The sequence below is a fragment of the Dama dama genome, chromosome 7 (assembly GCF_033118175.1).
Source record: "Dama dama isolate Ldn47 chromosome 7, ASM3311817v1, whole genome shotgun sequence".
Classification (NCBI taxonomy): Eukaryota; Metazoa; Chordata; class Mammalia; order Artiodactyla; family Cervidae; genus Dama; species Dama dama.
Genome location: NC_083687.1, coordinates 31,169,492 through 31,222,780, shown reverse-complemented (window position 1 = coordinate 31,222,780; position 53,289 = coordinate 31,169,492). Strand labels below are relative to the sequence as shown.

At 37.6% G+C, this 53,289-nt stretch overlaps 6 protein-coding genes across 6 annotated transcripts in view; all 6 read right to left on the bottom strand.

The window, feature by feature from the left end:
* The window catches only part of LOC133059115 (olfactory receptor 5V1), a 954-nt gene extending 570 nt beyond the window's left edge, over window positions 1-384 (bottom strand). The window contains exon 1 of the mRNA XM_061146152.1: window positions 1-384. This exon is cut by the window's left edge and continues 570 nt beyond it. Coding sequence (XP_061002135.1) covers window positions 1-384 — 384 coding nt within the window.
* An 8,158-nt stretch (window positions 385-8,542) lies between these two features.
* On the bottom strand, window positions 8,543-9,499 carry LOC133059276 (olfactory receptor 5V1-like). The gene has a single exon (XM_061146270.1). It carries the CDS (start codon window positions 9,497-9,499, stop codon window positions 8,543-8,545), a length of 957 nt encoding a protein of 318 aa, XP_061002253.1.
* Window positions 9,500-26,773: 17,274 nt separating this feature from the next.
* Window positions 26,774-27,712, bottom strand: LOC133059114 (olfactory receptor 12D3-like; the record flags this gene model as incomplete). The annotated part of the gene is made up of 1 exon (XM_061146151.1): window positions 26,774-27,712. A coding segment is annotated over exon 1 (939 nt), but the record flags the coding sequence as incomplete, so codon positions are not given.
* An 8,728-nt stretch (window positions 27,713-36,440) lies between these two features.
* LOC133059275 (olfactory receptor 12D3-like) lies at window positions 36,441-37,397 on the bottom strand. The gene has a single exon (XM_061146269.1). It carries the CDS (start codon window positions 37,395-37,397, stop codon window positions 36,441-36,443), a length of 957 nt encoding a protein of 318 aa, XP_061002252.1.
* A 6,298-nt stretch (window positions 37,398-43,695) lies between these two features.
* LOC133059113 (olfactory receptor 12D3) lies at window positions 43,696-44,646 on the bottom strand. Its single transcript, XM_061146150.1, has one exon. It carries the CDS (start codon window positions 44,644-44,646, stop codon window positions 43,696-43,698), a length of 951 nt encoding a protein of 316 aa, XP_061002133.1.
* Window positions 44,647-51,528: 6,882 nt separating this feature from the next.
* On the bottom strand, window positions 51,529-52,476 carry LOC133059274 (olfactory receptor 5V1-like). The gene has a single exon (XM_061146268.1). The coding sequence runs from the start codon at window positions 52,474-52,476 to the stop codon at window positions 51,529-51,531; it is 948 nt and encodes a 315-aa protein (XP_061002251.1).
* Window positions 52,477-53,289: the final 813 nt, after the last annotated feature.

Genomic DNA, 53,289 nt, shown 5'->3' with positions numbered 1-53,289 from the left:
CTTACAGATTGCAATGTAGCGATCATATGCCATAGCTGCCAGGAGGAGACACTCTGATCCAACAAAAAAAATGAAGGCAAAAAGTTGAGCCACACATCCACCATAGGAAATGCTCTTTTTCTCTGATAGCAGATGGACCATCATCTGGGGAACATTGGTAGTGGTATAGCAGATGTCAAGAAAAGCCAAATTCCCTAAAAAATGGTACATGGGTGTATGTAGACGTGGATCAAGCACAGACACCAAGATAATGAATACATTTCCTCCTAAAGTACAGACGTAAGTCAGAAAGAAGATGGTGAATAGCAAAAATTGCAGTTCATTTAGGTTGGAGAATCCCAAAATTATAAATTCAGACAGAGCTGTTTGATTCTTTCCTTCCATGACGTTACCTGGTTCCCTTTGGTGAATTGGGCAAAGAGAAGCACAGATTAAAATAATCATATGTACAGTAGCAAAGATCTGCAAAACAAGAAAATTGTTATGAATAAAAATCATCACCACCTGTACCAGATTCCAACCCTGAGAAGCAGCATCCCTCCGCAAACCATACTCATACGTATCACTGAACAGGGCTTTCCTGGTGGCTCAGAAGGTAAAGAATCTGCCTGCAATGCAGGAGACCCCAGTTCAATCCCTGGGTCGGGAAGATTCTCCTGGAGAAGGGAATGGTAACCCACTCCAGTATTCTTGCCTAGAGAATTCCCTGGACAGAGGATCATGGCAGGTTACAGTCCATGGGGTCCCAAAGAGTTGGACACCACTGAGCAACTAACACTTTCACTTTTTCACTTGCTTATCATCAAACACAGCTATAAGTACATCTAGTGTTCTACTTGTAAATAAAATCTCTAAAATACTTTGGCCACCTGATGCAAAGAACCGACTCATTAGAAAAGACCCTGATGCTGGGAAAGATTGTGGGTAGGAGGAGAAGGCGAAGACAGAGGATGTGATGTTTGGATGGCATCACTGACTCTATAGACATGAGTATGAGCAAGTTCTGGGAGTTGGTGATGGACAGGGAAGCCTGGTGTGCTACAGTCCATGGGGTCGCAAAGAGTTGGATATGACTGAGCAACTGAACTGACTGAAAGTTATATAGTACAGACAATGTTCAATTAGATAGAAACTCACAAAAGGGAACCATACATCCTATGCATCCCCTGTTAATAAAGCCTAGGTCAGGTCCACCAGAATTTTCTTGGTAATGTGTGAGTATGTGTTGCAGAATAATTTATAGAAGAAACTCTGGGATTCACTAGTTTCTTTAAAGCCATTCCCGCTCCTCTTTTCCATTCTTGAATACTGATATAAAATTTAATTTGTTGTGTTTTATAGAGGTTGAAGAGGACATAAGGATAAAAGGCACTAAAAGGCCTTTCCACCTCTTTGTTAGGTCAATCACCCTTTGTTAGGGTGTCCTGACACAAATTGCGGTTCATATCTGCAAGACCAGAAGAAACAGGTAAAAGACATGGATCCTGGTTTATTGTGACCTCTTCTAAGAACAGAGAAATTTTTAGATTAAAGAGAACATGGTAGCTTTCTAGATGTTATACTTTGTGGTAAGATATAGCACATACTTTTTGACCTTTCCTATTCACTATAGCTCTTCAGAATGGGTGTTATCATCTTCATTTTGCAGATGAAGTTTTAAAGTTCAGAGAAGTTAAACGTGTTCAAGATCACACAGCCAGTGAGTACTAAAGAGGGATCACACTTAGTTCTGTCTAAGTCTGTATCTCCAGCCTGTTTTGGAGACGTAGAATGGCAAGCAAGTCTCATCTTCCCTGCCAATTCTTTTGCTGAAGACTGCTTACCTAACTTGGGTGTATCCTATGTAAGTTGAGAAAAATGTGTCTTGAACTCAGCAATTTCGGCTGTGAATCAAGAAAATGGTAGTGATCGCATGTATTCCTTCCATTTGACAACCTGACTTAAAACTATGCTTTATTTTGCCTTCAGAGATAGATTTTCTGAAGCCTGTTTTTGGAAAACTTTCAAGTATCCTCTCCTTCCCTCCGTCTTTCATCCCCTCTTTCTCTCCCTCTCCTTCCCCACCCCACCCCACTGCCCAGACTCTCCCCTCTTCCTATAGCTTTTTGAAACAGGTTCACATAGGGCAACATTGCACTTTGTATAATAAGGTGTTAGTACACATTCCTCGGACACATCTTCTTGCTTTTAACTCTGCGATTTCCAAGTTTTCCTGACATTTTTCTGCTCAGTTGTGTAGACTAAGAAGCACCAATTCTTGGTGACCAGTCCAACAACCATTAATCACTTCAGTTCAGTAACATTTATCAATGTTTCCATCAAAGATATTTCCTGACTTTCTTAATAAGTTATTGGTGCCAAAGAGAAGTGAATGGAGAAAAGTGTCATAAGCTTAACATGATCTACTGTCTCTACTACACTGATAATTGTGGATAGTTTGAATTTAAATTCCCAGTTCCTTCTTTACCAGTGACTTCTCTATTTCCTAAATTGCTCGACAAATCAAAATTCAAGGAGAATTTTTTTTCACATCGTAGAGTGCTTTAGAGTTATAAAAGATGTAGAGAGCATGCCCAATGTTCACCTTTAGATAAATTTTTCCAACGTTTTCATCATCTATTTTTTTCTGATTAAAGTTAACATATTTGTGTTAGAATATTTAGAAAATATATAAAATAAAATAAAAACATTAAAAATTAGTATCTCCATCCAAGAAAACCTCTACTAATGGCTTGGTATATGTTCATCTAATTAATTTTCCATGCACAAAATATTCAAAATGGAGATCAGAAAGTCCATATTTTAATCTGTGGTTTTTCCTTAAGCACCATTTTACAATAATTTCTCATGGCAATAAATATTCTCCTGAAACATGATGTTTGAATTATATACAAATATTCATATGAATACAGCATATTTTTTATATACCCACCCTTATTAACGGATGATTATGTTTATGTTTGTTATGATAAATTTCAGTAATAAGCATACTAAACTAGATTCCCTGAACTTGGAGTTAACTGTCCTATATTTTAACAAACTTTTAAAGATTAATCCTAATAAATTAGAGACCCCCTGATGCTGGTCATCATTCTGGAAAATTAAAGAGCCGTTTGGCTACTGTAGGATTCAGTGTTTCTTGGACAAATTATTGTAAGTGCTGGGTAGAGAAAAGCACTTAAAACCTTTGAGCACTTTCTACCCAGAATCTAATTTACTCTTCAGATAAATTCTCTGAGATAAATAATGCTGTCATTCCCAATTCCAGATGAAAACACTGAGTCTCAGCAAATTAAATATCTGATAGAGTTATGTGGCCATCAGGTAAAACTTACAAGTTTTATCTGTCCCAGACTAATACACATTTGATTGAGTAGCTAAAAATTAAACTTTATTGCTGACAGTAGAATTTTTTAAAAAATACTTTTACTACCACTTATATTCACATAACTGGATTATTTCAATTTGTTTCCAACTCTGATCACTTATATTCCTGACTGTTAATGGCAGTGGGCTATGCCTGCCATGTCCTGATAGCTAAATCTATTAATAATTGTTACTAAATATCTGATATTTAATTAAATATTTTTTGAAAAATTGATCCTTATTATAATTTTTTTTATTTCCTGGCTCTGCTGTAAATTAATTTAAGTGTTCAAGCTTGTATTATTAAAGGATACTGCTCTAGAGCTTGGTTTAGGTCAATTAATAAAAATGTTTGATAAAATTAAAATAATAATACAGAGAATCTGCTAGTTTAAAATGTTCAAACTCTAATTCAAGGAGAAAAATTGCTTTTGTAGTTTGATGCAAAAAAGAAGCTAATGAGATAAATTAAACATAACTGTCTAGAAATGAACGTGAGGGACTTCCCTGATGGTCCAGTGGCTAAGACTCTGCACTCCCAACACAGGGGGCCTGGAATACTTGGTCAAGGGGCTAGATCCTGTATACTGCAACTAAGATCTGGTGCAACCAAATAAATAAATATTTTAAAAATAAAATAAGAAGCAAAAATAAAAATGAAGGAGAGAATTATATATTAATCAAAACAATAAACTTCATTGATTGCCCTGGTCTGTACACAAATACATATTTGAATTCTAAATTTGAAAGGATGCTTATTTGTATTTTTGTTTTAATTTCTGTCTTTTCCCTCTGTGACCTACTGTGGATATTTTCAGTAGAAGGAATGAATATGTTGGATAAAGGGTTAAATTCCCATAATATAGTATTTCACTTTACCAGAATCAAATGAATTCTCTAATGCAAACTGCATTGTCAAGAGAAGGACCCCAAAATCCCATTCTCTAATCCATGTTTTCCATCACTGTTTATCTCTTCCTTCACCTTTTTCAATCTTTCCTTCCATTTTTCAGGTGGTAAGAGACCAACTACTTCTGCTAACCCATACTGCTTATTTTATTCAACAAATGTATTTTGAAAACTTGAAATAAAATGACAAATAAAACAGAAATTGACGTGTAAGTCAGACTTTGACCATATGTTTCTGTCCTTTATTTAATGAAGAATCAGTAAGCCAGCAGAAGGCCATTCTGAGTGATGCTGAAATACCTAAAATAACAGCAGCTCTGCAGTTCACACACACTCAGCCTGCCATTCATAGCCTGGGATGAGAGTTTGATTTCTCCCTCCTTTGGAATCTCACAGCTCATTACACTCCACTTTCCCACTTAGGTAGTCTCTCATCTAAAGAACAAGGCATAGAAAATGTGTCTCCAAGAGATGTAGAGCTATAGCTAAGCAATTAAAAAACTACTTACTCACCTGTGATCAAAAATACACCAAAAGTACAGAGATAACAATTCAAATTGTAGATCTTAATATAGAACAACTTTTACAAACACAAGGAAGTGACAGATATTAACTGACACTGGAAAGACTGTGCTGAATACAGGGTCTTCTACCTGAATGCCAAGAGCATCCTCAATTCCTGAAAGTCAGTGCAAGGAACTGGAGTGGGCAAGGACAATGCTCTCTGGATGCAGAAGGTCCCTGTGTTTTGTGGACTCCTCTAAGGACCTTAGAGACACACCTCTGAGGTCCAGAGACTCGCTCCTTCCAATTCCTGCCTCAGTCCCTAAGCATCTGGTTGTCTTCTAGCAGCTCTGTTACCATTGCAATTCTGCTTCTGGAAGTCTCATGTGAAATCAAATCTGCTCCAGGTAGACTCTTACCTTTCAGCCCACAACTGACCAATGAGTGCAGCCTTTCCCCATTATTAGAAGAAAAGCCATTTTCTAGTTTTTTGTTCCTCTACCACATTATTGTATATTGGTCCTTGAACTCTACAATTCCAGGGGTACAGTTGAGCTCTTTAACTTGTTCTCTTTTTTTCTCTCAGCTGAAATTAAGGGGAAGCACCTTTCTGGGACTGGAGGAGGCTTACTTAACACCCCAGTTCTCACCAAAGAAATCCTCTTCAGCCACAGAATCAATTCTCTAACTATATACTTCTTTAGTGACCCAGCACCTTGCTTTTGCATAGATTTGCTAGTAACCTTCGATGTCTCAGCCAAAATGAAAACATAATATTTTAACATCCTGCAAGATGTGTAATGTGCTGATATGTAGGTTCCAAGAGGTTTTATTTTTTTTTTAATGAAACTGATTTTGTAATAAAAGTGTTTGGAAACCACTTCTGTTACCACTTCTAAAATTCTCCCTTCCTATCCATGTTAAGCACTTAAGCCATATTCAAGCAGTTAAGTTCCTCAAGCCACCATGACTTTAAAATATAACTCCATCATCCATCATCGATTCTATCATTATACACTGGAAAGCTTTTCACTCTGGAAAGCTAAAGATAATGCTAAGATTTTTATAGCTCTTTCCTGTCCTGGAAGTACCTCAGAATCAGAGGGGACTTCTCTAGAACAAATTAAAGTTAGAGCAAAGTGAAACCAACTTTCCACAGAGTAGAGTTAAATTACACAAGGTCGGTCTTAAAAATTCTACCATCTAGCCCAGTTGTACCTGCATCATCCACAGAAGCATACAAGTGTTCCTCACATTGCTTGGAGTTATCAAGTTTTCTAGTTTTTGTCAATCTGATGGGAGTGAGGTGGTGGCTCATTATTACTCTAATTTGAATAACTCAGACTACTAGCAATTTTGAACATCTCCTCTATGAGGAGATTTTTTGTGTGTCAATCATTTAGGTTTCCTCTTTACTAATCTGCTATGTTTATTCTTTGCACATATTCTTAATTAAGTTTCCTGGGTTTTTTTCTCATTCATTTGTAGGAGTTCCTTATTTAAGACATCATTGGTCATTTATAAATCTAACTTTTTCAAATACTTTATAGAAAGAGGTCATCTATGCATTAATTTTATATCCTGCCATAGAAAAGAAATGATTAATTTTGTCATGATAAAATCCATATTTTCTCAGGTTATGGGCTGTGCAATTTAAAATTTATTTAAAATTTCCCCCTGCTAGTTCATAAATATATTCTTTGGAACTTTTTTATATTAACTTTACAATATTTAAATATCAAATTTTGCTTCTTGATCCACTTAAAGTTCATCTTTTTACAAAGTGGAAGTTAGAAAACTAATTTTATTTTTCTTCATTTAAAGATCTGATTTTTCCAAACTATAACTAAGTTTTCATTATTTATTGTAGCACCATACTTAGTATATACTGTTTCCATACAAATTCTTGGATCTGTATCTAAGACCTCTATCCCATGATATTTTTCTTTTTGGACCAGGAACTTGACTTTCCATTAGTAGACCTTAGTTTATGTCTTAATGCCAGGTTGAACAAGTCTCCCTTTTAAAATTTTCTTCAAAAATTAACCTAGAAATTATGAAAATAATACCTTCACACAATCTTTAGATATTTGTTAAGTTTATTGAATGAATGAAGTGTTTGTGGGCCTAGCCATGTGATGGAATACCATATAGCAATGAAAAGTGCATGAGCTACAGTGTATGCAACAATATGAATGACTATCACAAGCATTTACTAAGCATTTACTGTCAACAGAAAGAAAAAAGGAAAGCCCATGAACAAGTCTAAAACACAGATTATTTGATACCAAGTGAAACAAGAGAAATTTATTTCTTCTTAACACACAGCTCATAACCATCTAAAGCACCTTCCCTCTCTCTTTGCTTCATTAACTTCTAACAAATATGTGTTTTGAATTTAATTCAGACAAAATGTATAGGATTTAGTAAAATAGGGTGAAGAATGGGGAGACTTAATAGGAGGCTTTAGTATTAGTCAAGAAAATTGAGAGGGAAAAAAAAAATCAATCCCTAAGCAAGAGTGACTTGAGTGGGGGTGGAAAGGAATATATTAATATTTTTAATTTTAATTTCCTTTTGACATGTAAAATATTGGCTTTGTCACTTATTCACCTTATCTCATATGGTGTCCACAGTGACAGTCCCCTGGAAACGGGGATCAACCCCACCCACCATGATCATTAACCACAGAGCAGCAGCACTAGCCATAAAGGGCTGGGCTGAATGGCTTAAGGCTGCAGGAAGCCTGAGGGTCTCCACCCAAGAGGCCTGGTATTCTCTAGCCCATGGCCTTTGAGCCCAGAGACTGTTGCCCTTCCTACCAGAGGCTGCAATGTTCCCAAGGAGACTGCATAGTCTCAGGTCTCTTCTCTGGATTGGATCTGACAAATTCATATGTGATATGGTAGTACACCCTATATCATTTTCTAAAGGTTTTGTTGTTCTTTTATACATTGAGGTATGCAGTATTCGAGAACTGATTTTTGTATAAACTGTAAGGCTGGAATCATAAACCCTTTTGTCTTTTTATTGAAAAGATTATTCTTACTCAACTTACTTTCAAGCTTCTTCTGGCCTCATCTATCAGATAATCAAATATATATGTTTATTCATGGGACTTTTTAAAATTTGCTTCAATAATCAATGTGTAACTGAATCATTAACATACTATCTTTATAACTTTGCAATTGGTTGTGACATCTCTTAAAGCAAGTTGCCTATCTTATTTTTCTTCTTTCAGAGAAGCACTACTCGATAACTGCAAAGGTAGAATTGTTCTACATATACATGGTCCAATATGATAGCCACTAGGCCTATGAGTGACTAAGCATAGCACAGGCACATGAGTTATTGATAAATTTGCCAGATAAAATAGAGGATACCAGCTAAATTTCAATTAGGTAGCTCAAGATTCCAATTTTAGCCCTCTGATCTTACAAAAATGTTAAAATGCTGTTCAGAAACTCAAACACTTCCTAAGATCATCAGAAGTCCTCACAAGAGAGTCCCTAATGCCAATTTCACAGTTTTTTATTTTCAACTCTGTTCAGTGTTGGCCTTGTGATTCCTGTCTTTTTAGTTCACTGATCTCTGGAAAAAAAAAATTGAAATATTTCATACAGACTTTTTAAACAAGAGTGTTTGTTAATCACTGGCTGTGAAAATTTGCATTGACTTTTAATTTTTCTTGAGAGTAATTTGCAAAAGTCAGCTCTAAAAGTAAGAGGGACAGTTTTGTAATATGGCATTTTCTTAGAAAAGTTTACGCAGCAAAAGAGAGGGAGCTTGAAGCCTGCCACTTTTTCCCCACAACTTTTGCAGCCTCTTTGATATCCTTATTCCTCAAAGAGTAGATAATAGGGTTTAACATGGGGGTGACAAGACTGTACAATACTGAGATCAGTCTGTCTTTCTCCAGTGAATACGCTGATATGGGTCGTACATATGTGAAGATGGAGCTGCCATAATAGAGAAGGACAATGATCAGGTGGGAAGCACAGGTAGAAAAGGCCTTTTGCCTCCCCTGAGAAGACCTGATCCTTAAAATGGTAGAAATAATATAAAGGTAGGAAAGTATGATACACAAAAAAGGAGTCCAACCAATGAAGACCCCAATGGATAGTAGGGCCAACTCATTGACAGAAGTGTCTCCGCAAGACAAGATCAGCAAAGGGGGGATGTCACAGAAGAAATAATTAATCTCGTTGTGGCCACAGAAGGGCAGGCGGAATGTCAGTCCTGTGTGCACCATTGAGTTGAGGAAACCACCAGTCCAGCAGGAGGCTGCTAACCGGCTATGCAGGACCTTGTTCATAATAACCGAATACCTTAAGGGCTTACAGATTGCAATGTAGCGATCATATGCCATAGCTGCCAGAAGCAGGGACTCTGACCCAACAAAAAATATAAATGCAAAAAGTTGCAGCATGCAACCCAAATAAGAAATGCTTTTTCTCTCTGATAGTAGATGTACCATCATCTGGGGAACATTAGTGGTGGTGTAGCAGATGTCAAGAAAAGCTAAGTTTTCCAGAAAAAAATACATGGGAGTGTGCAGGCGTGGATCAGTCATGGTCACCAAAATTATGAAGGTATTTCCTCCCAAAGTACAAATATATGCTACCAGGAAAATAGTGAAAAGTAAAAATTTCAACTCATTTAAGTTGGAGAATCCCAAGATGATAAACTCAAATAGAACCGTTTGGTTTTCTCCTTTCATAATACAGCTCTGGTTTTCTTTCTGAAATTGAGAACGAGGAAGCGTAGATTTCTGTAGTCAGGTATTGCTCCAGAAACAGGCTACGAAACTAGAAAATAAAAGCTTCACAGAGGAAAAGATATTATTTATCAAGAAAATATTAGATGGATCTGTAAAAATGCACAATCCCACAGCAAATAAACTGTGTGCATCAGCACCCAGCATAAACATTATCAGCCTTTCATCTATTGGTCAAATCTTTTAAAATGAATGCTATAGACAGTTTTGAATTTTCACGTAAAACACATGCACTAAAGGAAGAAAAGGCCCATCTACCCTGGGCTGCAGCAATTTGGAAACTCATTAAAGACAATTGTCAGTGGGTCAATCAACTATGCTGCCCTGATTGTAAAGCAACTATACTCCAATAAAAATTAATTAAACAAAAAACTGCACTGCCTTGCACACTTTCAGAGACTGACATTTGTAGATTGAATGTAGAATCAGTTGGTCATGCTCAGAGAATTAGGAGAGCAGAAAAAGACATAGTGGTACCACAGGTTGATAATATATTTGAGGGGGAGGGCAGTTCCATAAAATACAGAGGAAATTCACAATTAATCATACCATATATATCTTACAGTTCAAGATGCTGGGACTTGGGTATTCAGCTAATAAAAATAAGTTCTGACTGTTGAAAGCCCTTCTTTAAAAAAAAAGAGAACTCTTTATAAAAGAAGAATGAATTAATATTTTATTTATCATTTACTGTACAAAGTTTATCCTGTACTTTATGCCACTAGAAATCACTACAGCCAAGGTACACTAGAGCTAGCTATTACTGGTTCAAAAAAGTTTGTTGTTAATGTCCAGAAATTTTGTAGGCAAGATATTAAACACAACCTTTATTTAAAATGAAATTACATAAATTTCCAATTGAGTAAATTCTATTAAAAAAAGAGGTAACTTACACAAGACATCACTCCCTAATCATTTTACATGTTCCTATTATCTTTGCTTGCTTGAGATTATTGCTTTTATTGTATGCATATGACAGAGATTCCATAAAATGGCTTGCTGCTGCTGCTACTAAGTCGCTGCGGTCGTGTCCGACTCTGTGCGACCCCATAGACGGCAACCCACCAGGCTCCCCGTCCCTGGGATTCTCCAGGCAAGAACACTGGAGTGGGTTGCCATTTCCTTCTCCAATGCATGAAAGTGAAAAGTGAAACTGAAGTTGCTCAGTCATGTCCCACTCTTAGCGATCCCATGGTCTGCAGCCTACTACGCTCCTCCGTCCGTGGGATTTTCCAGGCAAGAGTACTGGAGTGGGGTGCCATTGCCGTCTCCAAAATGGCTTGCTACTGATCATTTATCCCCAAATTCATGTTCAGTGAATCATGTTGATAGCTTGCAACTAGTCACAGTGGAAGTATTTATGCCAAGGAGCTGGTAATTCTACAAATTATGAGACTGATTCATGGTTTTGTTGATTGTCTAGGCTTAAGAAAGTGGTGGAAATACGTTAATGATGTCTGCCTGCTGAGTACCTTCAGTTGTGTTCGCCTCTTTGCGACTCCGTGGATTATAGCCTGGCCAGGCTCCTCTGTCCAAGGGATTCTCTAGGCAAGAATACAGAGTGGGTTGCCATTCTCTTCTCCATGGGAACTTCCTGACCCAGGGAGCAGATCTGGGTCTCCTGCATTAAAGGCAGATTCTTTACTATCTGAGCCACTGGGGAAGCCCTGTTGGTGATGCAGTTTAAACTTAAAAGTGTGTCGTGTTTGTAGCCATTATATTGTAAATAACACAAAAAAGTGGAAGAATGTTTCTTCCAGTATGCAAAAAGTTTTGTACTTTTAGGAAAACTAATGTCACTGACAAATGAGAGAAATTCAGACATATGACTTCCTTGATTCACTTTTGTCTTACTTATTAACATAGACAAACATATCAAACACTAATGGAATTAATCTATGATGTGAGAGACTTCTTTGTTGAATTGACATTCACAGAATACTATTGTTGATTTTTGCTAAATGCTTGAATCTACAGCCACACTATAGCTGAAATTCAACTACTATTTGATCAAGTTAGACTGTATTCAAGGACTTATTTACAGCTCTCAAGTCCATTCACTCTCACACACTCCTGGATAACCATTTCAAACCTCCAGCTATGCTTTTTCTCTTTATTTATTCTCAAATGCTGATCTTGCTTTCTTGTCTATGAGAAATTTGAAGCAATTGAAAAGAACTTCCAGACTCAGCATCACATGTGTTCGCTTCCATGTACAAGTCTGCTTTCCCATCTGTGTCTATATTACTAGAGAGTGATTGTCTGTGCTTTTTTAAAAATTCAGTTTTGATTGGAGGATAATTGCTTTACAATGCTGTGTTGCTTTCTGCTGTAAAACAATGTGAATCAGCCATAAGTATACATATATCTCCTCCTTTTGAGCTTCCCCCTACAACGCCCCATCTGTGTTTTTTTAAATTTTTTTTTAATATTATAGTGGTTTTTGCCATACATTGACATGAATCAGCCATGGGTGTACATGTGTTCCCCATCCTGAACCCCCCTCCCACCTCCAAAAAGCACAAGCCAACCCTCTCACTTGTTCTTTTGATGACACCCCCTCACTTAATCAAGTGTGCACTCCAGCAATGCTACTCTCTCCTTCATAATTCTTTTTTCTTTCTCTGATGAAGCATTCTCTTCAGCAAAGGAACAGGCTATTATTTCTCCTAACATAAAAAATTTGTTGTCTTCCTTTTTCACTATTTTTCTTTACCATCCCATTTTTCTGTTATTTATATCAAAACTTCTCAAAAACAATAACTAAATTGATGGTCTCCATTCCTATTCTTTGCCATCTCTTGAACTTACTTTGTTAGATCTTTATCTCAATATTCCCCCAATTCATAGCTGTCGGATTGATTATGAAATGTTTATACACAGAATCTTACTTCTTATAGTCACTTCTCTAGCTTCCGAGTCCTCACTATATCTCAGTTAATAGTTATAATCTTATTCTCAATAGTTTAATGTTTCTAATCTTGCCCAGTGCAGTGCAGTGCTTAGTCTCTTGGTCGTGTTCAACTCTTTGTGACCCCATGGACTGTAGCTCTCCAGGCTCCTCTGTCCATGAGGATTCTCCAGGCAAGAATACTGGAGTCAGCTGCCATGCTCTCCTCCAGGGGATCTTTCCCACCTAGGGATCGAACCCAGGTCTCCTGCATTGCAGGCAGATTCTTTACTGGCTGAGCCACCAGGGAAGCCCAATTATGTGTAAATCACCTTCCGTCATCATGCTTCTACTCATAACCCTCCAATCATCCTAGCTCAGATTGTAAATTCATTTTTTTTTTTTTTTTTTTTTTTGCTGCTTTGCCCAGTTTGTGGGAATCTTATTTCCCTCTCCAAGGAGAGAACTAGGGCCCACCACAGTGAAAGCACTGAGTCATAACCACTGGACCACTAGGGAATTCCTTATAAAATCAAATTCTTAAAAAAAATGCTACAAGCTCTGTGAATATTTTTCTTTTCACTCTTCCAGCCTAATTTCCCCCCTTTCTCCCCTTTGTTCACTCAGTCAAGTCACACTGGCCTCTTTGCTATTCCTCTTTGCTCTTCTCCATGACTAGCTGTCTGACAAAAGTCTAACTTTACTTAAATCTTACCTCAAATAACATTTATTTAATGAAAACACTCTGATCATCCTATTGGTGCCCTTCTACACTCTAAACCCCTCTCATGCTCCTTTCATTTCCCCATGACACATAGCACATTCTGCAATCCCATATGTAATTTACCTATTTATTCTGCTTATTGTGGATTGCCTATTCCCCTATTTGGATATGGGCTCTCCTAGTGATTCAGTCAGTAAAGAATTTTCCTGCAATGCAGGAGACTCAGGTTTGATACCTGGGTCTGGAAGCTCCTCTGGAGAAGGGAATGGCAACTCACTCCAGTATTCTTGCCTGGAGAATTTCCATGGACAGAGGAGCCTGATGAGCTACAGTCCATAGGGTTGCAAAGAGTTGGATACAACTCAGCGACTAGTAGGATATGTTTTATAAAATCAGTGTATTGACTGTTAATGATGCATTCTGAGCATCTAGCACAGTCCCTGGCACACAATACATATTTGTTCATTGTTAAATCAGTCTTCCAAATCTCTTTTCATAAAGAATTAACTTAGTTAATTTCTCTTTGCAGAAGACTCATAAGGAAGTCTCTCTGTTTTTCCAAGACAACTTATGTTAGCCCCACTTACCCAGTTTGGTTTAATTTGATTTGCTGCCATAATGGTTCAACCAAGAGTTGTCAAGGAGGAAAATGTTACCCTTATAAAGAAGGATTAGCCTCTCCCTCATATTCTTACATGAACAGGAATGAAATTGTCTCCTTCAGTGTTACCATCTCTGCCCACTTTGTTTGGAACCACAGTAAGTGTGGCAGGAAGCTGTTGCTCTCTTTGAACTCACATGCCTAACACCAGGAACCCTCTTCTTTCCTCCTGTTTACATAATTTCTCTAGAAAAGCATACACAGTGTAGTGAAAATCTAATTACCTTCCCCCAAATAGCAATAAGGAAGACTTTGGGGACTTTGAATATCTTACTAGTAATTAGGGTATATTATAAAATTGTTTAGGAGTTTCCCCAGGTGGCACTAGTGGTAAATAACCCACCTGCCAATACAGGGACCATAAGAGACAGGGTTCAATCTCTGGGTTGGGAAGATCCTGGAGGAGGGCATGGCAACCCACTCCAGTATTCTTGTCTAGAGAATCCCATGGACAGAGGACCTTGGCAGGCTATGGTCCATAAGGTTGGAAAGAGTTGGACATGACTAAAGTGATTTAGCACACACACATAAAATTGTTTAGAGTGGCAGAATTTAAAAGAACAATACTGCTATTATCATTTTGCACAAAATAATATTGCCATTATAAAATTTTCCATAATGTTATGTCATTATTGCTTGATATAGTTGAAAATTATTATGACTGCTGTTGCTTTTATTGTTGTATTTAAAATGATGTTCAAGTGACTTTCATTATATAATTATGTAAATTTAAATAGCATGTAATCACAGAAACTTAAATTTTTAACTACTATATTTTTATATTATTTGTCTCATTTGAGTCACATAACAACTTTTAAGATGGGTGTATGTTGTAGGCAAAATTCCAAGATAAATCCTAGCAAACCTAACCTGTGTATAATCTCCCTTTGAGTACAGGCAGAACATATGAACATAAGGTGATATTACTTCCACAATTATATTATATGGCAAAATATGTATATTTTGCAGATGTAATGATATCCTCAAGTTAATTAGCATTAAAAGAGGGAGATTTTCCAGGTGGGTCTGACATAATCATGTGGGCCCTTTAAATCTGAGTTGAAAAGGTCAAAGTTAAATTAGAAAAGGAATTTAAGTGTGAGAAGTTCTCCACTGTTGCTTAAACATGATTAGAAGTGTAGGCAACCTCTAAAAATCAGCAGTAGCTCCAACTGACATTCAACAAGGAAATGAAAATCTCTTTTCTACAATTGTAAGGAATTTGGTCAACAACCTGAATGAGCTTGGATTCCACAAAGGAATGCAGTCCAGCCAACAGCTGGATTTCAGCTATTTGATAAACTTAGAAGAAAACCCAGATATATCCCACCTGGAATTCTAACCTACAGAACCAACAACTGAGCTAATAAATGATTGCCATTTTAACAGAAATGACAACAGAAAATAGTACAGTGAAATTATTTCTATATGATAATTTTACAAATAATAAATAATACAGAAGGGTCAAGTAAAATTGCATCTTCTCACAGTACACTATTTTTCACTATTCCACATCTATTTCCTTATACCTAAAGTATCAAAATACATTTGTTTAACAATATAAATCTTTATTCCCACATAAAAGCAATGGTTATGTCCTCTCCAACTCCCTGTTATTTTCCATCTGAGAAATTTTGGGCAAGTTCATTGTGAAAAAAATAATAGAGAAATAGAGGTAATTGTTCAACAGAGTAAAATCTTAAAAGATAGCATAATATTTAAGAGTTTTGCTTTTTATCTTCTTCTGTAAGATATCATCATAGCCACTGTAATCAATTGACAATATTAGGCATTTCACATTTTTGTTCTAGGCATTATGCATATGTTTTTCTGCCCCACAAATATCAGCCAATTTTCTTAGTGAAGAGATTCACAGAAATTCAGCCATGAAGATTATTCTAGATATCATCTAAATCTACAAGTAAAACATCCAATGTTAATATGGTTAGATTAATTCAGTGTTCCCTCCTTATCTTCTAAAAATTTTCCTAAAAGAAATGATAGAAGAATAAATCCAAGCTTTATTTTTAAAAAAAAATTAAGAAAAGTCTGAAGCTCAGAACAATAATATAGAAATAAATGCTTAGAAAACAATGGAGATAAAACAAGGGAGTAGGAAGATGTTAAGAAAGGAAGCCCACTGGTGCAAAGCTAAGAAAAAGCTGCTGAATTTCCCTTTGTTAAGTAAGTTGCATAAGCTAGGATATTAATCAGTCAGCAGTAGGAATTTTTCTTAACCTGATTTGGTTTCTAGGAGTAGTCAGCATGGACTCAAAGAATCAAAGGAGTAAGCCACATTTGACAGAATTATTTCAGGAAGGAAGTGATGATGTAGAGAGAAACTCTGTGTATTTGAAGGAAATAGTCTGTTATTAAAGCTGTGAGCAGAACAGCTCTACAACTGCAAATCTCAGCTGGTTTACAAAGAAAGAAATCACCTCACTTCAAAAACCAGATCCATACTGTCTTGATGACTGTGGCTTTGTAGTATAGTCCGAAGTCAGGCAGGTTGATTCCTCCAGTTCCATTCTTCTTTCTCAAGATTGCTTTGGCTATTTGAGGTTTTTTGTGTCTCTACACAAATTGTGAAATTATTCGTTCTAGTTCTGTGAAAAATACTGTTGGTAGCTTGATAGGGATTGCATTGAATCTATAGATTGCTTTGGGTAAAGAATTTCATTAACTTTCATTTTCACAATATTGATTCTTCCAATCCATGAACACAGTATATTTCTCCATCTATTTGTGTCCTCTTTGATTTATTTCATCAGTGTTTTATAGTTTTCTATGTATAGGTCTTTTGTTTCTTTAGGTAGATATGCTCTTAAGTATTTTATTCTTTTTGTTGCAATGGTGAATGGCATTGTTTCCTTAATTTCTCTTTCTGTTTTCTCATTGTTAGTGTATAGGAATGCAAGGGATTTCTGTGTGTTAATTTTATATCGTGCAACTTTACTATATTCATTGATTAACTTTAGTAATTTTCTGGTAGAGTCTTTAGGGTTTTCTATGTAGAGGATCATGTCATCTGCAAACAGTGAGAGTTTCACTTCTTCTTTTCCTATCTGGATTCCTTTTCCTTCTTTTTCTGCCCTGATTGCTGTGGCCAAAACTTCCAAAACTATGTTGAATAGTAGTGGTGAGAGTGGGCACCCTTGTCTTGTTCCTGAAAAGCCACAGTCATCAAGACAGTATGGTACTGGCACAAAGACAGAAATATAGATCAATGGAACAAAACAGAAAGTCCAGAGATAAATCCACATACCTATGGATACCTTATCTTTGACAAAGGAGGAAAAAATATACAATGGAGAAAAGACAGTCTCTTTAACAAGTGGTGCTGGGGAAACTGGTCAACCACTTGTAAAAGAATGAAACTAGAACACTTTCTAACACCATACACAAAAATAAACTCAAAACAGATTAAAGATCTAAATGTAAGATCAGAAACTATAAAACTCCTAGAGGCGGGAGGAGCCAAGATGGCAGAGGAATAGGACAGGGAGACCACTTTCTCCCCTACAAATTCATCAAAAGAACATTTGAATGCTGAGCAAACTTCACAAAACAACTTCTGACCACTAGCAGAAGACATCAGGCACCCAGAAAAGCAGCCCATCGTCTTTGAAAGGAGGTAGGACAAAATATAAAAGATAAAAAGAGAGATAAAAGAGCTAGGGACAGAGACCTGTCCCGGGAAGGGAGTCGTAATAGAGGAAGTTTCCAAACACCAGGAAACCCTCTCATGGGCAGGTCTGGGGGAAGTTTTCGAATCTCGGAGGGCAACCTAACTGGGAGGAAACATAAATAAAACCCACAGATTACATGCCTAAAAGCAACTCCCAGCAGAAAAGTACCCCAGACGCCCGCATCCGCCACCAGCAAGTGGGGGTGGAACGGAGAGGAGCGGGCGGCATTGCTTAGGGTAAGGACTGAGCCTGAATGCCCTGAGGGCAATCGGAGGGAATTAACGTGAGATAGCAACTTAAACTGTGGGATAGCAATAGAGAGAGAGAGAGAGAGAAAATTAACCGGCCCGAACACACAGCCGGCCATTCGCAGAACAAAAGGACTGAGCAATTCCAGAGAAGAGCTAGCTGGCTGCGGACCGCCCATCCCCGCCAGAGGCAGGAGGCAGGGGGGAGGGGAAAGGAGCAAACTCGGCCTCGGAGATGGCACCCCATACCAAACTGCAAACAGGCCTCCAGTTTCTAACCAAAGACTTCCTGAGATTCTGGATGGTCGACATCCGCTGTGAGGGTCGCGGCTAGAGGCCAGCTCCCAAGAATAGACACAAGGTGCACGCACCCGACTGGCGTGCGTGGAAACTGAGGCTGGGACCACGGAGGGAAGAAGGCTCACCGCACCCGGGGAGAGTGTGCCCGTCAAGCTCCTGGCTGTCTGAGCTGCTCCGGCCGGGGAAGGCACAAAACACAGGCCCAACCGAGTCCGCGCTTTTGTGGAATACCCGAAAACTGGAACCGCACGCAACGCAGGGCCCGCTCCATATAGAGCAGCCGGGAGCCTGAGCAGTGAGGACGGGGAAAGCACACACCCGTGAGTGGGGCAAACCCACTGTGGCCGGAACACTGCGAGTGCTACCCATACAAAGCGATATCTGTCTGCAGCGCACCTCTCGCCGCAGCACGACTGAATCAGCGAACCTAAACAAGAGACCACCTCCGCCCTCCTGTGTCAGGGCGGAAATTAGACACTGAAGAGGCCGGCAAACAGAAGCCAAATAAATAAAGGGAACCGATTCAGAAGGGACTGGTGCAACAGATTAAAATCCCTGTAGATAACACCGACTACACTGGAAGGGGCCTATAGATATTGAGAAGTGTAAGCTGGAACGAGGAGCTATATGAAACTGAATCAAACCCACACTGACCGCAACAGCTCCAGAGAAATTCCTATATATATATATATATATTTTTTTTTAATGAAAAAAAAATTTTTTTCTTTTCTTTTCTTTTTTTATTTTTTCTCTTTTATTTTCTTTTAAAATTCCCTATTACTCTCCCATTACTCCTTAACTTTCATTTCCATTTTCATATATGTTTACTATTTTTTTAATTAGGAAAAAAAATTTTGTTTCTTGTTTTATATTTTTCTCTTATTTACTTTTAAAGTCCTCTATTACTCCTCAATTTTCATATTCATTTCACTATAACCTTGCAAAAAAAAAAAAAAAGGAGAAGCCATATTTTTAAACCAAACTTCATATATATTTCTAAAAATTTTTGTGTTTTGTTTTTGTTTTTAATATTATATTTTTAAGAGTTTAAACTCTACTCTAGATTTTGAATCTTTGTTTTTCAGTATTTAATATCAATTTTGGACATTTAAGAATCCAATATTCAGTACCCATTTTTACTCAGGAGTGTGTTGATTACTCTCTCCCACTTTTGACTCTCCATTTTCTACTTCAGAACACGTATATTTCCTCCCTTCCCCTTCTCTTCCCAATCCAATTCTGTGAATCTCTGTGGGTGTCTGGGCTACAGAGAACACTTTGGGAACAGAGAACTGTGTAGATCTCTCTCTCTCCTCTTGAGTCCCCCTTTTTCTCTTCCTGCTCATCCCTATCTCCCTCCTCCCTCTCCTCTTCTTCATGTAACTCTATGAACCTCCCTGGGTGTCCCTCATGGTGGAGAATCTTTTCATCATTAACCTAGAAGTTTTATTATCAGTGCTGTATAGTTGGAGAAGTCTTGAGACTACTGGAAGAGTAAAACTGAAATCCAGAGGCAGGAGACTTAAGACCAAACCCTGAGAACACCAGAAGACTCCTGACTACAGGGAACATTAAGTAATAAGAGACCATCCAAAAGCCTCCATACCTACACTGAAACCAACCACCACCCAAGAGCCAATAAGTTCCAGAGCAGGACATACCACACAAATTACCCAGCAATGCAGGAACATAGCCCTGAGCATCAACATACAGGCTGCCCAAAGTCATATTTAACACATAGACCCATCTCAAAACTCATTACTGAACACTCCATTGCACTCCAGAGAGAAGAAATGCAGTTCCATGCACCAGAACACTGACACAAGCTTCCCTAACCAGGAAACCTTGACAAGCCAATCGTCCAACCCCACCCACTGGGTGAAACCTCCACAATAAAAAGGAACCACAGACCACCAGAATACAGAAAGCCCACTCCAGACACAGCAATCTAAACAAGATGAAAAGGCAGAGAAATACCCAACAGGTAAAGGAATATGAAAAATGCCCACCAAGCCAAACAAAAGAGGAGGAGATAGGGAATCTACCTGAAAAAGAATTTAGAATAATGATAATAAAAATGATCCAAAATCTTGAAAACAAAATGGAGTTACAGATAAATAGCCTGGAAACAAAGATTGAGAAGATGCAAGAAATGTTTAATAAGGACCTAGAAGAAATAAAAAAGAGTCAATTAAAAATGAATAATGCAATAAATGAGATCAAAAACACTCTGGAGGGAACGAAGAGTAGAATAACGGAGGCAGAAGATAGGATAAGTGAGGTAGAGGATAAAATGGTGGAAATAAATGAAGCAGAGAGGAAAAAAGAAAAAAGAATCAAAAGAAATGAGGACAACCTCAGGGACATCTGGGACAATGTGAAATGTCCCAACATTTGAATCATAGGAGTCCCAGAAGAAGAAGACAAAAAGAAAGGCCAAGAGAAAATACTCGAGGAGATAATAGCTGAAAACTTCCCTAAAATGGGAAAGGAAATAACCACCCAAGTCCAAGAAACCCAGAGAGTCCCAAACAGGATAAACCCAAGGAGAAACACCCCAAGACACATATTAATCAAATTAACAAAGATCAAACACAAAGAACAAATATTAAAAGCAGCAAGGGAGAAACAACAAATAACACACAATGGGATTCCCATAAGGATAACAGCTGATCTATCAATAGAAACCCTTCAGGCCAGAAGGGAATGGCAGGACGTACTGAAAGTAATGAAAGAGAATAACCTACAACCCAGATTACTGAACCCAGCAAGGATCTCACTCAGATATGAAGGAGAATTCAAAAGCTTTACAGACAAGCAAAAGCTGAGAGAATTCAGCACCACCAAACCAGCTCTTCAACAAATGCTAAAGGATCTTCTCTAGACAGGAAACACAGAAAAGTTGTATAAACGTGAACCCAAAACAACAAAGTAAAGGATAATGGGACCATACCTATCAATAATTACCTTAAGTGTAAATGGGTTGAATGCCCCAACCAAAAGACAAAGACTGGCTGAATGGATAAAAAAAAACAAGGCCCCTATATATGCTGTCTACAAGAGACCCACCTTGAAACAAGGGACACATACAGACTGAAAGTGAAGGGCTGGAAAAAAATATTTCATGCAAACAGAGACCAAAAGAAAGCAGGAGCCACAATACTCATATCAGATAAAATAGACTTTCAAATAAAGGCTGTGAAAAGAGACAAAGAAGGACACTACATAATGATCAAAGGATCAATCCAAGAAGAAGATATAACATTTATAAATATATATGCACCTAACATAGGACCACCACAATATGTAAGGCAAACGCTAAGGGGTATGAAAGAGGAAATTAATAGTAACACAATAATAGTGGGAGACTTTAATGCCAAACTCACAACTATGGATAGATCAACTAGACAGAAAATTAACAAGGAAACACAAACTTTAAATGACACAATGGAACAGCTAGACCTAATTGATAACTATAGGACATTTCACCCCAAAACAGTCAACTTCACCTTTTTCTCAAGTGCACACGGAACCTTCTCCAGAACAGATCACATCCTGGGCCATAAATCTAGCCTTGGTTAATTCAAAAAAATTGAAATCATTCCAGTCATCTTTTCTGACCACAGGGCAGTAAGATTAGATCTCAATTACAGGAAAAAAATTATTAAAAATTCAAACATATGGAGTCTAAATAATACACTTCTGAATAACCAACAAATCATAGAAGAAATCAAAAAAGAAATCAAAATATGCATAGAAACAAATGAAAATGAAAACAAAACAACCCCAAACCTATGGGACACTGTAAAAGCAGTGCTAAGGGAAAGGTTCGTAGCATTACAGGCTTACTTCAAGAAACAAGGAAAAAGTCAAATAAATAACCTAACTCTACACCTAAAGCAACTAGAGAAGGAAGAAATAAAGAACCCCAGAGTTAGCAGAAGGAAAGAAATCTTTAAAATTAGGGCAAAAAAATAAATAAATAAAATAAAATTAGGGCAGAAATAAATGCAAAAGAAACTAAGGAGACCATAGCAAAAATCAACAAAGCTAAAAGCTGGTTTTTTGAAAAAATAAACAAAATTGACAAACCGTTAGCAAGACTCATTAAGAAACAAAGGGAGAAGAACCAAATTAACAAAATTAGAAATGAAAATGGAGAGATCACAACAGACAACACTGAAATACAAAGGATCATAGAGACTACTACCAGCAGCTCTATGCCAATAAAATGGACAACTTGGATGAAATGGACAAATTCTTAGAAAAGTATAACTTCCCAAAACTGAACTGGAAAGAAATAGAAGATCTTAACAGACCCATTACAAGCAAGGAAATTGAAACTGTAATCAGAAATCTTCCAGCAAACAAAAGCCCAGGACCAGATGGCTTCACAGCTGAATGCTACCAAAAATTTAGAGAAGAGCTAACACCTATCTTACTCAAACTCTTCCAGAAAATTGCAGAAGAAGGTAAAATTCCAAACTCATTCTATGAGGCCACCATCACCCTAATTCCAAAACCAGACAAAGATGCCACAAAAAAAGAAAACTACAGGCCAATATCACTGATGAACATAGATGAAAACTCCTTAACAAAATTCTAGCAAACAGAATCCAACAACATATTAAAAAAAAATCATACATCATGACCAAGTGGGCTTTATCCCAGGAATGCAAGGATTCTTTAATATCCGCAAATCAATCAATGTAACACACCACATTAACAAATTGAAAGATAAACACCATATGATTATCTCAATAGATTCAGAAAAAGCCTTTGACAAAATTCAACACCCATTTATGATTAAAACTCTCCAGAAAGCAGGAATAGAAGGAACATACCTCAACATAATAAAAGCTATATATGACAAACCCACAGCAAACATTACCCTCAATGGTGAAAAATTGAAAGCATTTTCCCTGAAATCAGGAACAAGACAAGGGTGCCCACTATCACCACTACTATTCAACATAGTGTTAGAAGTTTTGGCCACAGCAATCAGAGCAGAAAAAGAAGGAAAAGGAATCCAGATAGGAAAAGAAGTGAAACTCTCACTGTTTGCAGATGACATGATCCTCTACATAGAAAACCCTAAAGACTCTACCAGAAAATTACTAGAGTTAATCAACGAATATAGTAAAGTTGCACGATATAAAATTAACACACAGAAATCCCTTGCATTCCTATATACTAACAATGAGAAAACAGAAAGAAAAATTAAGGAAACAATACCATTCACCATTGCAACAAAAAGAATAAAATACTTAGGAGTATATCTACCGAAAGAAACAAAAGACCTATACATAGAAAACTATAAAACACTGAAGAAAGAATTCAAAGAGGACACAAACCTCTTTGTGGAGATGGAGAAATATACTGTGTTCATGGATTGGAAGAATCAATATTGTCAAAATGGCTATACTACCCAAAACTATCTATAGATTCAGTGCAATCTCTATCAAGCTACCAATGGTATTTTTCACAGATCTAGAACAAATAATTTCACAATTTGTATGGAAATACAAAAAACCTCAAATAGCCAAAGTAATCTTGAGAAAGAAGAATGGAACTGGAGGAATCAACCTGCCTGACTTCAGACTATACTACAAAGCCACAGTCATCAAGACAGTATGGTACTGGCCCAAAGACAGAAATATAGATCAGTGGAACAGAATAGAAAGCCCAGAGATAAATCCATGAACCTATGGACACCTTATCTTCAACAAAGGAGGCAAGGATATACAATGGAAAAAACACAACCTCTTTAACAAGTGTTGCTGGGAAAACTGGTCAACCACTTGTAAAAGAATGAAACTAGAACACTTTCTAACACCATACACAAAAATAAACTCAAAATGGATTAAAGATCTAAATGTAAGACCAGAAACTATAAAACTCCTAGAGGAGAACATAGGCAAAACTCTCTCTGACATAAATCACAGCAGGATCCTCTATGACCCACCTCCCAGAATACTGGAAATAAAAGCAAAAATAAACAAATGGGACCTAATGAAACTTACAAGCTTTTGCACAACAAAGGAAACTATAAGCAAGGTGAAAAGACAGCCCTCAGATTGGGAGAAAATCATGGCATATGAAGCAACAGACAAAGGATTAATCTCAAAAATATACAAGCAACTCCTGAAGCTCAATTCCAGAAAAATAAATGACCCAATCAAAAAATGGGCCAAAGAACTAAACAGATATTTCTCCAAAGAAGACATACAGATGGCTAACAAACACATGAAAAGATGCTCAACATCACTCATTATCAGAGAAATGCAAATCAAAACCTCAATGAGGTACCATTACACGCCAGTCAGGATGGCTGCTATCCAAAAGTCTACAAGCAATAAATGCTGGAGAGGGTGTGGAGAAAAGGGAACCCTCTTACACTGTTGGTGGGAATGCAAACTAGTACAGCCACTATGGAGAACAGTGTGGAGATCCTTAAAAACCTGGAAATAGAACTGCCATATGACCCAGCAATCCCACTCCTGGGCATACACTCCGAGGAAACCAGATCTGAAAGAGACACATGTACCCCAGTGTTCATCTCAGCACTGTTTATAATAGCCAGGTGATGGAAGCAACCTAGAGGCCCATCAGCAGACGAATGGATAAGAAAGCTATGGTACATATGCACAATGGAATATTACTCAGCCATTAAAAAGAATACATTTGAATCAGTTCAAATGAAATGATGAAACTGGAGCCCATTATACAGAGTGAAGTAAGCCAGAAAGATAAACACCAATACAGTATACTAACGCATATATATGGAATTTAGAAAGATGGTAATGATAACCCTATATGCAAGACAGCAAAAGAGACACAGATGTACAGAACAGACTTTTGGACTCTGTGGGAGAAGGCGAGGGTGGGATGATCTGAGAGAACAGCATTGAAACATGTATATTATCAAGTGTGAAACAGATTGCCAGTCCAGGTTGGATGCATGAGACAAGTGCTCGGGGCTGAAGCACTGGGATGACCCAGAGGGATGGGATGGGGAGGGAGGTGGGAGAGGGGGTCAGGATGGGGAACACATGTAAATCCATGGCTGATTCATGTCAATGTATGGCAAAAACCACTACAATATTGTAAAGTAATTAGTCTCCAATTAATAAAAATAAATGGGATAAAAAAAAAAACAGATCCAAAAAGTTTCAAATAATTTTACAGTTTTGGCAACAGTTTTACACAAACCTTCAAGAGGAGAACTGAAAGTCAGTCAACATATTTAAAATCCTTTTGAAGGAGTCAGAGAGCTAACCAGGCAGTGAGGATTTGCAGGACTAAGATCTGGAAGAGGAGGGCAGTACAGAAAGGAGGGTCCAGCATTTATTTTTTTAACCATTTTTCTCCTTGAGGTACAATAAATCTCCTTGATTTATTGTATTTCAGTTTATTGCAATCTGCAGATATTATGCTTTTTTTTTTTTTTTTTTTACAAATTGAAGATCTATGACAGCCCAGCATTGAGTGAGCCTGTCAACACAATTTTCCAAAGAGCATTTGCACACTTTGAATCTCCTGTCACATTTTGGTAATTCTCACAATATTTCAAACTTTTCTAGTGTTATTATATTCATATGGTTTTCTGCAATCAGTGATCTTTGATGCTATTACCACAGCTCACTGAAGATTCAGATGATGGTGAGGATTTTTTAGCAATAAAGTATTTTTAATGAAGGTACATACTTTATTTTTAGACATAATTCTATTGTACATTTAATAGATTACACACTATGGTATGAACATATGCACTGGGGAAAAAAGTATTCATGTGACTTGCTTTATTACCACATCTGCTTTAGGGCTTGAAACAAACCGGCAGCATCTCTGAGGTATGCCTGTACTGGCATATTCTGAAAAGAAGTCATAAGAAAATATTTGAGAAGATTTCATTTATCTTAACATTAATGATTATTTCAACATCACTAGTATCCTGTGGACCACTACGCTTAGACTGTTATACCTTTCTGGTAATTTTATAAAGGATCAAATATAATACAGTTTCTCTTTTAGACAAATGCTCTCTATTCATCCTAGATTTTACTTCTAATTAACATTTAGAATGTCTTTTTCACCTGCCATTTCCTGCCATACTTGTATGTTTATATTCTTATCTGATTCTTTTTAGTTATGTATAAATTCCATAATGGTGAAGCTATTTTTTTTATTATTGCTCTTATTACCAGAAAAATTGAATAAAACTGCAGGAGTTGGTGATGGACAGGGAGGCCTAGCATGCTACGATTCATGGTGTGGCAAAGAGTCAGACACAACTGACCGACTGAATTGAACTGAACTGAGAGAGAATAAATTGTCACAAATGAAGTTGTCTTTGAAAGTAAAGCCTGCATACTAATCTCGATTAGTTTTTTAATATATTGTTCTATGCATAAAGAGGATTAGTTAGTAAGAAGGAAAACTCAATTCAAAACAATTTTATTATGTAAAAAGCAAATAAAAACCTTTATCACACCCTTGCTCTATTCATAGCCTAATTCTACACTATAGACATTTCTTGGTGTTAACATAAATAAGTAAAAATTACTGATCATCCTTGATGGCTCTCATCTCCCTACCATTTCTGAAATGAAAAAAGAATTCAAGAAATGTATCAAATTTATTAAATGTGAGAAAATGAAAGTCATAAAAAGCAGTTTTTATTTATTCCTGTGTGGCCAATGATTTTCTTTAGTCAGCTTCAGTTTCCTCCCAAAGACGCTCTTCAAAGCCAACTTTACTTCCTTATTCCTAAGGGTGTATATCAGTGGATTCAGCAGTGAAGTGACAGTGGTGTGTATGACAGCCACATACCGTCCCTGTGATACAGATGTGGCAGAGGCAGGGGGGATATAGGTGAGCCCCACAGTTCCATAAAACAGAGATACAACCATGAAATGAGAGGCACATGTAGAAAGAGCCTTGTGGAGTCCACGGCAGGTCTGGTTCTTGAACAGAAGGAAGCTGATAATATACAAGTAGGAGAGGAAAGTGAGAAAGCATGCTGCCATAGCTAAGCTGCCAGTGACAATAAAAATGAGCCACTGATTGAGCCAAATGTCACCACAAGCTAACTCTAAGAGGGGCTTCACATCGCAGAAGAAGTAGTTGAGTTTCAGAGAGTGGCAAAAGTTCAGACGTGCAGTCATGACAGAATGCATCAGAGCATAAAAGAAGCTGGTGATCCAGGCCACAGTTGCCAGGAGAATACACACCTTGAGGTTCATGATAACAGTGTAGCGAAGTGGATAACAGATGGCCACAAATCGGTCAAAACCCATAATGGCCAGCAAGATGGACTCAGTGCAGCCCAAAAAGTGGAAGAAGTGTAGCTGAGTGATGCAGCCCAGGAAAGATATGGCCTTGTGAGCAGACAGGAGGTTTGCCATTAGTATGGGCAATGTCACTGAAGAATAGCAGATATCCAGACAAGAAAGATTTCCCAGGAAAAAATACATAGGGGTGTAGAGCCTTGGCTCTGAGATGACAACCACTAATATGGACCCATTTCCAAACAGGTCGATCATGTATATAATCAGGAGGGTCATAAAGAGAACAGGCTGCAGCTCCTGAGTGGAGGTCAGTTCCAGCAGGAGAAACTCATTCACTGTAGTAACGTTCTCCATTGCTCTGAGAAGGAGTAATAACAATGGCATTAGTAAAGCTGCTCTAGTAGACTGCATGGGTTAAATGAAGCAAGTTCATCATCTGAAAGTATATAAGGATGATCTATGGTGAGTAAAATAATTAGAAATGCTAGAATTAAATTCACTTGCAACATAATTAAGGACAGAAATATATGATAAATTCTGAGTCAGTGTGATATATGTGATACATAGAACTAAGAAGCATATTTAGGATGCTGAGTTAAACCTATAAAGCAACTCATAAAGAATAAGAGCAGATATTTAGTGAATACAGTAAAAGGACAGGACTCAGTTTTAGCCTCATTGTAGCATTAAAATTAGTGTATCTAAAAAGAGTCTTGTCAGATGTATTTGTAAAAATTTAAATATTTTTAAGTGGACATAGTAGGCACAATTCTCATTTCTGGTAGAAGTAGAAACTTAGCAGTAGTCCTAAATATCTGCTTAAAAAAATAAGAGTAGGTTCTTCACAACCTAAACTTTCATGAAACTAGAAAAAAAAAATTTGTAAACCCCAAAACTTCAAGTCATGTGTAGGCAGAGGAAACACAAATCAGCAGAATTGGTGTCAGCATCAGAAGAGGGCATCGCAGCAACAGGGCTATTTATGCAGGAAAATCCCAAAGTACTAAGAAGTTTTAGTAGCAAAAGAATACTGAAAACATATGATCCAGCAATTCCACTCCTGGGCATACACACCAAAGAAACCAGAACTGAAAGGGACACATGTACCCCAATGGTCATCTCAGCACTGTTTATAATAGACAAGACATAGAAGCAACCTAGATGCCCATCAGCAGATGAATGGATAAGAAAGCTGTGGTACGTATACACAATGGAATATTACTCAGCCATTAAAAAGAATACATTTGAATCAGTTCTAATGAGATGATGAAACTGGAGCCCATTATACAGAGTGAAGTAAGCCAGAAAGATAAACACCAATACAGTATACTAATGCATATATATGGAATTTAGAAAGATGGTAACGATAACCCTATATGCAAGACAGCAAAAGAGAAACAGATGTATAGACCAGACTTTTGGACTATGTGGGAGAAGGCGAGGGTGGGATGATCTGAGAGAACAGCATTGAAACATGTATATTATCAAGTGTGAAACAGATTGCCAGTCCAGGTTGGATGCATGAGACAAGTGCTCAGGGCTGGTGCACTGGGATGACCCAGAGGGATGGGATGGGGAGGGAGGTGGGAGGGGGGGTCAGGATGGGGAACACATGTAAATCCATGGCTGATTTATGTCAATGTATGGCAAAAACCACTACAATATTGTAAAGTAATTAGCCTCCAACTAATAAAAATAAATGAAAAAAAAAAAAAAAGAATACTGAAAACAGCAGAAAATTATCAGTCTCAGAAAGAGAATGCCTCACATTGACAGTGAATTTCTCCAGAATACCAGGGAGTGTGCATGTAATGCACAAGTCAGTATGCATGTAATGATGAAGAGAAAAGTATGTTACCACAAAGACAGTAAAAATGTTGCAACTGAAGAGAGGACCAATGAGCCAAGAATCTGGGGAAAACACCCTATCCCCCATGCCATAATAACCTCCTGATAACTTGCCCCCCAAATCCAACTTGTTCATATATAAACAATAAATAGATAAACTTCTGTATCTACATGAAAGTATGATAAGAAAAAAAAAAAAGAAAAATAGAAAATCATGATTTCTTACCAGAAAGAAATATTTGTTGTGAAACAGAAAAATGGCAGCACAGCACTCCAAATGAAGCCACTAAAACTATAACATACTTTTTAGTGAGGAAAAAATATACAAATATTCAAAACAGAAATTAAAATTAAAATTCAATGATATACTATTTTGACAAAGATTAAAATGTTTGCAACATTTATTTTCTTGAAGGTGGTGAAATACACACAGATGGGGATGTCAATTGGTTTAATCTCTAGCAGACATTTTAGTAATAATGGATGTGAGAGTCAGACCATAAAGAATGCTGAGCACCAAAGAACTGCTGCTTTTGAGTTATAGTGCTAGAAATGACTCTTGAAAGTCCCCTGGACAGCAAGATTAAACCAGTTGATCCTAAAGAAAATCAACCCTGGATTTTGTTGGAAGGACTGATGCTAAAGCTGAAGGTCCAGTACTTTAGCCACCTGATGAGAAGAGCCAACTCAAGGGAAAAGACTCTGATGCTGGGGAAGATTGAAGGCAAAAGGAGAAGCAGGTGACAGAGGATGAAATCGTGAGACAGCATCACCAACTCAATGGACATGAATTTGAGCAAACTCCAGGAGATAGTGAAGGACAGAGAAACCTGATGTGCTGCAGTCCATGGGTCACAAAGAGTTAGACACAACTTAGTGACTAAACAACAACAAAATTACACAAAATATCACTCCTTAATCATTTTAGATGTTCCTATTTTAGCATTTTAGAGTTTATCACTTTTATTGTATCTGTATGTTGGCGATGCCGTAAAATGGCCTGCTCATTTATTCCCAAATTCATGTTCAGTGAACCACATTAACAGCTTGCAGTTGGTCATGGTGGAAGTATTTATGCCAAGGAATTGGTAAATTCTAAAAATTATAAGCATGGTTTATGGTTTTTTGATTGTCTAGACTTAAGAAAGTGGTGGAAATGATGCAGATTAAACTTAGAAGTGTGTCATATTTGTAGCCATTATATTGTGAATAACACAAAGATGGAGGAACATTTCTTCCGGTATTCAAAAAGTTTTGTACTTCAGGAAAACTGACCAATGAGAGAAATCCAGGCATATAACTTCCTTGATTCACTTTTGTCTTAATTATTAACATAAACATATCAAACCCTAATGGATTCATCAATGATGCAAGAGATTCCTTTGTTGAATTGACATGCACAGAATGCTAATATTGATTTTTGCTAAATACTTGCTGAAATTCAACTATATTTGAATTCACACCATAGCTGAAATTCAACTTCTATTTGATCAAGTTACAATGTATTCAAGGACTTACTTACAACCGTCAAGTCCATTCACCCTCATACACTCCTGGATAACCATTTCAAACCTCCAGCCAACCTTCTTCTCCATATTGACTGTCCAATGCTGACCTTGCTTCCTTGTCTATAAGAAATTTGAAGCAATTGAAAACAACTTCCAGACTCACTATCATTTGTGTCTATATTATTAGAAAGTGATTGTACTTTCTTTTTAATTTATTTTTAACAGAGGATAATTGCTTTATAATGGTGTGTTAGTTTCTGTCATATAACAACATGAATCATACAGATATCCTCTCCCTCAAGAGTCTTGCTCCCTGCCCAATCTGTGCTTTTTTAAAGCCAAAGCTCTTGCTTGTGTTTTCAATGATACCCATTTGCTTAATCAGGTGTGCACTCCCACAGTACCATTCTCTCTTCCATAATTATTTTTCCTTTCTCTAATGTAACATTCTCTTCAGCAAAGGAACAGGCTATTATTTCTTCTATCATAAAAAATTTTTAAAGTCTTCCTTTCTCTCTGTTTTTCTTCACTGTCCATTTTCCCTGATCTTTACATCAAAGCTTCTCACAAACAATGTCTAAATTGATGGTCTCCACTCTTATTCTTTCCTCTCTCTCTTCAACCTACCTCATTAGACCTTTACTTCAAAATTTCTAGTTGTTGGATCAATTACGAAATGCATACACACAGAATCTTACCACTTATTTTCACTTCTTTAGCTATCAAGTGAGTCCATGTCATGTCTTAGTTATTTTTATTAACAGTTCTAGTATTATTATTAATAGCTTCTTGCTTCTAACCTTGCCTGTAAATCACCTTCCATCATCATGCTTTTTGTTATAACCCTCCCACCACACTTCAGCTCAGATTGTAAATTCAAACTTATTTATTCATTGCCACAGCACACAGCTTGTGTGATCTTAGTCACACAGAGTTCCAGAGATGGATCCTGGACACTTGGCATGAAAGTGTGGAGTCCTAACCACTGGACCACCAGGAAATTCTCCATAAACTCAAATTCTAAGAAAGACTACAACCTCTGTAATGTATTTTTCTGTTTACTCTTCCAGCCTAATTTCCTCCCTTTCTCCCCTGAGTTCAATCAGTCAAGTCACACTGGTCTCTTTGCTGTTCCCCTTTGCTCTTCCCCGTGATTAGCTATCTGACAAAAGCCCTAACTTCATTTCAATCTTACCTCAAATGGTATTTATTCAATGAGACCCACTCTGATCATCCTATTGGTGCCCTCGTACACTCCATACCCCCTTCACTCTCCTTCATTTCCCCATGACATATAACACCTTCTGAAATCCCATATCATTTATCTATTTACTGTCTTTATTGTGTATTACCTGCTCCCCTAGTTGGATATAATCTTTACAAAGTCAGTGTATTGTCTCTTAATGATGCCTTCTGAGAATCTATAACAGTACCTGGCACACAACACATATTTGTTCATTGTTAAATCAATCTTTCTAGTCTCCTTTCATGAGGAATTAACTTAGCTGATTTCCCTTTGCAGAAAACTCATAGGAAGTCTCTTTGTTTTTTCAAGACAACTTATTTTTGCCCCACTTACCCAGTTTGGTTTAATTTGATTTCCTGTGGTATAGGTTCAACCAGGAGTTGTCATGAAGAAAAATGTTACCCTCATAATGAAATAATGGCCTCTCCCTCATATTATTATGTGAACAGGAGTGAAATTTTCTCCTGTAGTGTTACCATCTGTCCCCTCTTATGTTTGGAACCACCGGAAGTATGGCTGGAATCTGCTGTTCTCGTCCAACTCACATACCAAACACCAGGAACCCTCTTCTTTATAAACCCTCCTGCTTATATGATTTCTTTAAAAAAGCACACACAGCATACTGAGAATTTAATTACTTTTCCCCAAATAGCAATGATGAAGACTTTGGGGACTTTAGGTATCTTACTAGTAATTAAAGTATATTGTAAAATTGTCTATAGGGGCAAAATAAGAACAATACCATTATTATCATTTTCCACAAAATAGTACTACCATTATAATTTTCCATAATATTAAATCCTTATAACTGGTAATGTTGAAATTTTTTATTATTGCTGTTGTTTTTGTTGTTGAATTTAAATGATGTTAATGTGAACTTCATTACATAATTACATAAATTTAAATAGCATACACTTAGAGGAATAAAAGAAGCAATTGTTCAAAAAAGAGTGAAATCTTAAAAAAGCATATCTAAAAGTTTTGCTTTAAAAAATTTATTTATTTATTTATTTTGTCTGCTCTGGGTCTTCATTGCTGCATGAGATTTTCTCTAGTTGCAGTGAGTGGGGCCCACTCTCTAGTTGCGGTGCGTGGGCTTCTCATTGCAGTGGCTTCTCTTGTTGCGGAGCACTAGCTCTAACACACATGAGCTTCACTAGTTTCAGTACTTGCACTCAGTAGATGTGGTTCTTGGGCTCTAGAGCAGAGGCTCAATAGTTGTGCGCCTGGGATTACTTGCTCTGAGCATTTGGATTTTCCTGGATCGGGGATTGAATCTGTGTCTCCTGCATTAGCAAGCAGGTTCTTTTACTCTGAGCCACCAGGGAAGACCTTAAAAGTTTTGTTTTTTATCTCCTTCTGTAAAATGTCATCATAGCCACTGTAATCAATTGACAATAATATCAAGTGATTCATTTTTTTCTAATCATTCTGCATTTATTTTGCTACCACACAAATTTCAGCCAGCTTTCTTGGTGAAGAGATTTACAGAAATTCAGCCATGAAAATTATTATTTAAATCTACAAATAAAGCATCCAGTGCTAATATGGCTGTTATTAAGTCAGTGTTAATACCAGTGTTAATAACATGGTTGGATTAATCAGTATTCCTCTCTTATCTTCTAAAACTTTCCTGAAAGAAAAAAGGAGAGAAAGAAGTATAAATCCAAACTTTATTTCAAAACAAGATTTAGAAAAAGTCTGAATCCCAGAACAATAAAATAGAAATAAATATTCAGAAAACAGTGGAGGCAAGAGAAGGGAGTAGAAAGATGTTAAGAAAGGAAGCCCATTTCTGCAAAACTAAGAAAAAGCTGCCAAATTTCTCTTTTTAAAGTAAGTAGCACAGGTTAAGATATGAACCAGACAGCAGCAGGAAATTTTCTTGACTTTGTTTGGTTCCTAGAGCAGAGCAGTCAGTGTGGACTAAAAGAAGTAAGCCGAATCAGAAGTTATTTCCAGTTGGGGGTGGTGATATAGAGAATAATTCTGCATTTTTGAAGGATATTGTCTGATACTAAAGCTGTGAGAAGAGACCTAGAGCTGCACATCTCAGTTATTTTACAAAGGGAGAAATCACCTCACTTCAAAAGTGGGATCAAAAATTCTACAGGCCAAGTCTGATGCATGAGACAGGGCACTCAGGGCCAGTGCACTGAGATGACCCTGAGGGATGGGATGGCGAGGGAGGTAGGAGAGGGGTTCAGAATGGGGGACACATGAACACCCATGGCTGATTCATGTCAATGCATGGCAAAAGCTACTACAATATTGTAAACTAATTAGCACCCAATTAAAATAAATTAATTAATTTTTAAAAATAAAAAAATTGCTACAGCTAAACTTATGCTTTTGGCAACAGCAGGTTGCACTGCTTTATATAACCCTCAGGTTGGGAACAAAAGGTTGGTCAATGTATCAAAAATCCTTCTGAAGGAGTCAGAGAGGCATTGAGGATTTTCAGGACCAAGATCCAGAAGAAGAGGGCAGTATAGGAAGGAGAGTCCAGCATTTTTCACCATTTTTCTACTTGAGATACCTACATACTTTGATTTATTGTTGTTTTTTTTTTAATTGCACTCCATGGATACTGTGGTTTTTTGTTGTTGTTACAAAATTGTAATGTTGTTACAACATTGAAGGTCTGTGGCAACTTGGCACAAGGTCTAACTAAGCAAGCCTGTCAGCTCCCATTTTCCCAACAGCACTTTGAATCTCCTGTCACATTTTGATGATTCTCTCAGTATTTCAAACTTTTCCAGTACTTTATATTTGTTATGGTGACCTGTGATCAGTGATATTTGTTGTTATTACTATAGCTCACTGAGGAGTTCAAATGATAGCTTTTTTTTAGCAATGAAGTATTTTTAATTAAGGTACATACATGGTTTTTTAGACATAATGCTATTGACACTTACTAGATTACAGTATAGTGTACACATAACTTTTACACGCACCGGGAACCAAGTATTCGTGTGACCTCCTTTACTGTCATGTCATCTTTATGGTGGTGGTCTGGAAACCCACAGTATCTCTGAGGTCTGCCTGTATTGGCATATTCTGAAAAGAAATCAGAAGAAAATACTTGAGAATTTTTCCTTTATCTTAATATTAATGATTGTCTGTACATCACTAAGATCTTGTGGACCAACACATTTAAACTGTTATACCTTGTGGTGATCTTGTGTGTGTGCCCTTTTAAGTCATTTCAGTCATGTCCCACTCTTTGCAAATCTATGGACTGTAGCTCACCAGGCTCCTCTGCTCATGGAATTCTCCAGGCAAGAATATTGGAGTGGGTAGCCATTCCCTTCTCTAGGGGATCTTCTTGACCCAGGGATCGAATCCTGGTCTCCTGCATTGCAGGCAGATTGCTTACTATCTGAGCTATCGGGGAAGCCCAATTACTAGGAAGGAGAACTCAATTCAAAACATTACTATGGTGAGAAAAACAAATCAAAACCTTTATCACACCCTTCTCTGTTCATAGCCTGATTTTTCTACACTATTGACATATCTTGGTGTTAACATAAGTACATAAAAATTAATGATCATCCTTGATGCCTCTCATCTTCCTACCACATAGCTATCAGTAAATAATGAAAGTTGAGAGTTCAAAATACATCCAGAATCTAACTGCTTCTCTTATACCCACCATTATTACCCTTGTCTAGGCTGCCATCAATTCTCATCCAAAAGACTATAAGGAAATCCTAATTTCATCCTTGCTCCCCTACTCTCTGTTCTCAACACAGTAACATTGTAATTCTTTCACCACAGAAGTCAAGTCAGTTCTTGGCTCAAATGCCCTGTATCATACTAATCACCTAGAGGAAGTGCTGAAAGCTTTCAGCCAAATAACAGAATGCCCATAACATGACTATCATCAACTTTCTGCCCTTATCTCCTGCCACCTGCTTCATTACTCACTGAGCTCCAGACACATGGGACCTCTTACTGGAACAACACTCTATACCAACACTCTTTCATTCTCTGTCATTTCTACATAAAAAGCTTTATTGTCACATACTTGCATGACTCACTTCCCTACTTCCTTTGGCATTCTGCTCAAATGTCATTTCTTAAAGAAGATTTCATAGACCCAATCTTACAAAAGAGTGCCCATTGGCACATGTTCATTCTTCATTATATTCCATGTGTTTTATCTTCTGAAAGATATATGCATTAACTTGTTCATCTTATCTTTGCAAATGTTTTCAAATGAAAAAGATCCATGTCCTCATGTCAGGTATTCATAGATCTTTTCCAGGGTAGTATCCTCTGCAAACTGAACACTGCTTGCTGAAAAACATATTTCAAGTGAATGAATGACTAATGAGTAATTGGAATCATACATGTGAAGAACACAGTTACAAATGGAACAAATTTCTGATAGGAAAAGAAAATTCAAGACATGTGTCAAAAGTATTAAAATGAGAAATAAATGTCACAAGCATAAAATGGAGTTTTGATTTTTTTTCTAGTACTGCCAATGATTTTCTTTAGGCAGCTTCAGTTTCCTCCCAAAGACTCTGCTCAGAGCCAACTTCACTTCCTTATTCCTAAGGGTGTATATCAGTGGATTCAGCAGTGAAGTGACAGTCGTGTGTATGACAGCCACATAGCGCTCCTGTATCACAGAGGTAGCAGAGGTTGGGGAAATGTAGGTGAGCCCCACAGTTCCATAAAACAGAGATACCACCATGAAATGGGAGGCACATGTGGACAGAGCCTTGTGGAGCCCACGGCAGGTATGGTTCTTGAGCAGAAGGAAGCTGATGATATACAAGTAGGAGAGGAAAGTGAGGAAGCATGCTGCCATAGCTAAGCTGCCAGTGACAATAAAAATGAGCCACTGATTGAGCCGAATGTCACCACAAGCCAACTCCAAGAGGGGCTTCACATCACAAAAGAAGTGATTGAGTTTCAGAGAGTGGCAAAAGTTCAGACGTGCAGTCATGACAGAATGCGTCAGAGCATAAAAGAAGCTGGTGATCCAGGCCATGGCTGCCAAGAGAATACACACTGTAAGGTTCATGATAACAGAGTAGCGAAGTGGATAACAGATGGCCACAAATCGGTCAAAACCCATAATGGCCAGCAAGATGGACTCAGTGCAGCCCAAAAAGTGGAAGAAGTGTAGCTGAGTGATGCAGCCCAGGAAAGATATGGCCTTGTGAGCAGACAGGAGGTTTGCCATTAGTATGGGCAATGTCACTGAAGAATAGCAGATATCCAGACAAGAAAGATTTCCCAGGAAAAAATACATAGGGGTGTAGAGCCTTGGCTCCGTGATGACAACCACTAATATGGACCCGTTTCCAAACAGGTCGATCATGTATATAATCAGGAGGGTCATAAAGAGAACAGGCTGCAGCTCCTGAGTGGAGGTCAGTTCCAGCAGGAGAAACTCATTCACTGTAGTAACGTTCTCCATTGCTCTGAGAAGGAGTGATAACAATGGCATTAGTAAAGCTGCTCTAGTAGACCATATGGATTAAATGAAGCAAGTTCATCATCTGAAAGTATATAAGGATGATCTATGGTGAGTAAAATGGTTAGAAATGCTAGAATTAAATTCACTTGCAACATAATTAAGGACAGAAATATATGATAAATTCTGAGTCAGTGTGATATATGTGATACATAAAACTAAGCAGCGTATTTAGGATGCTGAGTTAAACCTATAAAGCAGCTCATATAGAGTAAAGGCAGATATTCAGTGAATACAGTAAAGGAACAGGACTCAGTTTTAACCTCATTGCAGCGTTAAAATTAATGTGTCTAAGAAGAGTCTTGTCAGATGTATTTATAAAAATTTATTTCTGGGTACAGATAGAAGCTTAGCAATAGTCCTAAATATCCTCTTTTAAAAAAGAGTAGGTTCTCCACAACCTAAACCTTCGTAAAACTAGAAGACATTTTTTAAAATCCACAAACTTCAAATCATGTGTAGGCAGAGGGAATACACATCAGCAGAATCGGTGTCAGTGTCAAAAGAGGGCATCACAGCAACAGGGCTATTTATGCAGGAAAATCCCCAAATACCAAGCTGTTTAACAGCAAGAGAATAGTGAAAACAGCAAAAAAATTCAGTCTCAGAAAAGAGTACCTCACACTGAGAGTGAATTTCTGTAGAATATCAGAAAAGAGCAAGTCAGTGTGCTTGTAATGATGGAATGAGGAGAAAAGTACATTACTACAGAGGCAGTAAGAATGTTGGAGTACAAGAGGGGACCAATGAGCCAAGAATCTGGGGGAAATATCCTATCCCTTTTCCCATAAACCACCTGCTGATAACTTGTCCCCAAATTCAACCTTGTTCATAGATAAACAATAAATATGAAAACTTCTGCATCTACATGAAAGCACAATAAGAAAAAAACAGATAAATAGAAAATCATGATTTCTTAATCAAATATATTTCTTCTGAAAAAAATATTTGAAGTGAAATAGAAAACATCAGCACAACATTCCTAAGCTACTAAAGCTATAACATAATTTTTAATGAAAAAATATACAAATATTCAAAGCAGAATTTCAAATTAAAACACAGTGATATACTATTTCGATGAAGTACATCATGAGAAACACTGGGCTAGAAGAAGCACAAGCTGGAATCAAGATTGCTGGGGAGAAATATCAGTAACCTCAGATATGCAGATGACACCACCCTTATGGCAGAAAGTGAAGAGGAACTAAAAAGCCTCTTGATGAAAGTGAAAGAGGAGAGTGAAAAAGTTGGCTTAAAGCTCAACATTCAGAAAACTAAGATCATGGCATCTGGTCCCATCACTTCATGGCAAATAGATGGGGAAACAGTGGAAGCAGTGTCAGACTTTATTTTTGGGGGCTCCAAAATCACTGCAGATGGTGATTGTAGCCATGATATTAACATACACTTGCTTCTTGGAAGAAAAGCTATGACAAACCTAGACAGCGTGTTATAAAGAAGAGACATTACTTTGCCAACAAAGGTCCATATAGTCAAATCTATGGTTTTTCCAGTAGTCATGTATGGATGTGACAGTTGGCCTGTGAGTGCCAAAAAATTGATGCTTTTGAACTGTGGTGTTGGAGAAGACTCTTGAGAGTCCCTTGGACTGCAAGGAGATCAAACCAGTCAGTCCTAAAGGAGATCAGTCCTGGGTGTTCATTGGAAGGACTGATGTTGAAGCTGAAACTCCAATACTTTGGCCACCTCATGCGAAGAGTTGACTCATTGGAAAAGAGCCTGACGCTGGGAGGGATTGAGGGCAGGAGGAGAAGGGGACGACAGAGGATGAGATGGTTGGATGGCATCACTGACTCGATGGACATGAGTTTGAGTATACTCCAGGAGTTGGTGATGGACAGGGAGGCCTGGTGTGCTGCAATTCATGGGGTCGCAAAGAGTCAGACACAACTGAGCGACTGAACTTAACTGAAAATGTTTGAGACGTTATATTTGCCTGAGGGTGGTAAAATACACACAGATGGGGGTGTCAGTTGATTTAATCTCTAACATATATTTTAGCAATAACTATTAAAAATATCACACTCAAAGCAATTCCACTTTCTAGCTTGTCCTTCAGATGTGTTTGCTAATGTAAAAAATTATGTATTTGCCATGATATTTATTTAAGCATTGCCATACGAAAGATTACAAACAAACTAAATGACCATAGAGGACTAGTTAAATAATTTTCAGTACATAGGAAATAGTAAAACGAGGCAGCTCTTTATATACTGTTTTTCATCTCTTGCACAAAAAAACACTCACAAGTATTCAGGTAGAAATGCATATGTGCTGCTATATCAACTTCATACAAAAATGAATGATTAAAAAGATTAAGAAAACCAAAGCTTTTCCAACTAAAAAATTGTGCAGTAAACCCACTTGCTCCACCCTATAATTTTGACAAATTGTATTCAAAGAGATTCCCCAGCTACTCTCACTCACCCTTTCTAACGGTCTCAATTTCCTTCTATAAAACACACACACATACACAAAACACCAGAAAAAAAAAAAAAAAAGCCACACGTTTGTACATATACAAAAACAAAAACCTTCCTTCTTACCTATTCTCTTATGTTCTACTTACTGACTGTGGCAATTTACCCTATTCTTTACTCCTCTGCGTACATACCTTGGAAAAAACATATGGTTTTGGTGCATAAGGAAACCCAAGAATCAGGGCTATAATATGTTGATTATCTCTTTGTATAAAATTATCAGAAACAGTTAAGCTGCTCAGAGTCTTATATGACAAATGTCATATACCTAAGAGTAAATATAAATCACAGAGGACTTGCCTTTCATTCCCATTCTAAGCACAGAAAAAGCACATTGAATCCCCTCTGAACTCTCCCTAGAGATGTTCCAAGCATAGATGTCTAGGGATCTCTTCTCAAAGGGTTATTCTCCCTACTTTAATCTTTCAATAAATAGTTATTTTGTTTTTTTAATCTATTTGGTAGAACATTTTGCTACATTTAACTAGAAAAGGATATTATGCTGAGCCAGTGATTTCCATCGAAAGATTAAAGAAAGAGTAAGTATGACAATTTATAAACAATACAGCTCTTATCATTGGAAACTCTTAACAGCTTGTGGATCCAAAGTTTGTCATTGTTTAGAGAAATATATTAAGAAATTAAAAGATGATAAAGTTTAAATTGAAACATTTTGACAAGACAAGATGATTGATTTAACTTGAGAAACATCAGAGAAAAAGAAAACAACAACAAAATAAGGGCTTTATAGCCACCAAAATGAAAATGAAGTACCTTGTTAGACTCAAAATGGATCCTGTCTATAAATGGAAGAGAAATTGACAGATTTTTCTTATAATCTGCCTTAGCCAAAAACTTCTTAATAATGATTATTTATAGATGCATACAGCAAAATTCTCAGACTCTGGAACAAGATCTCCTGGAGTTAGAATCCTGGCTCTGCTCGCAGTATGACTATAGTTAAGTTACTTTTCCTTTCTGGTCTCTGGTGATCCTCTTCTGTAAACAGATGATGAAACTAATCTGCTTTGATTGATGTGATGACTAAGATTAAATAAAATAATATCTGTAAGTGAACAAACTCTATATAAGTGATTACAAACACACACACAATTATGACTACAGAGAATTCTGAATAAGGGTTATAAAGACATTTTGCAAGAAGCAGAGAGAGAATTTGTGATGTTAAGAATCGTAGTCTGGAAACCTCAATCACAAATATCTAGAATTTTATCCAGTTCTACTGCAGGGTGACATTTGCCAAAGGATTACTTTTCATACAATTTAAAATATATTTTCTTTCATGGATATTGACAAGCGGATTCTAAATTAACAAAAGAGAATAACAGAGGTTCTGGTTCAAGATGGCAGAGTTGGAGACCCTGAACTCACCTCTTCCCATGGACACACCCAATCTATAGCTACACAGAAAAGAAAACCAGAAACTAGTTGAAGAACTGTTACACATCAAATCAGCGAGAAATATTCCACACTGAATCAGGCAGAGAGACCAAGATGCAATCTGGCCAAACACTCTATTCCCAGCGGCAACTCACAACTCCCAGCTTCTCACTGAGGAGTAAAGAATTTAGACTCCACATCTGGCACCCCAACTCTAAAGAATTTCACTTGAGGAACAAGCCCCCAGACATCTAGCTTTGAAAAACAAGGCTTGCATATGTGAGACCTACAAGGCTATGGAGAACTAAGAGAGAGTTCTTAGAAGGCTCACAGGACCTCACTCTGGCTAACTGACACCCTACTACTCCCCAAAGCTCAGAAAAGAGGCAGCAGATTGCAATGTGTCCAGTCTTAGGGAATTCCCTGGTGGTCCAGTGGTTAAGACCGAAGTCCTTCCCAGAGTGACCCTCTTACGTTCTCATGGGAGGACTACATAGGAGGTGAAAACAGCAAAGGAAGCCCCAAGAGACTTTCTTGCATCAAATGCTTTTTTAAAAATCAAGTTGTGGAATTCCATGGTCATCCAGTGGTTAGGTCTTGGAGCTTCCAATGCAGAGGGTGCAGGTTCAATCCCTGGTCAAGAAACTAAGTTCCCACATGCCATATGGCACAGTCAAAATACAAAAGACAAAACAAACAGACAAAAAAATCTCCCATAGAATGAAATGTGTCCAGTCTTCATGTGAAGGAGATCTATTTGCTTATTTTAAAGGCTTGACCTAAGTGGTAGGCTGGCACACTTCTAGAGGCCAACTACAATACTCTCCATAGACAGAGGCCTTAGCAGACACCATCTCTTTTCTATCCCTCTGCCTCATTTAGATTGCCAATATATCCCAACATCCAGGGGACACCCCTTGACCATTTGACTCCAGTGGATAGCAGGGCTCACATCTTTTGGCTCCCACAGGTCTGTAACAGGGAAGCAATTCTTAACTGGCTATCTCCCCTGGCACAGCACAGAGACATAGACAGAAACATTCAGTCTTTCTGTGAAATAGGACTATTTGCTTCCCTTAAAAGCTACAGCCTAACAGTCAGGCTTCTCATTTATCACACAGCTGTGTGTGGGGCGGGGGAGGGGGGGAGTCCAATGGATGCAATCTTCAGGCTATAGCTCTGCTCTGGCTCAGATCTCTGGTGTTTCTGACAAAGAAACATCTTTCTGGTGTCCCAGCTTTTGTTGCTGACACCCAGAGGCCACATAACCCAGATAGCCTGCTCTAATGACCAGAGGGGCTTGTGTCTTCAGGATTACCAGGACAGTCACAAACAAAGAAACTGTTCTTAACTGGCTACCACCCCAGGGCTCAATGAAGGAGAAGCAGACAAACTCACTTCTTTATAGACTTCCACTGAAGGAAGTCTATAGACATTGAAAACTGCTGCCTGAGAGTCTGGCTTCCAATTACCCTGCATCTAGATGCTGATGGAGACATTTATTATAAATCTCAGTTTTAATATGTCTTCCCTTTTCAAGGTATACAACAAGGGATTTACCAAAAACTTGAGTGCATTTTCTAGCATTTATATCAATTGATCTTTTTCTGATGAATGAATTGATATGAGAACATCTGACATATATGATAATGCTGCTGCTGCTGCTGCTGCTAAATTGCTTCAGTCATGTCCGACTCTATGCAACCTCATAGACGGCAGCCCACTAGGCTCTGCCGTCCCTGGGATTCTCCAGACAAGAACAATGGAGTGGGTTGCCATTTCCTTCTCCAATGAAGGAAAGTGAAAAGTGAAAGTGAAGTCGCTCAGTCGTGTCCGACTCAGTGACCCCATGGACTGCAGCCTACCAGGGTCCTCCGGCCATGGGATGTTCCAGGCAAGGGTACCGGAGTAGGGTGCCATTGCCTTCTCCATATATGACAATAGAATGGATCAAATAGAAAGGAAACAGATAAATCATTTATTATGTATTAAGTGCCTGCATTCATCCCTCCCTAGCTTTTTTATCTCTTTTTAATTCTCTGTAGCATCTAATTACCCTGGTGTAAATACTTATGAATTTGTTCATTGTGTGAGATTGTAGAATTTCTTTTGCTCAGTCTTGCTTCCTACACCTACTATGCTGCCTGACACAATATATATTCAATGAGTATCTCTTAAATAAGTAAGTAGGTAAATAAAAACTGAGCAAATAATGACACACAGTTGAGTGCAGAACATGGTTACGGGGCTACAGATTCCTAAGGGAAAATCATGTAGCCCATTTATTAGAGTGAAGGGATAAAAATCTTAATCGGAGTCAGGTATAAACCTCATTAATCTCAGTGGTGCTGCCAGCAGTCTTTAAATAACTTGCTCCCGAAGGTTTTCTTCAGCGCCAGCCTCACGTCCTTATTCCTAAGAGTGTATATCAGTGGATTCAGCACTGGCGTGACCGCGCTATAGACGATGGCCACCATCCGGTCGTGAGTCATGGAAGTGGCTGAAGCAGGACGAATGTACGTGAAGCCTACAGGCCCATAGAAAAGACACACCACCGTGAAATGGGAGGCACAAGTGGACCAAGCTTTGTGGAGTATTCTGCAGGACTTATGCTTGAGCAGAAGGGAGCAAATAATATACAAGTAGGAGAGAAGCGTCAGGAAGAAAGCTCCCATAGATATGCTGCCGGTGACAACAGAAAGAAGCCATTGGTTGAGCAGTGTATTACTGCAGGCCAGTTCCAAGAGGGGCTTGACATCACAGAAGAAGTGATTGAGCTCTTGAGAGCGGCAAAAGTTCAGGCGTGCAGTCATGACAGAATGTATCAGAGCGTAAAAGAAGCTGGTGATCCAGGCCATGGCTGCCAAGAGATTACATACCTTGGGGTTCATGATGACAGGGTAACGAAGTGGGTTGCAGATGGCAGCGAAGCGATCAAAAGCCATGACAGCCAGTAAGATGGCCTCTGTGCTTCCCAGAAAGTGGAAGAAGTGTAGCTGAGTGATACAGCCCAGGAAAGATATGGCCCTGCGAGCGGACAGGAGGTTTATAAGGACTTTGGGCAATGTCACTGAAGAGTAGCAGATATCCAGACAAGAAAGGTTTCCCAGGAAAAAGTACATGGGGGAATGCAGTTTGGGTTCCAAAATCGCAATCACTAATATAGCTCCGTTTCCAACCAAGTTTATCAAGTAAATGATTAAGAAAATCACAAAGAAGAAAGGCTGCAGCTGCTGAACACTGGTCAGGCTAAGTAACAGAAACTCGTTTACTGTAGTGACATTCTCCATTGCTTTGGGGAGCAAATGTAATGATGATGATGAGTTAGTTTTTTTTTTAATTTTACACTGTGGGAATTAAGTGAAGCAAGTTTATTATTTGGAAAAGCCTAAGGGTGAGCTCCAGTGTGGAGAATATTTAGAAGTGGTAAGTAAACAGCTTTACCACTCCTAAATATGAGTCAAACATCTTTTTATTGCTTCAGAATTTATCATGTACTAATAAAAACAGCTTATAATGAGTAAATCAGATATAGATAAAAGGCACTTTTTTAAAGCATAAAATGTAAAGCATGATTATATCTTATTTCCAACATTAGAATTAGAGGTTAGACAAAAAAAATTAGAGGTTAGAAAAATTTAAAACATACAAAGGAAATAATTGTTCAGCTTATGATTCTTGGTTCTGGCAGTAAAAGTTATGTAGCCTCGTGAGGATTTCTTCTTTTCTCCTAAGATAATGTAAAGCCTCAGGGAATTAACACATCCTTCCTACAAGCCTAAACTTTCAGCAAAACTAAGAAACATAAAATCCAGAATCTTCAAATATTGTGTTTAAGCAGAGGGAATAAAAACAGCAAAATTAGCATCAGTAGTCACAAGACTGCAGCACAGTGGTGGGTTTGTGTGTGTAGCTGAGAAAAACTTGAAAGAGTAGAAAGTGTTAACAGGAAGAGAATTTTGAAAACATCCCCGATTTTTCAGCCCCAGGAAAAAGTGCCCTACATTTAGTGGGAATCTCTACAAGAGGAGAAGAATTAGAACAAGATAAAGCATAAACACTGAAAGAGAGAGGAAAAGAATATACTAAATGCGTTGCCATTTGAGGGAGCCCTTGGTGGCTCAGTTGGTAAAGAATCTGCCTGCAGTGTGGGAGACCCAGGTTCAATCCCTGGGTGGGAAAGATCCCCTGGAGAAGGGAATGGCAACCCACTCCAGTATTCCTGCCTGGAGAATACCATGGACAGAGGAACCTGGTAGGCTCCAGTCCATGGGGTCACAAAGAGTCAGACACGACTGAGCGATTAAGCAGCAGCCTACCCACCCTCACCCACATTAACATTCCCCTGCTAACAACTGATCCAGAATATCACAACCCAATGTAAGCTCCCAATAAAACAGCTTCAAAAGTTGACAGAAATAATGAAGAAAGAGTAAAATTCACAATCCTAATAGAAGTTTTTAACATCTCTCTCTCTATGCCTTATAGAAGAGGAAACCAAAAAAAAAAAAGTTATTAAGAATATAAAAATCTGAAAAACATAATTTGCAAATTTGATTGACATATATAAACAGCTCAGTAAGAAAAGAATTCACACCCACAAAAAAAGAGCAAAATACAAACTGAGAGAACTTATCACTACACTAAAAATATACACTAAAGGAAGTTCTCTAGTCAGTAAGAAAAGATCCTAAGTAGAAGAATGAAAATGCAGAAAGAAGTGAAGAACATCAGAATGGTATGTGTCTGTGTACATGTAACGAAAAATTGACCCAATAAAGTGAAAAATGACTATACAAGGCAATAATCACTATGACTTGTGGGTGTTAATACTATGTAGAATAGAATACATGAATGGAAAAAGAAAAGAATTCACATTATTTTTAATGGCACATTAAACATTTACAAAATCGAGATAGGTTTTTTTTTTAAGTATCAAAAATTTCAATAGATTGAGTCATTCAAAGAATGTTCTTTGACTATGGTAAAATTTTTAAAAAGTAAAAAAAAGATATCCAGAAATGCACTAAATGCTTGAAATAAAGCAACACACAGCTAAATAACTCATGGATAAAGGGAAAATCCAAATAGATTTTTTTAAATATTTTAACCAAGTCATAATGAAGATGAGACATATCAAAACTTTTAGTATGTAGCTAAAGAAATAAACAGAGAGATTTTATGTCTTGAATTCATATCTTAGAAAAGAAGAAATATTGAAAATCAGTACTCTAAAGTTGTATTTCAAGAAACTGAATGAATGAATGAATAAAACCAGCATCTCAAATCTAAAGAAAGCAAAAGAAAGGAACTAATGAAAATAATAACATGAATCATTAAAATAGAAAAGAAAAGTGCAGTAAAGTCAGTAAAGTGAAAACTTAGTTATTTGAAAAGATTGTGAAAGTGATAAACTCCTGTAAGACTGTTAAAGAGAGAGAGCTCAAAATATCAATTTAAAAGGTAATATCGCTATGGATATTATCAACGTCAAAAATTATAGAAGATCTTTATGAGCAACTTTATGCCAATAAATTTAACAATCTATATGACATTTACAAATTACTTCAAAACAAAAATAAATTACTAAAACTAACAGTAAAAGAAAGAAAATTTGAATAGTTTGATATCTATATAGGACATTGTAGCTGCTATTTAAGACTCTTTGTGACCCTACGGACTATACGGTCCATGGAATTCTCCAGGCCAGAATACTGGAGTGGATAGCCGTTCCCTTCTCCAGGATATCTTCCCAACCCGGGTCTCCCTCATTGCAGGCAGATTCTTTCTTACTTCCCACAAGGGAAGCCCAAAGCCCAAAAGAAAGAATACTCTCAGCTTCTTTTATAAGCCTAGCATGACCTTGATACCAATACTTGAAAAAGGACTTAACAGAAAGGAGATGTGCAGATTACCCTGTTTCATGACTACAGATGCAAAATTCCTTTCTCACTGCCTCCTATGTGACTGTGCAAATCACCATCATCACTCATTTGGATTATTGGAATGATCTTATTTCCACACATATCCAGTCTCCTATTCTCAAAGCGGCATCCAGGATTATTCTGTTAAATATGTCTAATGATTTAAGCTTCCACTTCCACTCTATCCCTGGATTACTCAGCCACATTGATCTCTATGTTGTTCCTAAAACACCAACTACATTCTCATCTCAAGATCTGTGCACCAGCTCTCGACTTGTATGAAGCATTCTTACACTTAATAAATTCACATGTTTAATTCCCACATCTCTTTCAGACCTTTGCCCTAAAGCTATACCGTCATCGTGAATTTCTCTGATTGTTTTGTTCGGTCACTAACTCCTGTGCAACTCTATGTGACCTGATGGGCTGCAACATGCCAGGCTCCTCTGTCCTCTACTATCTCCTGGAGTTTGCTCAAATTCAAGTCCATCGAGTCAGTGATTCTATCTAACCATCTCATCCTCTGTCACCCTCTTCTCTTGCCCTCCATCTTTCCTAGCATCAAGGTCTTTCCCAGTGAGTCAGCTCTTCACATCAGGTGGTCAAAGTATTATAGCTTTAGCTTCAGCAACAGTCCTTCCATTGAAGAGTCAGGGTTAATTTCCTTTAGGATTGACTGGTTTGATCTCCTTCCTGTCCAAGGGACTCTGAAGAGTCTTCTCCAGGTTAAATTACAAAAAAAATTTAAAAATCATATCCTTTCTTGCTATGTTGTTATCAATCACACTTATCTTAATCTGCTATACTGGATTTTATTAAATATGTCTTGCAGTCTCAGACACACAGACACAAAACTGTTGTCTATTTTATTCACTACTGCAACCCAGCACCTAAAACAGTGTCTGGAACATTTTTTTGGTGCTCTCTCTATACTTACTGAATTAACTACTGGATTGTGATTACCTGTTCAATCATTATCAGCTACAACAACTACCCTCAAAAGGTCAGATTTGTCTTCTTTTGAACATTCTCACCTACAATCTATCCATGCTATTCTCCTGAATGTGATGCTACACTCACAGAAGACTCTTCCAGTTTATTAGAGGACATGGCAACATAGAAAGTAAGCAATGAATATTTGTGATTAAGTTCATGTGAAGAGCTGACTCATTGGAAAAGACCCTGATGCTGGGGGGGGGAATTGGGGGCGGGAGGAGAAGGGGACGACCGAGGATGAGATGGCTGGATGGCATCGCCGACTGGATGGGCATGGGTTTGGGTAGACTCCAGGAGTTGGTAATGGACAGGGAGGCCTGGCATGCTGCGATTCATGGGGTCCCAAAGAGTCGGACACGACTGAGCGACTGAACTGACTGACTGACTGAAATAACTTTTAGCCATTTAGGGTCAGTTTTAGCAATTCATTTTTGTCATGGACTGTTCTCAAAGACACTTGTGATTCTTAATGATTAATTGCTGTCTATAAACAGTATTCAAAATTTAAGAAATTACATTATTGGTGAAAGAACATAAAAATCTAGGAGCTGCATTCCATGAGGATATAGAAGAAATATTCTAAATGGAATTGTTGGTAGAGAAGAGAAGATGATTAATCTCAGGAGTCATGAATATAATTGAAGGACATTATTACCTATGCATATATTGGAAACTGTGGATATACTCAAGTTAAAATATTAATACATAAGTAAATACTTCATACAAGAGGTTTGAAAATTACTATATTTTTCCTGGATAATAGCACCATCTGTCTTCCACTAAAAATAATACTATTGCAAAGATATGTAATTTTATAAACAGTAAATACAATCTAAAATATTGTTTGACTAGAACTAGAACATGCCATTTTTGTATTATTAACTTTGACATATATTAAGGTATTACTCATGTAATTTTTTTCTCTACTTCACTTTCTTCTTCTTATATTTTCTCTAACTCTTGGTAACACACACATCTGCCCACACACACCCACACCCACACACCACTAAACAGATATAGACACTCAGACACTTAATTAAAACATACACCTAACTTGATCTCAATAAGAGTCTACCCTGATATAAATAGCAAACAACCAAAAAAGTAAAAACTGTACACACACATAGATTGAGAAATTCAAAGCTTTACTAGATAATGACTTGTGCTGTGAACCCACCTGCTCTTCCTCTCTGTAATTTTCACAGCCTAGATTCAAAGAGTTTTCCCCATGTACTTCCACTTGCTTTTTCCAATGATATTAATGCCTTTTCTTCAGAAAATTATTCCTCTCACTTTTTTTCTGTTTACTCTCAGCTAATTTGTCCTGAACATCTGTCTTCACATACTTTATAATAAAATAAACTTTTGGCTCAAAAAAGATGTCCAAAAATCAGAGATCAGCTGTGTTTACTGTCTCCTTGAATAAGATCATCAGAGATAGCTCCAGCTGTTCAAGACTCTTACACCCATTTTATTGCAAGCAACCTCTATCTAGATGTGAGATTGTCTCAGCAAATCCATCTCTTTATTTTGACCAGAGAACAGACTAAATCCTATATAAACCTCCCTAGGGGTATCTGGACATTAATGTCTTGGGATTTTCTCTCCAGAGACTTATTCTCTCCCTATATCTCTTCCATAAGTATCAATTTATACCCTTCTTTGGCGTGCTTGTGAAGTCACTAGATTAATTCTTTAAAATAAATTTGGGGCAGAAACTTTGGTTGATCATGAGCAAAAGGGGGTGATGAGAATATAAAAGAGAAGAGACAGCTCTTATCCTTCAAAAGTCTAACAGCTTGTAAATGCAAAAACATGATATCACTTAGAACAATATAATGAAAACTAAAAATGATGAAATATAAACTGAGTTCCACAAATAAAGAAACTGGAAGGATTTGGGGAAATGATGAACAACAGGGAAGAATAAACAATGGGAATAAATTTGTTTAATTTACATTTTTATGCATGGGATCTTTGAAGTATTGCAAAGAATCTAAGTTTATTATTTGTGCTATTATGATAAATATCCTTTCTGAAGATAAGAAGAGAAATTATGTATTTTCTATTTTCCCTTTTTTGTTGTTGTTTTTCTTTTTGGTCATGTCACGTGGCTTACAGAATCTTAGTGCCCTGACACCAGGGACTGAACCCAGGCCACAGCAGTGAAAGCGCTGAGTCCTAACCACTCGTGCTGTGTTTAGTTGCTAAGTCGTGTCAGACTCTTTGCAACCCCATGGACTGTAGCCTGCCAAGCTCCTTTGTCCATGGGATTTCCCAGGCAATAATACTGGAATGGGTTGACATTTCCTTCTCCAAGGGATCTTCCCAACCCAAGGATCGAACAGGGTCTCCCACGCTGCAGGCAGACGCTTTACTGTCTGAGCCACGAGGGAAGCCCAAATTTGCAACGCCATGGATTATACAGTCCATGGAATTCTCCAGGCCAGAATACTGGAGTGGGTAGTCTTTCCCTTCTCCAGGGGATCTTCCCAACCCAGGGATTGAACCCAGGTCTCCCAGCTGCAGGTGGATTCTTTACCAGATGAGCCACCAGGAAAGTACAGTAAATGTAAGAAGGACAGTGACAAAGGAAGACATCTTTTAGACAAACGCTGGAAGTAACAGAACCACAAGTCAATGGATAGTTAGTTCACCGTAAGACAAAATAAAATTTAAGAACACCAGATTAACTGAAGAATATATTTTATATGTTTGAATATATTTGGGATTCCCTGGTGGCTCAGACAATAAAGTCTGCCTGCTGTGTGGAGACCTGAGTTCAAACCCTGAGTCAGGAAGATCCCCTGGAGAAGGAAATGGCAATTCACTCCAGTATTCTTGCCTGGAAAATCCAATCGATGGAGGAACCTGGTGGGCTAAGTCCTTAGGGTCGCAAAGAGTCGGACATGACTGAGCGACTTCACTTCACTATACTTGATATGGAGGTTAAAATACCAAAAAAAAGTGTGCACAAGTAGAGACAAGCACATCATAGTTTTAGTTATGCTCAAAAGATTCAAATTAATTTTTTATTTATATATAGTTTCAAATATATAGAATATACAGAAGCATTTCAGGAATAAGAAAAGAACCCCCAAAATCCATTAATCCTTTACCCAGATTAATCTATTGTTAACATTTTGCCCCATTTATCATTGAAATCAATAATGTTGGCATGAAAAACCAGATTGCGTGGGCAAGACAGATAATTTTCTATATTTATCATGAGAGAAAAATAAACAACACACTTCAAGGGAAATAAAGTTTGAAAGTTGCTACTTTTTCTCCCACAGTTCTCAGGGCCTTTCTGATATCCTTATTCCTCAAAGTATAAATGATGGGGTTTAGCATGGGGGTGACCACACTGTACAGTACTGAGATCAGCCGGTCTTTTGCCAATGAGTAAGACGAGATGGGCCGCACATATGTGAAGATGGAGCTGCCGTAGTAGAGAAGGACAATGACCAGGTGGGAGGCACAGGTAGAAAAGGCCTTTTGCCTCCCCTCTGAGGAGCGGATCCTCAAGATAGTAGAGATAATGTAGAGGTAGGAAAGGATGATACCTAGGAAAGGAGCCCATCCAATGAAGACCCCAACAATGAGTAACACCAGCTCATTGACAAAAGTGTCACCACAAGACAAGATCAGCAAAGGGGGGATGTCACAGAAGAAATAATTAATCTCGTTGTTGCCACAGAAAGGCAGGCGGAATGTCAGTACTGTGTGCACCACTGAGTTGAGGAAACCACCAGTCCAGCAGGAGGCTGCTAGCTGGCTGTATAGGATCTTGTTCATAATAACTGAATACCTTAAAGGTTTGCAGATTGCAATGTAACGATCATATGCCATGGCTGCCAGGAGGAGACACTCTACCCCCACAAAGAAAAGGAATGCCAAAAGTTGAGCCACACAGCCCCCATAGGAAATACTTTTCTTCTTTGATAGGAGATGCACCATCATCTGGGGGACGTTAGTGGTGGTATAACAGATATCAAGAAAGGCCAGATTCTTTAAAAAAAAATACATGGGGGTATAGAGTCGTGTATCGATCAATGTTACCAAAATAATGAAAATATTTCCTCCCAGGGTACAGAGATAGATCATAAGAAATATGGTAAAGAATAAAAACTGCACATTGTTTAGGTCAGAAAATCCTAAGATGATAAATTCAGACAGAGTGTGATTTTCTCCTTCCATGATGTTTTCTCTCGGAAATTGAGAAAGAAGCAGTACAAATTGCAGTATTCATGTGCTGTAACAGCAGTAATCTACAAAACAAGAACAAACAACTTTATAGATAAAATAATCATCAGAAAATATCAGGAAAAAACACTCAAATTTAGAATCCATGACAAGTTACAGTGTTGTACTACAATCATCACATAAGCCCTCAACACACACATTTAAACTTTTCCTATGGGACACATCTCTTACAGAATATCAGCAACACCTTTACAGGAAAAAGTAAATATTTTAAAAGTCTATGTGCAGCATAAGAGCTATTTATATAAATACGTCTTGGCAAGCCCGTTTCCTAGCATCTCGTTGTGTCTTAGACATGACTGGTGAATATTCATCACGTAATTTGTTTCAAGAGTTGTGGGGTTATTTGAGTTTCTCCTTGTGATGCCTCCTTGTCTTCCTTGCACACTTAGAGATTGATATTTATGGTTTTTATTTAAGTTATATTTTAAGAAAATGAAAGTGGAATAGAAAATTCCAAAAACAAGATAGTTCCAGAATGTGATACCATGTACTTTGATAAAATTTTATCTTAAAAAACAATAGTTGACACTAGTAAACATGTCCTGGAACAGACTCTTACAAACCATGACACTAAGACTTGAAGATGACAATGTTATCAATGGAATTAGTTATTGAAACCACTCTCCAGTGCTCTAAGTTTTGTCATACAATTTCCCTGGTGCTCCAGTGATTAGGATTTGGAGATTTCACTGATGTAAAAGCAAGACCAAGTAAATAAATAAAAATTTTAAACAATAATTTTGT

Excerpts from the sequence above, each read along its gene's own strand:
- LOC133059276 (XM_061146270.1), bottom strand. The coding sequence starts at position 9,499 with ATGAAAGGAGAAAACCAAACGGTTCTATTTGAGTTTATCATCTTGGGA.
- LOC133059275 (XM_061146269.1), bottom strand. The coding sequence starts at position 37,397 with ATGGAGAACGTTACTACAGTGAATGAGTTTCTCCTGCTGGAACTGACC.
- LOC133059113 (XM_061146150.1), bottom strand. The coding sequence starts at position 44,646 with ATGGAGAATGTCACTACAGTAAACGAGTTTCTGTTACTTAGCCTGACC.
- LOC133059274 (XM_061146268.1), bottom strand. The coding sequence starts at position 52,476 with ATGGAAGGAGAAAATCACACTCTGTCTGAATTTATCATCTTAGGATTT.